Source organism: Orcinus orca, chromosome 19 (assembly GCF_937001465.1).
Source record: "Orcinus orca chromosome 19, mOrcOrc1.1, whole genome shotgun sequence".
Taxonomy (NCBI): Eukaryota; Metazoa; Chordata; class Mammalia; order Artiodactyla; family Delphinidae; genus Orcinus; species Orcinus orca.
In genome coordinates this window covers 43,715,388-43,776,335 of record NC_064577.1, presented here as the reverse complement: position 1 = coordinate 43,776,335, position 60,948 = coordinate 43,715,388, and the positions used below count along the sequence as shown (strand labels likewise).

The 60,948-nt window shown below is 54.2% G+C and overlaps 5 protein-coding genes and 1 long non-coding RNA gene across 26 annotated transcripts; 4 read left to right on the top strand and 2 right to left on the bottom strand.

Annotated features, from left to right (window-relative positions):
* Positions 1-3,625: 3,625 nt before the first annotated feature.
* LOC125962021 (uncharacterized) lies at positions 3,626-14,861 on the bottom strand. Its single transcript, XR_007473313.1, has 3 exons — positions 14,624-14,861; positions 8,375-13,751; positions 3,626-3,772 (listed from the first exon to the last, which is right to left on the bottom strand). It is a non-coding gene; the product is annotated as an uncharacterized LOC125962021 (long non-coding RNA).
* On the top strand, positions 5,108-11,107 carry SP6 (Sp6 transcription factor). Of its 2 annotated transcripts, none has more exons than XM_033410799.2 (2): positions 5,108-5,333; positions 7,507-11,107. In XM_033410799.2, exon 2 carries the CDS (start codon positions 7,565-7,567, stop codon positions 8,690-8,692), a length of 1,128 nt encoding a protein of 375 aa, XP_033266690.1. In that variant the 5' UTR covers positions 5,108-5,333; positions 7,507-7,564; the 3' UTR covers positions 8,693-11,107. The 2 variants fall into 2 exon arrangements, with proteins under 2 accessions (XP_033266690.1, XP_033266691.1); XM_033410800.2 differs by lacking the exon at positions 5,108-5,333 and adding an exon at positions 5,536-5,670.
* Positions 14,862-15,140: 279 nt separating the features above from the next.
* On the top strand, positions 15,141-18,819 carry SCRN2 (secernin 2). Of its 2 annotated transcripts, XM_004282689.3 has the most exons (8): positions 15,141-15,248; positions 15,632-15,805; positions 16,108-16,289; positions 16,884-17,083; positions 17,528-17,743; positions 17,840-18,005; positions 18,098-18,278; positions 18,509-18,819. In XM_004282689.3, the coding sequence occupies exons 2-8, from the start codon at positions 15,632-15,634 to the stop codon at positions 18,665-18,667; spliced, it is 1,278 nt and encodes a 425-aa protein (XP_004282737.1). In that variant the 5' UTR covers positions 15,141-15,248; the 3' UTR covers positions 18,668-18,819. The 2 variants fall into 2 exon arrangements, with proteins under 2 accessions (XP_004282737.1, XP_012393205.1); XM_012537751.3 differs by having other exon boundaries at positions 15,175-15,805.
* Positions 18,820-19,274: 455 nt separating this feature from the next.
* On the bottom strand, positions 19,275-23,948 carry LRRC46 (leucine rich repeat containing 46). Of its 6 annotated transcripts, XM_049701604.1 has the most exons (9): positions 23,889-23,948; positions 23,635-23,709; positions 23,429-23,534; positions 22,015-22,123; positions 21,126-21,172; positions 20,730-20,839; positions 20,471-20,540; positions 19,891-20,171; positions 19,275-19,774 (listed from the first exon to the last, which is right to left on the bottom strand). In XM_049701604.1, exons 2-9 carry the CDS (start codon positions 23,642-23,644, stop codon positions 19,404-19,406), a joined length of 1,104 nt encoding a protein of 367 aa, XP_049557561.1. In that variant the 5' UTR covers positions 23,645-23,709; positions 23,889-23,948; the 3' UTR covers positions 19,275-19,403. The 6 variants fall into 6 exon arrangements, with proteins under 6 accessions (XP_049557561.1, XP_049557560.1, XP_004282738.1 ...); XM_049701603.1 differs by lacking the exon at positions 23,889-23,948 and having other exon boundaries at positions 23,635-23,771; XM_004282690.2 differs by lacking the exon at positions 23,889-23,948 and having other exon boundaries at positions 20,023-20,171; positions 23,635-23,771.
* Positions 23,906-29,711, top strand: MRPL10 (mitochondrial ribosomal protein L10). Of its 2 annotated transcripts, none has more exons than XM_004282691.4 (5): positions 23,906-24,185; positions 26,069-26,238; positions 27,475-27,639; positions 27,894-28,038; positions 28,758-29,711. In XM_004282691.4, exons 1-5 carry the CDS (start codon positions 23,906-23,908, stop codon positions 29,012-29,014), a joined length of 1,017 nt encoding a protein of 338 aa, XP_004282739.2. In that variant the 3' UTR covers positions 29,015-29,711. The 2 variants fall into 2 exon arrangements, with proteins under 2 accessions (XP_004282739.2, XP_012393233.1); XM_012537779.3 differs by lacking the exon at positions 23,906-24,185 and adding an exon at positions 24,210-24,347.
* A 1,984-nt stretch (positions 29,712-31,695) lies between these two features.
* Positions 31,696-44,094, top strand: OSBPL7 (oxysterol binding protein like 7). Of its 13 annotated transcripts, none has more exons than XM_049701601.1 (22): positions 31,700-33,300; positions 33,409-33,534; positions 33,708-33,761; positions 34,373-34,486; positions 34,842-34,952; positions 35,048-35,165; positions 35,837-35,940; positions 36,294-36,386; positions 36,471-36,603; positions 36,692-36,786; positions 36,970-37,065; positions 37,723-37,860; positions 38,453-38,550; positions 39,469-39,712; positions 39,858-39,995; positions 40,845-40,908; positions 41,009-41,087; positions 42,000-42,144; positions 42,243-42,387; positions 42,474-42,600; positions 42,807-42,929; positions 43,095-44,094. In XM_049701601.1, the coding sequence occupies exons 1-22, from the start codon at positions 33,226-33,228 to the stop codon at positions 43,201-43,203; spliced, it is 2,529 nt and encodes an 842-aa protein (XP_049557558.1). In that variant the 5' UTR covers positions 31,700-33,225; the 3' UTR covers positions 43,204-44,094. The 13 variants fall into 13 exon arrangements, 10 of the variants coding, with proteins under 10 accessions (XP_049557557.1, XP_033266683.1, XP_049557558.1 ...); XM_033410794.2 differs by having other exon boundaries at positions 31,704-31,858; positions 32,843-32,890; positions 33,146-33,300; ... (2 more) ...; positions 39,480-39,712; positions 42,807-44,094; XM_049701600.1 differs by having other exon boundaries at positions 31,699-31,920; positions 33,146-33,300; positions 36,692-37,065; ... (1 more) ...; positions 39,480-39,712; positions 42,807-44,094.
* Positions 44,095-60,948: the final 16,854 nt, after the last annotated feature.

Sequence of the window (60,948 nt, the reverse complement as noted above, 5' to 3'; positions counted from 1 at the left end):
CCTGCTTCAGCTGCCAGAGTAGCCAGGAAGACTGCTGGGGAGCTCTTCAGGGAGGGACCATGTGAAGGGGAGAGAGAGTGTGTGTGTGTGTGTGTGTGTGTGTCAGGTCTTAAAAGTGGTACTTCTTTCTCTCCCACCATGTCCATGGAGGAAACAAAAGGAGGGGGTTGGAATTTGGAGAGTTCCAGCCATCCCAGCTCTCTCCCCTGGCGATGCTCTCATTTCCTCCATCCTGAAAGAACCACTTTTGTCCCTCTCCCACCACCTGGCCAACCTCTGGGGAGGGAAGGATGTCCTGCTCCTCCCCACCCCGATCCCCACCTCCACCCTCAGCTGCCTCTTCCAGCTGAAATCCTCCTTTCCTGGCAGACCTCAGAGACTCAGATCTCAGCCCCACCGCTCCCCCAGGAGAGCCGGGGGCCACTGTTTCCTGGATTATCCTAGAAGCTTCCGAGGCCGTGAGGACTTGGCAGCATCCCTGCCCGAGTCTCTCACCTCCCACTCTGACTCTGACTGTTGCCTCCTTTATAAAGCTTGGCTCTTCCATCAGCCCCACTTGCCCCTCACTGCCGCTGCCAACTCTGGGCTCCATGGACTGGTAAGAGGGGCTGTTCCCTGTCCAGTTCAGGGGACAAGAGGATCAGGTCTTCACTCTAAAGTGGGGATCATTGAGAAGGGGTTAAAAGGCTTGATTCTCTCTGTACTGGGGAGGGGGACCTAAGAGGGAGCTAGTGGATGCATGGAGAACGAAAGAGGGTTCCTTGAGGTCTCTGGACTGGGCTGAGATCTGAGGGAGAAGTAGAGTGGTGATTCACCACTTTCACCGGTTAATAGATGACTGGGGACTTCATTCTCAGGAAAAAGATGGGCTAATATAACAGACATACAGGGCACACACTCACCACATGGAAGTTCATGCATGAGAGCATATCTGCAGAAGTCATAAGGGAGAAACCGCTGTGCATGGCCTGTGGGTAACACCCTTTATGATGGAGGAGAGAGGACAGACACCCCACATTCAAGCCCCAAAGGTACACACTGGTGGGTAGGTACACACTGGTGTGGTGGTTACACACAGGCATGGTGGGTACACACACATCTGTAGATACACACACACACACACACACACACACACACAAATGCACTAGCCTCAGCTGGGCTCATCTTTCAGACCAAGAGTGGTTGTGATGCTATAGGGACATTTGGGTTTATAATAGAATTAGTACTCAGGGTAGTGCTTGGCCCTGGGTAGACCCTCAGTAAGTGTTAGTTCAGTGAATAAAGGATGAACGAAAGAAAACCATTTGGCTCCAGCTCTGGACCTTGTCCAGTTTCCCAGGAGGCTTGAAGAGTGTGGGGGAGAGGAGGGGATATGAGGAAGGTGTCAGTGTCCGTGATCACCAGCTCGCAGCTGGCTGAGTGCAGCCTGGAAGCGGGGGATGGGAGAAGAGAAGCGTGAGCAACTAGGAGACCAGGAATCAGGAGACTGGGGTTCTGGTCCCTGCTCTGCTTCTAACTTGTGTGACTTTGAGCTACTTGCCTCCTTGTTCTGGGGTTTAATTTCCCCTACTAGCAAAATGAGGGTTTGCACTGGACAATTTTTATGGGCAGAACAGTTTATAGTGTTCTGCACTATAAGAATGCAGATATCTATATTCTTATAGTCCAATCTCCATGGAGGGACGGTTGAGGTTTGGAAGAGACCACAGCAATCCAATCCAAGATGGGACCAGTTTGTCCTATCTTAGTAACAGGATCCTGATGGCTTTGATCTGGGGAATAGTTTAAAAATGTTGTCCTCTCCACCTTCAGGATATAGGGGAGCCGGACTGCCAGGGCCATCACTGCTGCCATAGTGAGGCCGGATGGGACAGCAGGCAGAACGTGTGCTTTAGAGCCTGACAGATCTGGACTCAGTCTCCTTCTGTCTCTTAACAGCTCTGTAATCTTGGGCAGGTCATTTAACTTCTTTAATCCTCGGCTTCCTCATCTGTACAATGGGGGCGTAATAACAACTACTTTGCTCCATGCTCATAAAAATTAGAGATATTTGTGTGAAGCACCTGGAACGTAGTAGGTACCCAATAAATAAATGCTGGTTACTATAAGCATGGAGACCAATAAGGCTGCTCCAGGTACAAAGTGGATTGCTGACTAAAATGAGGCATGAGAAGCAGAGGGGCGGCAAGAATGGGAGACAGACACTTGTGGCAAAATCTGTCCATTTACCCCTTTAGTGGAATGAGGGAAAGGAGTAGAAATGGCCCAAGTCCTGGGCAGATCTCAGTGGGCTGCATGGTTCAACTTTGAGGTGAGATGAGAACATGGCAGTGGGCAGTGGTGATCTTGGCAGTCACATCAACAGATCATGAGCACCATTAAGTAAGGAAACATCTAGAAAGTGGGAAATGGAAAGGGCTGGAATCAAAGGAACAAAAGCAGAGGGGTATCTGGAAGAAAAGAAAGTGCCCTGAGTCAGAGGCAGAAACCCAGGCAGTGCAGGACGTCAGAGCAGCTGAGTTTTCTGAGACAACTGCATTGCGGTTGAATTTCATGCTGATGAGTGCCAGGCAGATGGAGGGTCTTTGCTTCTGGGAAACCCGGGTGGCTGCAGGTCAGGACCAGGTGGGGTGAAAGGGGGCCTGGGGTGAAAGTGGGGTGGGATGTCTACTGTCCAGGGGCTGGATCCCTTTCCATCTTCTTTCCAGGAAAAGATGGAAGGAGCTAGGAAGACAAGACAATCTGGTGCCTATAAATAAATGGGACAGGGGGCTCAGGTTTCCCATTGAGAGTCAGATCCTTGCTCAGGTGTTAGCACCTTAAGAGCTGCAGCTTTGGGGAACAGCCAGAGGCCAGCGGGCTGCAGGGAGGAGGAGGAGGAAGAGAATGCTTAGGGGTCGAATCAGACTTAACCCAGGAATTCGAGTAGCAGGCTCTGCAATGTGAGCCCGTAACTCTGTTCCGGACACGGCTGGGTGCAAAACCACCTAAGTCAAGATTTGCAGGCTGAGTGCATGGAGATAAAACCGTATGGACAGAGAGGGCTGTGGACTTAGCCGTGGCCACAAAGACCCAGAGTGCTTCTTGAGAATCTACATCTCAGGGGCCCAAGAGTCGGGAATGAAATCTGACTGATCTGAAAGTACAGTCCCTGACATCTGGGAGGCACCTCGCGTCTTCCCAAGTGCCTGTCCTCTACCCCGCAGGGCGGCTGCTCTAACCGCGTTTCACCCACGAGGAAACTGAGGCTCAGAGCAACCTCATCTGCCAGGTCAGCTTAGCAAATGCAGGGCTGGAGCTAGAATTTTGGTCTGTCAACTTCTAGCCCAAAGATCTTTGTGAATATACATTTATCCAACAAACATTTGCTGGGAACCGACTTATTTAATAATTATAACGCTACCAACGATATCTTCCCTTTACTCTGAGCTTACCAGGGGCCCCACAGGCTAAGTGTTTTAAGAACATCAATTCCTTTAAGCCCCAGGAAACCCTCCCAACTTATACTCAGGTTGTCCAGATGAGGAAACTGAGTCTTACAAAAGAGGGATTTGCACAGATGAATCAGACGCTGATTCTGGATACGAGAATGTGTATGTCTGGTGGGGGGAACCACACACAAAAAGATCGATTTTCAAGTGGCTTGTGGATCAGTTTAGCCGTTTAATAGTCGCACTTCGTATTCAGGACAGGTAAACCAACGGTGGTGGAATCGGGGCTGTACCCGCGGAAACGAATCAGCCTAAGTTCTGCTCGGGCTGTACGAAATAGACTGTAAAGACAAAAACGAAATTAAAAAAGCAGATGGCAGAGTCCGTAGGGAAAGCCAACCGAGGCAGCGAAAAAAATTAGGAAGTTGATCAGAGTGCCCCCTGCAACAAGAGTCACTTCAGGAGGTCAAAGCGGCCGGTTCGGGGAGACATCCACCGGGAAGGGAGTTTCGTACCCGGTCGCACAGGCCATTCCTGGCGGGGAAGGAGAGGGGAACACCCCTACCCACCACGCTGGATATCTCAACCAACTCTGATCTTGAGAGAAGTTTTTAGGTGGGCGTCGCAAACGCCCTGAAATTCTGCACTGTGTTGCAGACGGTTGCACTGTGTACGTGCATTTGTTTTTCTCAAAGGAATCCAAGACCCTTCCCCAAAATTATGAACCTTGGGTTTAGACATTCAGATGAGAATAGGGAAGGAATGGTGGCAAGAGGTCGCGCAAATGTTTGCAGAAGTGTCCTTTCCCAGGGCTATCCCGGCTCCTGCCCCATCTTTCAGAGCCGGGGGCGAGGGTGGCTGGGCGCAGGCTGAGCACCTCTGGGACCGAAGGGAGCTCGGGTGTATTGGAGAGGCGGACCTGGGAGGCGCTGGGGTTACTGCCCAAGGGTAGATGGAGAGTGAGGGCTGAGGCGCAGATAGAGACGGGCCAGATGGATGGGAAGAGGAGAGGAGGAGGTTACTCTAAAAAAGGTGAGTGGCCGGAGAAAGAGAGCCGGGCAGCAAGAGAGAGAGAAAGGACCGGGGAAGGTGCTGGTGGTGGAAAGAAGCGGCGGGAGGAATGGTGAAGGAGGGCAGCGGCCAAGACCAGCTTCTCACGGCCCAGGTCTGGGTGTAGACCGGACACATCCTTGGCGCTCAATCTTGTTTCCTTCTATCCTCTCAGTTCTGGGGCAGCGCTGCCCGACTGGGGCGGGTGGGTGGAGGTCCGTGGAGGCAAACGGCGCCCTAGATTGACTCGGTATCACCCCCAGGACCCGCCCCCTCCTCCATTCCCGCAGGGTCAGAGTCCTGGGTGCCCGCCAAACCGAGACAGCTCGAGGGCAGTTTTCCACTCGATGGGGCGGGCCCCAGAACCTGGGAAACACTCCGCCCAGGCCCCTCGCCCCAGCAGTGCAGGGGCCAGGGAGGAGGGAGGGAGGGGGCAGGGTGCCACCTAGATAGCGATTCCCTCCGCCCGCCCCCTCCCCGCTGGCCCGGCCCGGCTCGGCCTCTGGTCCGGCAGAGCCCGCAAGGGTTAAAGGCGGCCACAGGTGAGGTGGGCGGGGCCGCGAATTCGGGAAAAAGGAGCGCAGGGCCGAGGATGAAGGCAGAGAGAGCGGTGAGTCACGGGCGGAGCTGTCCTCGCTCGCTTGCTCGCTCGCCGGCTCCCGCCCGCCCTCCGCCCTCCCGCCGCCTCTCTCCGCCCCTCCTCCGCCGCCAGCCGCCGGGTCTTGTTGCGGCCCCCTCTCGCCCTCGGCTCCTGCCCCTCGCAGCTGGAGAGCCCGCCGACGCGCGAGGCCCAGGAGCGCCCGTCGGGAGGGCGCCAGCCTGCCGTGCCAGGCGCCCGAGCGCAGCCTCGAGGTAGGAACACGGGTCAGGGCGGCGAGGGGTGCGCGCATCGGGGATCGTCTCGGAAAGACGCGCCCGGAACGCGCCACAGCCTCCTCTGGCCTCGGGGGAGGTGGTCTTAAAGAATCCGAGGGGTTTAGAGCCCTGGCGGAGTGAAAACGGGGCGGACGGGCGAGGCTGGAGACTGGGGAAACTGGAGCGACAGGGACAACTGGAGGATTGGAACCTTGAGGACCGGGAGTACGGAAGTCCTGACCACCTGAGCACCGGTGATGGGAGAGGCAGCCGGCGGAAGGGGGAAGGAGGGTGTCTCTACCAGCCTTCCCGCCTTGGGGAGAGGCAAGCAGGGGTACGCGCCCGGCTGTCTCCCTTCCCGAGATCTCGGTAGCAGCCTAGTGCATCCCAGGATTGGGCTCCCTGGCCCTGTGGCGGGAGAAGCCACTCTGGAGCCTGGATCGTTAGCCTCCCCCCCCCTCCCCGCCCCCAACCCCTGGGGCCGTTCCCAGGCGCCAAAAGCTATTAGGGTCCCAGGCCTCTCTGCTCCCGCCCAGCCCCTGCTGGGCTGTCCCGCCTGGGCCTGAGGCTCCATTCCTGCCGCTTCACCCTGTTCCTTTCTTGTGGTGAGGCAGCAGGAGCCTGAGTAGGCGCCCCAATCCCCTTCTCCCTCCCTCTCCCAGACCACCAGGGCGACCTCCCTGGTCCCAGAAGCAGAAGGTGGTAGGGTCATCTGAATCCTGATTTAGGAAGGAAAAGTCCCTGCCCTAAACCACTGCGTCTCCTCCCCCATCATCAGAGAAGGCTCAGGCACCCAAACCCACATACTCCAGGCATCACAGCAGGGCTCGCAGACCTTAGGGAGAGGTGGTGAGATGAGGGGGAACTTCAAGCGACAGGTATGTGGTCCAGAGAGGGGTGGGGGGTTCTTTAGGTTCCCAGTGGTTTAGGGAAAGAGAAACAGACCAGGAATATACCATATATACCTCTGGTTCACAGAGGTATATACAGTACATATTTACTGACTGAATGAATACATTGTTTTTCAAGTGACTTCTCCAAATATGGCCTCAGTTTTCTCTTCTCTGAAATAAGAGGACTGGCCTGGAGCAGTAGTTCTCAACACTTGGCTTCATGTTAGAATCATCTGGAGAGCTCCTAAAAATGATCCAGGCCTAGAATGCACGCCCTATATAATCTCTTTGGGTAAATTCTTCCTCTTAATTTCTGTGTGATTCCGGCTTTTCCTGTTGCTCCCCCCACTCTGTCCCCGAATCCCTTAAGGGGTGGCAATTTTATCTTCCCGAGCGTGCTGGTAAGCTCTTCTCTGGCCGACCCCTCCGAGCTTCACATCTGGTCTCCCCTAGATTGGAGGAGGGCAGGGGTAGCAGCCAGAAAGCTGGCTGGGCACTGGTGTAGGTCAGGACAGGGAGGGGGGCTTAGTTTCTCTGGCGGGGAGAAGTCTTCTGGAAACTGACACTGCAGTTGCACCCCAGGGAGGTGAAGTCCCTGCCAGAGGGAAAGGGGCATGGGAGTGGGTTTGGTGGGGCTGAGGCAACCCAGCCAGGCAGGGAGCTGGGGTGAGTGGTGTAGAGCAGTGAAATGCTTTTCTTCACTGAGCAGGCCTCAGGGATGGAAGGAGAGCTCTTTTTCCAAAACCTCAGAACCTGCTTTGGGCTTCGGGAAGTCAGGTCACTTTAAGCTTTGGGTTAGACCACCTCCCTCTCCCCAACTGCGTCCTGAGTTAAACTGGGGAAGCTGAGATGGGCCTAGATTCTCCATTTGGGCTGGCAGCAGATCTGTGGGTGGGCGGGCATGGGGGCGGGGGTTATGGGGCAATGCCACTGCCCCTCCCACTGGGCTGGGCAGCTACAGTGGTTCCAGCACTGTACTCTAGTTGTATCTGACTGACCTACTTGCCTGGGACCAGCCCAACTTCCAGGATGAGCTGGGTCCTATAGGAGGGATCACCTAGCGGAAGGTAGACGTCCATCGTCCTCTGCACCTCACACCCTCAACCCTTCCTAGCACTCCCAAGTTCTCTTAACCGATCTTTAGTCCCCACCCAGACAGGCCTTCCTCTTTTTCACCTGGGGATGGGAAAGAAGCATTTGACAGGGAAGGGAACTGGGCTAGGATGGGAAATGAGACAGTTACTTTCCTCACTTTACCTCATCTTTTCCTCCTTTAGGTCCCACCTGAGGTGCCCTTGACCATCCCTGTCCCCCACCCCACCCCGGATCCCGGCAATGCTAACCGCCGTCTGTGGCTCTCTGGGCAGCCAGCACTCGGACGCGCCTCCCGCCTCCCCGCCGCGCCTCGACCTGCAGCCTCTCCAAACATACCAGGGCCACACGATCCCGGAGGCTGGGGACTACCCCTCCCCGCTGCAGCCTGGAGAGCTGCAGAGCCTCCCGCTGGGCCCAGAGGTGGACTTCTCACAGGGCTATGAGCTGCCGGGGGCCTCCTCTCGGGTAACCTGCGAGGACCTGGAAAGCGACAGTCCCTTGGCCCCGGGACCCTTTTCCAAGCTCCTGCAGCCGGACATGTCACACCATTATGAATCGTGGTTCCGGCCGACACACCCAGGCACCGAGGATGGCTCGTGGTGGGACCTTCATCCGGGTACCAGCTGGATGGACCTCCCCCACACTCAGGGCGCGCTGACCTCACCTGGCCACCCCGGAGCGCTTCAGGCTGGCTTGGGGGGCTACGTCGGAGACCACCAGCTTTGTGCCCAGCCGCCCCACCCACACTCGCACCATCTCCTCCCAGCCGCCGGAGGGCAGCACCTCCTCGGGCCTCCCGACGGGGCGAAGGCCTTGGAAGCAGCCGCCCCTGAATCCCAGGGGCTGGATACCAGTCTGGATGGGGCGGCCCGGCCCAAAGGCTCCCGGCGGTCAGTACCCCGCAGCTCAGGCCAGACCGTGTGCCGCTGCCCCAACTGCCTGGAGGCGGAGCGACTGGGGACTCCGTGCGGGCCCGATGGGGGCAAGAAGAAGCATTTGCACAATTGCCACATCCCGGGCTGTGGGAAAGCCTACGCCAAGACATCGCACCTGAAGGCACACCTGCGCTGGCACAGCGGCGACCGCCCCTTCGTGTGCAACTGGCTCTTCTGCGGCAAGCGCTTCACGCGCTCCGACGAGCTGCAGCGCCACCTCCAGACCCACACCGGCACCAAGAAGTTCCCCTGTGCAGTCTGCAGCCGAGTCTTCATGCGCAGCGACCACCTGGCCAAACACATGAAAACCCACGAGGGCGCCAAAGAGGAGGCTGCCGGGGCGGCGGCGGGAGAGGGCAAGGCCGGCGGAGCGGAGCCCCCCGGGGGCAAAGGCAAGCGCGAGGCCGAGGGCAGTGCGGCTCCCTCCAACTGAGCTCCTCGTCCCGCCTCCCCGTCCCGCCTCCCCGTTGGTCTCCCCTGGGGCCATCAGAAGAGAGCCCTCTGGCCTGATGCCCTTGTGGGGGTGGCTTGAGTAAGAGAAGGTGGTTATTTATTGAGAGGGAGGGAAAGTGGTGCGGGGGTCAGGGAGCCGGGTCGCTAGGGATTTCATAGTCTCTGGGGCTGGACAGGACGGACGCGTTTGACTGGGCAGGGAGGAGCTGCGCATGCCCATCAGTTCTCCCCTTCCTCGCTCTTTCACTCACGCCTCTGGGCTGGGGGGTTGGGGCGGACTACCCCTACGGTGGCTGGAGGGCCGAGGGGATAGGTTGGAGGATACGGCGCGTCCCCGGAGCAGAGAGGAGTGGGGCCGCCCCGGGCGCTCCGGGTAGCTGTCTGGACACGTCGTTAGCGCCTGGGAACCCGGACATAAAAGGGCCTCTGGAGCCGCGCTGCAGCCCGGGTCCCTTTCATCCCCCTTAGAGTGCTTTACCCCGGGGTTTCCGGAGGGAGAGCTGAGATGGGGTGGCAGAGGCTGGGGGTCCCCCTAAGGGAGGAGTTTCTATCTGGCTGGGAGGATTGTCACCGCAGAAATAATGTCTCTGATGTGCCTCCTTATTAAGCCTTCCAGACCCAGTCTGATGGAGCCACGAGGGAAGAAGGGAAAAGGGCCAGAATGGGCGACAGCTTCCAGCCAGAACTGTGGGGTGGAGGAGGGAGCTAGATGTGGAGGTTGAGCAAGGAAGTCTCCTCTAAAATGAGAGAAAGGGATTTGGTCAGGGAGTGGAACTAAGCCCTTCCCTCTCTAACTCTGATTCAGTCCTTAACTCTTGGTCTTTATAAAAGTAAAGTTCAGTAGTCCACTCTCATCTGTCACCCCAGGCAGGCCTTCGAGACAGCCAAGAGCCCTTGCTTCAGAATTGACGTAGTTCCTCACCCTTGGTGCCTGGCATTTGCCCTCCCCTTAGGGTTGGAAGGAAGAGGGTTACCTCGGTTGGGTGAGGGTAGGTGGGGGTGTCCCAGCAGAGGGACCTCCAGCGGTTCCTGCTCAGAGCGGAGGACTCTGTCCCTGCCTGGCCATCTGCTTGCAGAGAAGCTAAGCCCCACTCTTTCTTTAGCTCGACGCTCCCCTTTCGTGCTGCCTAAAAGCCTTGCCCCTCCTGTAGAGTGTGTTAGGAGGCTCCTCCCCATCTCATCTCTTGTGGGGCTCCCCTTCCATATGAGGAAGTTGTCCTGTCACTGGAAGGGGCCTGCCTTCTGAGGTGATGTCCAGGAAGCTGTCCCTGTTCCCCTCTTTAGATGCTAGAAATACATCCTGTTGGTAATCCTGGAGTGGGGAGCGTGGGGAGTGGGGGAAGCCAGAAGAGGCTGAGCCAGGCAAAAGGAAAAAAGCTGATAGGGGCAGGGACTGACAGGCCACAGGAGCCTGGAACTAGTGGGCTTTCCCAGGCTCCAAGTAGAGGCCTTAAGATTCCCCCCGACCTCCCGTTTCCCTGCCTTGCTTTCTCCACCCAGAGCCCTGTGCAAGGATTAGTTGTGTATTGATTTTTTAAGTTATAAGCAAAGGGTATTTTATTTAATATTAGGACATGTGTGTTCATGTTTTGTGTACCTGTGTATGTGTGTGTTTCTGTGTGTGTGTGTGTTTCTCTACTGAGCCTGGGGTCTCCAGCCAGGGAGACCCCATCTTGTTCACCCCAGCCGAGGTCCTGGAGCCTAGGCCCACAGCATCTCTTCCTTCCTTGGGGATATCAGTCCAAGGATTGGGTGCTATTGGGAAGTGGGGCTGGGATCTGGGTGGGACTATGTTTGTGTAGAAGAGAGCCCTTCTTAAGAGGGATGGGGTGACTCTCCCTGAAGGACGCACGGGCCTGGGGTAGGTTAAGAAGTAATGTCCTTTCTTTATGCTCCCTCTTCCCCTACCTCCTGCTAATCCGACCAGAGGTCCCTTTCCTTGCTGAGAGGGCTGGGGGCAGAAGAGAGCTGGCAGTGCCTGCAAGTTGCCTAGCCAGGTGGATGAGGGGGAGAGAGGGAGGGCACTGTGGGTGTGAGATGCCGTTTTCCTCCAGCTGAGGAACCAGCCACCTCTCCCTTTGCTACTAGGACAGCCTTTCCCAGTGACCATCCTCAGGGGAACTCCCAAATGTGCGTTGGGGAGAGGACAGCACGGATATTCCCCCCATGGAGGCCCCGAGCTCTAAGGTGTGCTGGTGAGGGCTTTGGATAGGTTTTCTTCTGCTCCCCTCTTTTATAGATCTAGGTTGCTTGGCTGTCTGCCCCCTTCTAGGCAGCCCCCTAGAGGAGAAATGTAGGATTTTTTTTTCTTTAAGTGCTGTGAACCCATTTTGGGGGGGAAGAGGAGGAAGAAACAGCCTGTGTTTTTTATGCCATAATAAAGTCATCAAACACATCACTGCTTCATTTGTCTTCCAGCTCTGGTTTCCTTTTTGACTCATGGTGTCTCAGCAGCAAGGACCAGGCTGGCTGCAGGGTGGGGTGGACACTTCTCTTTGATCCTGCAGCCCTGGGCAGCCTCACCTCCCTTTGTTTGGGGGCAGAGCTGAGCTGATTGAAGGGTCTGATCCTGCCCGGAGGTTGTTGATGCAGAAGGAGGGTGGCGCTCCCTCAGGGTTGGTAGCTGGGCTGACTGTCCCTCCCTGGTCTTCTCCTGTGGAGATGAAAAGGTTCTAGATATTTCCTTCCTCTTCCACATGGAAGCCCCCTCTTTCGCCTCCCCTGCCAAGAATGCCGGTTCCCTGCCTTCCCACAGATGGCCAGCCCCTTGGCCCCCTCACCCCACCCCCGTGGGTGTGTGCCTGTCAATCAGGCCTTCTGGCTCTGAGAGAGGTGGGGGTGACTGACAGCGATTTCTTCACCCAGGATGATCCCTATCAGGGACAAGGTGATGAAAGGCAGCCAAGATACCTGATGGGCTCCCACCCAGCTGAAAAGCATGAGGGAAAGGTTCCTAGTGCAACTCCCAGCTAGAGACCTGCCACAGTTATGCAACCACGGTGTGCACAGAATTTCCTCACTGGACCCATCGGGAACCCCCGGATATGCACACTTTCCCAGGCTGCTCAAACGCCTGGTGCGCAGTTGGTGCCTAACACATGTCAGATGAGTAAACGCCTCATGGCTCCAGAGCCCCGAACCTGGGAAAGTTGACAGGGTCAGTTTTTGGCTCCAAGGGGGCAGAGTAGGGTATTACGTTCCTTCACCTCTCCATCCTACATCTTGGCCAAAATTATCATCTACCCCAGTGGGATTCCTGTTTCCCCCCACTCTAACCCTAACCCAGTTTCTCAGAGCCAAATATGGTACCCAGGCTGGCCCATTCCACCACTTGTTTGGGAGAGTCTGGGGTCACAAAGTTTCTTAAATGGGGGCATCCGAATGGTTTAGGGGTTACAGAGGAAAGCAGACCACTTGAGGGGGCCAAATGTTTGTTTCTGTCTGCCTGGGTGGAGGAGGGACAGGCGTGTTACGGGGACTCTCAGGTCCACCCCACTCCCTGGGGCTCCGCTTTTGTCTTCCTGGGTCTGGGGGACTTAGACCCCAGGAGCCTGGCGAGTCCTCTCCTGCTCTCCCCCATTGCTGCCCCCAGGGACAGGAGGGCAGCTGTGGGGCCGGCTGGGCCTGTCTGGGCAGGGCTGGGACTGCCCCTCCTCCCCTCGCAGATCCTTCTGTCTCTCACTGCTGTGGCCTCTCCCGTTGCGGAGCACAGGCTCCGGACGCGCAGGCTCAGCAGCCATGGCTCACGGGTCCAGCCGCTCCGCGGCATGTGGGATCTTGCTGGATCGGGGCACGAACCCGCGTCCCCTGCATCGGCAGGTGGACTCTCAACCACTGCGCCACCAGGGAAGCCCTGACCTGCGTTCTTATCGGGGGCCTTTGGTGGGGCCCTGACGCTCACTTGCTCACTCTGACGGCAATGCTGCCTGGCTGCAGCCACAACCCCCCCCCCAGGCCACCTCCGACCCCTCAGTTCTGGCACCCCTGGCAGGACAGTCCTGGAGGGGCTGAGAGGGAGTTTGGGAAGTCAAAACACCTGGGCTGGCCCTCTGGGCAACGTCTCTGAGTCACCCTGTCCTCTCCTGGGAAGTGGGAATAGAATCCCTCTACGGTGGGTGAGTGAAGTCAGGAATGGGAAAGTGACCGAGGAACCTGCAGCCTGGGGACTGCAGCCTGGGACTGTGCTGTCCTGCCCCCCAGCGGGCAGCTGGGGAAGTGCAGGATGTGAACCGGCTTTCAGGTCAGCCACCTCGGGGACTCACGTTTATCACCACACAGTCTTGATGTTTGCTTCTGGAATGACGTCCAATGGCAACCTCCCGACCCCCACTCCATACATCACACCGGAAGCAGCCTTCACCTCCCATTAATCCTTGCGAGTCTGGCTGCTCAGCACCTGAGCAGTGTAGGTTTGAAAAGAATCTCAGGCGCCAAATAGTCCAGTTGCTCCCACCCGGTAGAGGGCATATCAGAGTCACTCATGGAGTTTTTCCAGATGTTCCACTTCACTCCCCAACATCCCACCGAATTATGTCCCTTGCGGGTGCAGTAGAGCAGCGCTTCTCAAACTTTACACCTGGGGGTCTTGTTAACATGCAGATTCCTATTCAGTAGGTTTGAGGTGGGGCCTGAGATTCTGCATTTTTAACAAGCTCCCAGATAACGCAGATGCTGGCAATCCGAGGACACTTGGAGAAGCAAAGTGTTATCTTGTGTTGTGCAATGGGAGTTGCGTCGTTGAAAACTAATCCCTCCTCATCCCAACCATGGCTGAGAACCACTGATCTAGTCCAATGCCTTCACTTGCTACTGGAGGAACTGAGGCCCTGGCGGGTAAAGTGACCTGCCCGAAGAGACCCGCGGAGCTATATCATAGCAGGAGCAGGATGCGATGCCAGTCTGCACAGTTCCGGGTAGTGCTCTTCTCTGCCTCCAGCCCAGCTTCTAGGTCAACCTTCTGTGCAAGTGGCAGTCCCCTTTCTGAAAGTGAAGTCCATCACCCTGGAGACAGCACCCTCTTGGGAATCATTCTTATTTATCTAGAGGCAATCAGAAAATACCTCAGATTTCAGATGTCCCAACAGCCTTATCTGGCAGGTCTTCCCCGGCCATCACCCAGCACACCTGCCCGCAGCCTGCCTCCTGGGGAAACCTCGACCTCAGCCTTCATTCCCATCCCAGGAGTGACCACAGGCTGGGATGCTGTGGCCAGGGCTCCAATCAGCAGCCCTGATTGGTTGGCAGGGTGGATGTGGGAGAAGTATATAATCTGCCGTGTCTCCCCTCCCCCCTTTCCTGGAGGGCTCCGTAGAGCAAGAGGGTGTGAGATGCATTCGCTTAAATGCTGGTTATGGAGATGGTTTACAGAGGAAAATGACCTGGGAAGCAGAACATTTGGGCTCGGAGTCTACCTCCACATGGATATGTGCCTCCTTGGCCAGGATTTCTCCTTTGCTGTTTCAGTTCCAAATCTTTGGGCTAGAAATTTCCAAATTTCCTTTCAAAGCTAACCTCCAGTGAGTTTGAGCACTGTGGGGCAGAATCGGCCTTTTGGAGGTCGGATGGATTTTGTGCCTATGTGCCTTAAAAAAATGCATTAAATTATTCCTACACCTCCTGACCTGTGACCATTCTTTTTTTTTTTTTTTTTTAGCATCTGTATTGGAGTATAATTGCTTTACAATGTTGTGTTAGGTGCTGCTGTACAACAAAGTGAATCAGCTATATGTATACATATATCCCCATATCTCCTTTGCGTCTCCCTCCCACCCTCCCTATCCCACCCCTCTAGGTGGACACAAAGCACCGAGCTGATCTCCGTGTGCTATGCGGCTGCTTCCCACTAGCTATCTATTGTACATTTGGTAGTGTATATATGTCCATGCCACTCTCTCACTTCGTTCCAGCTTACCCTTCTCGCTCCCCGTGTCCTCAAGTCCATTCTCTACATCTGCGTCTTTATTCCTGTGTGACCACTCTTATAGATCTTATTTCCGAGGGGTTGGGGAGTGGGAGGTGGGAGATGGGGAGGAGTAGGAGGGACAGGACAGAGAGAGGATGCGGGGGAGGGGGCACCAGCCTGGCGTTGTACCTTTGTAATTCAAACCAGGTCACAAGTAGCTGAGGTTCTTCCGTCATCTCCGGATGCCCTAGCATTCCCCGTTCTCTAACAAATCAGCCAAGTTTTTCTTTCCTCCCCTTTCACGTGGGCTCCTTTCCACCCCCCAGCTCCCTCTCCCGACAGTGGCCCCATTGGAGGAGCTAGCGGATTCGTCGCAGCCTTTATCCGGCCTGAAAGCTGCGCCCGGGGTAGGGCAGGCAGCCAGCAGGACTCCGAAGGCCGCCTCGCTCCAAGAAGTGGTGCTGGCGCGCGCCCTGGTGGAAAATCAAGGAACTGCAGGTGCTCGATTCCGACTCCGCCCCCAGGCCCAAAGCCTTCCAGGTCATCTAGGAGCCTCCGCCCCTTGAGACCGACCTTACCCGAAGCGGAGCCAGTGGCGCTCGGGACGAGGCTGCGGATCCTGGAGGGAGAGAGGGTGAGGGGCATACAGTATTGGGGAAGCGAGAAACTGGCAGACAGAAGAGTGGCGTGCGATTCTTGGAGAGGGGTTGGGCAGCGAGGGAGACGCTCCCGCGACTGCCCTGAAGGGTCAGGACTTCTGGGAGAGCACGGCCCTCGGAGCATGCGGTCTGCGCCCGTCTGCTGGCTCCCAAGTCTGGAGCCTGGCGAGAGAGTGGGCGTCTCCGTCGCGCACGCCGGGCATCGAGTGTGCGTGCGGTGCTGAGCGTCCAAAACCCGACGGCAGTGTCTTCCCTGAGTGTCTCACGTGTTGGGAGAAGGGCTCCCTAGGACTGCGCCCCGTTCAGGATAATGGAGAGGTGGCACGAGAGGGACACACTCATCTCCACCTCTCCGCAGATGGCATCGTGGAGCCCTGACACCCCATGTTCCTGCGACTGCTTTGTCTCGGTGCCCCCGGCCTCGGCCATCCCAGCTGTGATCTTTGCCAAGAACTCTGACCGGCCCCGGGAAGAGGTGCAGGAGGTGGTGTTTGTACCGGCAGGCACTCATGTCCCTGGGAGCCGGCTCCAGGTGGGTTAGACCTTATAGGGTGCTGGGAGTTGTGGCAGAACTAGGCGTTCTTCTAAGACCTTCTTCCTCTGCTCCCCCACCTGGGAAGCTGCCAGATGTGGTGAAATGAGCATGAGCGTTGAGTCTACCGACTGGAACCTAACCTATTATTTAGCCTCTGTCGACCTCAGTTCCCTCATCTGTAAAATGGGAATAATAAGACCTTCCGTGAAGGACTGTGTAAGGTGACGGGCATAAGTGCCACCACTTTATAGGTACCTCCTTTCTGAGTGGACTCTCCCTTTCTCCTCCCTTATCTCCAGTGCACCTACATTGAGGTGGAACAGGTGTCAAAGACCCATGCTGTGATCCTGAGCCGCCCTTCTTGGCTGTGGGGGGCTGAGATGGGTGCCAATGAGCATGGTGTCTGCATTGGCAACGAGGCGGTGTGGACCAAGGAGCCAGTTGGGACAGGGGAAGCCCTGCTGGGCATGGATTTACTCAGGTGTGGACCCTGCCTCCCTCATCCCGTCAATATACCAGAAATCTGGGGCTGAGTACTGACCCAGGCCATCCTCCTTGCCCTGCCCCGAAGCCTGGTTCACAAGCGCCTCCCCCTTTCTGCCCACTTTGTCATCATCTCCAGGGAGGCTGTCCCTGCCCCGCCCCTCTCTTGGCCCCATCTCCACAGTCTGGTAAGGAGCTCCCAAGTGTGGCCATCTCTGGGCTTCTGCTGACCCAGAAATAGGACAGTGGTTTAAAATTTTTTTCAATAGAAGTAAAATTTTTTTCAAATGAAATCTCAGGGAGAATTTTGATTTGTAAAACCACTAAACATGGAGCAGCTCTGATTGAAGAGGTTGGAGGGCTCAGGGCACTTCTTTCTCCAAGAATATGTTTCAGTCCTTTTTATGAATCCCTTAGAGCACAGCTTGAAAACCACTGGCCTATATGTGCTTAATACAACCAATGTTGGCCGATTTTCTCTGTGACTTGGGCCTGTCACCAAACCTCTCTGGGCCTCTTCTGTCCACTGAAGCTCTGCCACCAGCCACTGATACCCCATCGCCCTCTGTCCCCTGGACTCTCTTTGTGTCAGGCTGGCTTTAGAACGTGGCAGCTCAGCCCAGGAGGCCTTGCACGTGATCACAGGCTTGCTGGAGCGCTACGGGCAGGGGGGCAGCTGCCGGGAGGACCCCATGCCATTCTGCTACCACAACACCTTCCTGCTGGCCGACCGGACTGAGGCATGGGTGCTGGAGACGGCGGGGAGGCTGTGGGCTGCGCAGAGGATCCAGGGTGAGGGGCCTGGCGCTGGGGCCTGCCTCCCAGAGGTGTTCCCCTTTTGGGGTGGGAACAGTGCTGGGGGCAGGGAAGGCCCGATCCAGGAGCAAATGTCTCGGGTGGTGGGGGCATCCAGGGAGATGGGAAATGAGTCCACTCAGGAACTTATCCTCCCCCCTCACTTGGTTGAGTCCTCTTGTGCTCCACCCTGCCGCTTCCTCTGGGGAGCCTTCCTGGACTTCCTGGTGGCCAGGTTTCTCCCTTAAACGCAAGCAGGTTCCTCTTCTTGATGCTCACCACAGCTGCAAGCTCACAGTTATTTCTGTGATCGGTTTGTCTGTCTCCCCCTCCACGAGGGTTGTCTGTTCCCTTCACCACTGTGTTCTTAGCACCTAGCTGAAACCCTGGCACAGGACAGGGGCTTAACGATAAACGAGCGACTCCCCATCTCCTCCAAAGAGGGGGCCCGCAACATCTCCAACCAGCTGAGCATCGGCACGGACATCTCAGCAGAACACCCTGAGCTCCGGCCCCACGCCCGGGCCCAGGGCTGGTGGGATGGGCAGGGTGCCTTTGACTTTGCCCAGACCTTCTCCCTGACCCAGCAGCCTGTGCGCATGGAGGCTGCCAAGGCCCGCTTCCGGGCCGGGCAGGAGCTGCTGCAGCAAAGGCAAGGTCAGTGAGTGGATGGGGTGGGGGCCGGCCTCCCTCCCCTCCCACAGCTTCAGGGGGCTTAGTCTGAGGCCGGAGGGCCCCTTTCTGCCCTGGCAGGGGGCATCACGGCAGAGGCGATGATGGGCATCCTCAGGAGCAAGGAGAGTGGCATCTGTATGGACTCCGGAGGCTTCCGCACCACGGCCAGCATGGTGTCCGTGCTGCCCCAGGACCCCACACAGCCCTGCGTCCACTTCCTCACTGCCACGCCAGACCCGTCCCGGTGAGAATGTGGGGAAGGCTGGGGAGAATGGGCCAGGCAGGGGAGACGGAAGGGTGCGATAGCCCTCAATCCTTCCATCCCTGTCCCATCAGGTCGGTGTTCAAACCTTTCATCTTTGGTGTGGGAGCGGCCCAGGTCCCCCAGGTGCTGTCCCCCACTTTTGGAGCACAGGACCCTGTTCGGAGCCTGCCTCGATTCCAGACTCAGGTGGATCGCCGGCACGCCCTCTACCGCGGACACCAGGTGGCCCTGGGGCTGATGGAGAGTGAGCAGGTAACCCCCAGGGAATCCCCCACTCCCAGCTGGGACTCTGGAAACGTGAGGGGACCTGGGAGTGGAGGAAAGACTGCAGAGCTGGGGAGAGGAGTCTCTCCCTTCAAAGCCAGCTGTCCAGGAGAATGTTGGGTGCTCTGTCCTTTCTCCTGCTTCTGTGAGATGGCAGCCACGCCCCCCTTCCGGAGGGAAGCCGGTCCCAGGGACTCAGCGCTACCTTTCCCGGGCAGGATCGTGGGCAGCAGCTCCGGCAGAAGCAGCGGGACCTGGAGCAGGAAGGCCTGGAGGCTGTGCGGGGGCTGCTGGCCAGGGAGTGGGCCCCACCGCCCCAGGAGCTGGGCGGCCTCTTCCAGGCCTTTGTGGAGAAGGAGAGCCGGGCATATGCCTGAGCCCGGCTCCTCCCGGCTTGGCCTGGGGTGCAGCGGGCTGCAGTGGGCACAGGACCCCTGGGGTAGAGGGAGAGAGCAACCCCTTCACCGCCTCCGCCTTGTTCTGAGTGGCCGGGTCAGCCTTTGCCTTAATAAATGTGTTCTATTTCCTCGTTCAGTGTCCAGGGCCAGTGGGCGTGGGAGAGCCAAGAGAGGGCAAAGGGCAGCCCTGAGGTGGCTGCAGGGCCTCTGGGTGCCTTGCTGGGCGGTGCATTCTTCTGACTTGGTGAAGGTCTTGGGGGGCCCTGTGGGGAGAGGAGGTGGCCCCCAGGCGTGTGGGTGTGTGTACACGGAGGAGCATGCATGCCTGGCACAGCAGGTGGCCGCTACGTGGGGAGGATTAGAACCGGCTTTTTGGTCCTTGACCTGAACCTCCGAAGGGCACTCCCTAGGGGGGGCGGTGAGATGTGTGCCCCGCGAGATGGCCTGAGACGGGGTGCCCGTCCCCTGGGTAGTTCCTGCAAGATCCTATTCTTTGGAATCAGGCTCTGTGTTCCTGCCACTGTTTCTGGGTGCTGTTACTGACAGCTTCCCCTGAGATTCCCCCAAGTGACACGGAAGACACACGCAGGGCCTGGACATACTTCATTGGGGACAGGCTCCTGTCACAGGTGAGGGCTCTGAGGGGGAGGGAGACCCACTCCACTCTTCGCTCGTCCGTGTTCCTGGGGCTTTGCTGGTAGCGATGGGCTGCGCTTCACTTCTTGAGTTTTTCGGTCACGGTTTTGGTCGTGCTGGGGGCCCCAGCCGGCGAGGCCTTGGCGGCTGCGGCCGCTCTGGCCCCCTTCCCTGCCTGAACAGTGCTTTGCAGGCTCCTGGAAGCCGGAAGGCATGGTTTCTTGGTGGCAGAGGAGGCTTGTGGCAAGGAGACGGGCTCTGGGGATGTCTCCTTCCCTTGCCTGGGAGGGACGGAAGGGCTGCTGTTCCCGGCCATGGGCGCCCCTGGCAGCGGTGGGAGGTCGGTGAGGGCGGGCCGCATCTCCACCCTCAGTAGGTGCTCCAGCAGGGCTGTCTGCTGCCTGTGCTCCCGGTGCCTGCTCGTCTCCTGCTCCAGCTCCTTGAGGAAGCCTGTGAGGGGCCAGGACGGTGGGTGGTGGATGGAGCCCCGGGCTTAGCAGGAACAGACTCTCCCCTACCATCCCTAATGAGGAGGAGCCTATGATGGGGTGGGGAAGACGAGTCACCTGCATGCCCAGACTGGTCTGGCCCTGGGACCACGTCCCCAGACACCACCGCTGTCTTAGCTTCTCCCAGATCCCACAGGGCAGGCAGGGGTGTGCTCTGGGGAGGCTGCAAGCCTTGGAAAGCAGGGTCACCTCGCTCTGAGCAGAACGGGCCTCTCAGCTCTGGGAACTCCTCGTCCTCATTGCTTGAGGCTTGATCCTCCTCGTCCGAGGTCCAGCGCTCTGCCACAGGCTGCCCGTCTAGGTCCAGGAGCAGTGGCAGGGCTTCTGTCACCAGCCTCCTGCAGGGCAGAAAGAACAGAGGCTACCACCCAGGAGGGCATGCCTGCGCGTGGAGCCTGGGAGGATGCACAGACACAAGCCACAGCAGCCACGCCAGGAGGGGAGGTGTTCTCGAGCTGGAAGATAGGCCTGTGGTCAGGCCAGCCAGCTGAGGGCAGGCCCCAAGTGGAGTTATGGGGGGTGGGAAGGCCAAAGGGGCCCAACTCGAGCTGGAGTGAGGGTGGAGAAGGTGCCAGGGATGCCCCCCCCAGGTTTGCAGGCCGTCACCCCTCTCTTCCCACCTTCACTTCCTCCTCACCTGTAGCTCTCCTGGTTGGTGCAGCTGTTTCCAGTCAGGTTGAGGATGAGAAGGCTCTCGGGGAATTCATCTGCACACAGCAAAGAGAGGAATAATGAGGTTCTCACACCCACCTTCCTGTCTAAAGCCACTGCCTCTTTGCACAGCCCCCCAGAGCCCCAGAGGATGTGCCGATAATGCAGGCACGGGGAGGGAGAGCAGAGAGGAGGGAGGGCACCACCGGGACTTATTCCATGAGCCAGGGCAAGGACGTTCCTACCCAGCTTCAGTATTTCTATCAGGTTCTCAGAAAGGTCCAGAAACTGGAGGTGTGGGAGGTCGCGGAGGTTTTCCACCTGCCTGATTCGGTTTCCTGCCAGAGACAGGAAGCTGTAGGGGAAGGGAGGGGGAGAGACAGCTGAATCACAGAACAGCTGAAGCGGGGGACGGGGGCACCAGGCGTCCGGGGCCCCGTGGCTAGGCAGCCGGATGATAAGTGGGGACGCATGGCCTTCTGGGGTGAGGGAAGCAGAGCTAGGCTTGCAGGGTCCTTGGCTGACCAGCAGCTGGGCTTGGGGAGATCTGAGCCAGTTCTTCGGGGTATTACCAGGTTCCTCCCCTTCATCCTCCCTCTTCTTCCCTCCCCCCACCCTGCCTGAGCCCTGGCACCACGTACCGTAAGGAGGGGACGCAGGCCAGGTTCTCAATTCGCTCGATCTTATTCTGCAGGAAGAAACCGAGTTGGGGAAACCAAGCTGAGGTCAGCTGAATGGGGGGCCTTTTAAAGGGACAAAGCCCCAAAACCAAGTCTACTCTTGAGGCTGGAGATGTGGCGCTTTGGGAATGATCATCCCACTTCTTGAACTGGTTGTCACTACCTTGGGATGATTTGTTTTCTCCAGGTGGATGGTTGAGGGCATAAACTTGGGGCTGGGCTAAATTTGATTTAAGTACCCTGATCACCCCACAACCAAAGAGTGACCTGGACATCAGAGAAGGAAACCAAGGGGAAACGGGGAAAGGGAAAAGGCTTTGGTGGTGGATTACACACATGGAGGGGACAGTGTACCTATACTACTTTGGTCTGTCAAGTTTCTGTGGGGGAAGGTTAAGGGATCTGGGTATATTCAACCTGAGGGAGGCTGGAGATCAACCACCCACCCACCCCCACTACCACCACCACCAAAAAGCCTTCAAGGTTCTGAAGGATGCTGAGGAATCTCGTGGTTCCTTCTTCCTTTTTTTCAAAACAGGAAATGGACTTGAGCTATATAATGTGAGAGATTCAGGGCAGACATCAAGAAGGACTTCTAGAACAAGAGAATTGTCTGACAAAAAAACAGTGACTCAAGAGCATGGTCAGCATGTCTTTTGGGTGGATTGGTCTTTCAATTCAAGATAATTCCTGATTCATCTGGAAACAGTTTCTATGAAGGTCTGCCTGCCTGAACACCAGTAAATGGGCAAGATGACCTGGTTGGCTCCTTTCAGATTAGACAGACATGGCCCACAGGGGATGCAGTCCTGTCCACAGGGAGGAGTAAGGGCAGGAGGCAGGAAGTTACCCCTTGCAGATAGAGGCTGTGAAGATTCTGGAAGCCCTCTAGGTTCCTGATAGTGGTAATTCCCTCCCGGTCCAGGCGGACAGTCTGCAGTTCAGCAAGCGTGTGGAACCTGGGCAAACGGTCAGCAGGGTTGGCTAACAAGGCCACTTCTGTGGTCTCTTAGGAGGAAGACGGAGGGGAGGGTGTTTCAAAGAGGGGGTGGATGGCTCAGTGATTGCTCAGATGTCAGGGACACCTGCTTGACTCATGAGGCGGGGTCTAGATCGGGGAACCTGGGTTGACTTGGAGACCTGGGTATCTGCCAGTAGCACTGGGAGGGATAAGAGTGAGAGGTGAGTAAGGGCCCTTGGACTGGGAAACTGGGTGATGGCAGCTTACGGTTCCTGCAGAGGCAGGGGAAGACTTCCTCCAGCCAGGTTGGGCTGGGACAGAGAGGGGACAATCTCTGCAGGAAGATCCTTCCTCACCTCCCTTCTGAGTGGTCCACGGAGGGAAGATCACTTGTTCCACCCACCCATTCATTAATCCCCAAACATTTAGTAAGTGCCCATCAGAGACAAATGAAAGAGTCCCTGCCCATCACTACTAGGGAAGCTGGCCAAACATCTATGACAAGTGGATGACAGAGGCATGTGCAAGGGACTAAGGGAGACCATGGATTATACACTGCATTCAGACTGGGGTGTTCAGGGAATGCTTCCTGGAGGAGGTGACATATGAGTAGGCGTTAGCCAGGAAGGTGAGGGGGGATGAGGAGAAGGCATTTCAAGCAGAAGGTATAGTATGTGCGAATCCAGACTTCCTTGAACTTTAATGTGCCCATGAATCCCTTAGGGGGTCTTGTTAAAGTTCAGATTCTGATTCAGTAGGTGGGCCTGAGACTCTTCATTTCTAACAAGCTCCTAGGTGATGCAGATGCTTCCCACTCATCCCAGCACCACTCTGAGTAGTAAGGTGCTAAGATGTGAGAACATGGGGTCTTAGAGAAATCACACACTTATGGAGAGTGGCAAGAAATAAGGCTGAAAAGGCAGCAGAGGTCAACTCAGGCTAAGGTGTTTGGATTTTATTCTGGAGGTACCAGGGAGTCAGGTTCTATCAGATTTGTCATTTAAAAGGATCACTTTGGCAACAGTATAAGGTGCCTGGACTGGGGGTAGAGGGACTAATTAGGAGTTTGTTGAGAGGTGATGACTTATTTAAGACCCTGACTTAAAGCAATTGAGTGGGCATGGTGAAAAAGAAATAGAATGATTTTTAAGGAGGGAGAATAAGTTGGACATTGCCACTGACTGAATGTGTGGAGTTAAGAGAGGGACAAAGAAAGTAAGTTGACAGATCAGTAGAGCTCAGGGGACTGGTCATCCTGTGTGTTTCAATATTCCAGCACCCCTTTCCTCTCCCATGCACTCACATCTTCTCTGACAGGTCCTCATCCTCAGGGAAGGCCAAGTTCCGCTTCGTGATAAGGGCTTCAGTAATGCACACACCGCCTTCCTCTGGACTCTGGGCAGGCTTATCTGTGAAAAGAAGAGTCCAATTGTTACATTTCCTGACTCTTGGAGGCCTGACTCTACTGTTAGTCAGTTGTTCTACCCAACATCCCACCTCCCTACTCACCTCCAGGCATGATCTAAAAGCTGCTGGCTTGGGGAGGGATTTGAACGAAGAGGAGCAGAGCAGCTTGGACAGCCCCTGGGAATGGAGGAATGGAGCCCCAGGATGGTATGAGGATAGAGAAGCTCAGAGAATTGGGGGACAAAGGAAAGGGGTTGATTCAGAGCAAATTGTTGGGGTGGCATAGAAGACGAAAGTAAATCGAAGTGGAGGGTCTGGAGTTTGAGGGGTGTATAGGGGCTTTACTGGCCGCCTACAGGGGGCCTGTAGGTAGATGGTGGCGCGTGCGGAGGGCAAGAGCGGTTGGAGGAGTCTAGCGTCGTTGCTAGGAGACTGGACGCCAGATGGGTCATCTGGGAGGGCGGGCTCGCCGGTGCCGGGCTCGGCGCATTCGTGTTGCTGCTCCAGCCGGCGGCTCCGCCCTCCGCTTCCGGCCCTGGGACTACCCACAATCCTTAGCTCCTTCCGTCTCGCTAGGCTCCGGGCCGTTCTTCCGGTGGCGATGGCTGCGGCCGTGGCTGGGATGCTGCGAGGGGGTCTCCTGCCCCAGGCGGGTAAGGAGCGGCCCACGTCTTCTCGGCGCGTTCCGGCCGATGCTCTCTACTCGTCTCCCTCCTCTACTACTAATCCCGTCCCGAAATCTCTGATCCCAGACACCTCCTGATGACCCCTGACCCCAGCTAGATCGCCGGCCTCCTTCCCCCATCTAATTTGCTGTGAGTCCAGACTCTAGTAATAACGACAACACAGCAAAAACGTCAGCGACAACCACAGTATTTATTCTCGACGCCCCAGTCCCCCTGCCTTGTTTGGGGTTTCTCTAGCCCACCACCCAGCTCTTTCTGCCTCCAGAGATTCCTTAAGGTCTCAGCCTAAATGTCATCTCAGGCCTTCCCTCGCCACCCTCCGCAAAGGTTTCCCCTGTTAAATCTGTATCTCTCACCCTGTTTACTGACCCCTTCGCCTTATCACAATCTAATTTAGCATTTCTTTATTTATTGTTTTCTCTATTAGACTATAAACTCCATAATGTCAGAACCCATGTTCATTCAGCATAGCCAGCATGTGGCATGGTGCCTGACATTAATAGGCATGCTATAGATATTTGTTTAATGAATGATTTTGAGTACGTAATATAGGTCAGACACAGTGATAAGTACTTCACATGTATTGTTTCATTTAAACCTTAAAGCGTCCTTTGAAGAAGGCATTATCTTCCTCTCTTTACAGATTAAGAAACTCAAGTTTAGACCAATTGAGTGACTGGTCAAGGTCACAGCTAGTAAGTGGCAGGAGAGAGATTAAAATCTGGTTCCATGTGTGTCAATTATATCTCAATAAAACTGCAAAAATTTTTGAGAAATCTTGTTCCATCTGATTTAACTTAAGAGTTAGGTTTTGTGGCCACTGGCAAGAAAACCTCTCACTTAAGCAATTCTCCATGCTCTCTGACTGTTAGAGCCACCTTCTGGCTGCACCTTTCTCTGAGATCCTATTCCGGCCTTGGGAAGGGCTGAAAGTGGGAAGCTCTAGCTTGGGTCCTTTTGTTGAGCGTGAAGCGGTTACCTTGGCTTAGGGCTTTCGAGTGGCTCCCTTGTCTTCTGAGGGGTGCTCTCCAGCAATGCCTGTAAACAAGAAGCATAGAGAGGAGGGAGACTTGTTTGGGGGAGCTGTGAGGACAGTATAACTTTTCCCTCTTGCTTCAAATCACAGGGGAAGGAGCAATGCATAGAGCAGTGGTTCTCAAACTTTAGCCAGCATCAGCGTTACCTGCAGGGCTTGTTAACACTGTTTTCTGGGCTCCGCTCCAGAGCTACTGACTCAGTAGATCTAGGACGGGGCCCGAGAACTTGATTTCCTAACAAGTTCCTGGGTGATGCTGATGTTGGGTTGGGGAGGGGTGGTGGTGGTGCACACTTTGAGAACCACTGGCTTATAGCAGGGGTTGGCAAACTATGGCAGGGCTAGTCACCATCTTTCCTACATAGTTGTATTGGAACACAGCTACATCTGTTTGTTTACATATTGTCTATGGTTACTTCCATCATACAGTGGCAGAGCTGAGTAGTAGCGATAGGCCACATGGCTCTCAAACTTAAAATTTTTATTTGGTCATTTAAGAAAACATTTGCCCAGCTCTCTCCTCCTTTTTAAAATGTATTCAAAATACTTTCTCCTTTGTTCTCATTTTTTTCCTTATCTCTGCATAAAGAGCTGGAGAAATGGGCACCTCCAAGGATCAAGCACCTGAGCTAAGGTCACCAATTAAAGAGAAGAGAAGGTTCGGGGATTCAGGCTTTCTAGCAGAGTTCCTTGTCCCACTCAGTGCGGAGGCTAGCTCTGTGAACTCTGGTTGTTTGTGCCTAGGGGGTGGGTTTTGTCCATCTGGTGTAGACTAAGAGGCTGCTTCTCACCATATGGCCCTTTCTTCTCCCAGGCCAGCTGCCCATCCGCCAGCTTGTCCGCTATGGCTCCAAGGCTGTTACCCGTCACCGTCGTGTGATGCACTTTGAACGGCAGAAGCTGATGGCTGTGACTGAGTATATCCCCCCCAAACCTGCTGTCAACCCCAGATGCCTGCCGCCCCCTCCCAGGCCCCCCCAGGAGGTAAGAAACAGGCTGGGCATGTCGCCTGGTGGTGGGATGGTGGATTAAAGTGATCTTGTTGCTGTGGCCATAATGAAGTAGCACTCCAGGACATGGTCATCCACATCATTACTTCCCCACTTTGACCCTGTAGTCCAGATACTTTCAAATGAAATCTGCACTTGATTCTGCGTTGGCCTTTTGGGCTCTGTGGTTTGGACAGGGTTCCTGGATTTCCTTCATTCTTGTCTCCAAAAATGTGTGTGTGAAAGCTATCCACACAGGCGGAGGTAGGAGAGAACATCGCTCCCGTCTTGAAGCTTCCATGTTTTCTTAGAGGAACAACACGAGGTTTTTTGTCCTTGAAAAAGACCAGTGGAGAACTGGTAACTTCATGGTGGTTCTCAGCTCCACAAGTTCTCAACTTTGAGAAACACTGTCTTGAGAAAACGAAGTCTTGTTCTGTAAAAATACCTCAATTTTGAATTAACATTGCAAAAGAGTAATCTTGTATTTATAATTGGTAAAATAATTCAGCATGAGTACAGTGTCAGGGATAATTAAATGATTTTGACAGTATTATTATCAAAATAATGTTTGCTGGGTCAGACTGCTGTCCAGTTCAAGGGGACTGAGCATTCTCAGGTTTTAAAAACACTACTCTAGGGAATTTCCTGGCAGTCCAGTGGTTAAGACTCGGTGCTTTCACTGCCCAAGGCCCGGGTTCAATCCCTGGTTGGGAAACTAAGATCCCACAAGCCACACGATGCAGCCAAAAAGAATAATAACAAAAACTTAAAAATATATATTTATTTACTTATTTAGGCTGCACCTTGTCTTTGTTGTGGCACATGGGATCTTCCCTGCAGCCTGTGGGCTTCTTTAGTTGTGGCATGTGGACCTCTTAGTTGCAGCATGCATGCCGGATCTGGTTCCCTGACCAGGGATCAAACCCAGGCCCCCTGCATTGGGAGCACAGAGTCTTACCCACTGGACCACCAGGGATGTCCCAATAATAAAATTTTTTAAAATTAAAAAAATAAAAACACTGCTGTAAAGCCTGTGGTTATCAAATGGAAATGAAAGGATGGAGTGGGAGATAGAACATGTCTCAGAGTCAGGGGCCCAGCTCTCCTGCCTGTACCCTGATCTTCGTTAGGGCATCACTGGAAGCTCCAGCACCTGTCCCTGAGGGAGTAAGGGTTGTAAGGAGACGGGGCATTTTACATCCCCTTGGCCCTCCTTTTCTGACTGCAGGAGACAGGCCTCGTCCGGCTCCTCCGTCGGGAGATAGCAGCAGTTTTCCGAGACAACCGAATGATAGCTGTCTGCCAGAACGTGGCTCTGAGCGCGGAGGACAAGCTTCTCATGCGGCACCGGCTGCGGAGGCACAAGATCCTGATGAAGGTCTTCCCCAACCAGGTAGAGAACGGCTCCCTGGCATGGGTTGCCGTATTCCCCTCCCTCACCCCCATCTCAAACCCCAGCATCCCTCCCAAGATGTGGCACTCCTGACTCCTCCCTGCCACGGCAGCCCTCTAGTCTGGGGCCTAATCTGTGATTAGGGTTTGAGGAGACCCTCGGCTTGAGCCCTCAGCCTGGTGTGGCCTGTGACAAAGGTGGGTGACTCCTTCTCCTACTTGACCCCAGTAAGCCCTTCTTTCTTGCTGTTCCAGATCCTAAAGTCCTTCCTGGAAGATTCCAAGTACCCAAATTTGCTGCCCCTTTTTGTGGGGCACAACCTGCTGCTGGTCAGTGAAGAGCCCAAGGTCAAGGAGATGGTGCGAATCTTGAAGAGTGTGCCTTTCCTGCCGCTGTTGGGTGAGCAAGCTCCCCTGCCAGTTGGGGGTGAGGGTGAAGGGGAGTGGGTGCTAGAGCAGCCTGCTGCCATCTGCAAGGCTTGTGTGGGTAAAACTGTGGACATGCTTGGAGGGGACACCCTCTCGCGATGGAGCCTGCGTCGGTAGCACCATTTGATGAGGGCTGCTTGTGTGTGTCACTCCGCGGAGGGGACGTTCAGACACCTTGAGTCTAGCAAGGGGGTAGTGGGTATTGAAACCCACAAAGACAAAGATACTTAAAACAAATAGCCCAAGTGAAGGGTGCTGAGGGATAGTGAGCAATGCTTCCTAGACTCCCCTGGCGCCGAGAGTCCCTGGAGGTGCTTCTTTCAGAGAGTACTGATTTCACAGGTCTGTGTTGGGGGGCAGGAATCTGTGTTTATTATACAGACTCTCCCCACCCCGCCCCCCCGCCCCAAACACACACTCCATGGTTCTTCAAGGAAGTTTAGGAAACTGACTTAGTGGGGGTTGGACCAGGTAGATGTATCATGTAAGGGATTCTAGGGAAGAGTTAGGAAGGAAGGGAGAGGATTGATCTGAAACAGTGGGAGTGGGGCGGGGCACAAGTGGGAACCAGATTTTGGGGAAGGCTGGGAGGTAGAAAAGGGCAATGGAGAGCAAATTCCTAGGGTTGGACCATTATTTTTGGAGAAGAAAAGCATTTGTGGGAGCCTCGCTGATCCTGTGTTCTTCCAGGTGGCTGCGTTGATGACACCATCCTCAGCAGGCAGGGCTTCATCAACTACTCCAAGCTCCCCAGCCTGGCCCTGGTGCAGGGGGAGCTGGTAGGAGGACTTACCCTCCTCACGGCCCAGACCCACTCCCTGCTTCAGCACCAGCCCCTCCGGCTGACTGCCCTGCTGGATCAGTACGTCAGACAGCAACACGAGGAGGACCCTGTCGTGCCAGCCAGTGGGCAGCCGGATCCTCCCGACGCTGTTCCGGACTCGTAGCCAGCCTCTTGTACCCAGCCTGCCCATAAATACACTCTGCCCCGATGGCTGTCAGAGATATGGGGAACTTGGGGTGAGGAGTGGCGTTTGTTACCTGGCTTTCACTGACAAAGATCTCTTCCAGTACATGGCAACCCAGAGATGCAGAGGGATCCCATTTCAGAACGGAGGTGGCTCGTAATCACTGTCTTTGTCCCTAGTTTTCCCAACTTGGGACCTGATAGCAGCGGTCTCTTTCCATTCTCCAGGTCCAAGGCGGAAAAGCCTTTGGTTTCTGTGTTCACTGCCCTTGCTGCACGTGCCTCCCAGCCTATCCCCTCGTGGCTCCAATGTGCCAGGATAGCGCAACTGAGTAATTGATTGTGCTGAGAGTGGCATCTGTTGAGAGCCTACTATGCCAGGCTCCCTTTCCATGTGCTAGATCCTGTATTCCTCACATGTCATCCCCATTTCACAGAGAGGAAGGCTAAGGGGAGGAGAAGTTAAATAGCCCGCCCAAGGTCATGCAGTTGGCAAGAGTCAGCACAGGGACTGAGCCAGGCTCTTCCTACTCTGAAGATGCTGCCCTGGTTTTCTACACTAAAGCTTTTTCATTAGGGTCCCAAGTGTGCTTGGGTGTTAATTCTGCGCCCTCAGGGTGTGCCATGTCGTGGAAGAGTTGGGAGCACTGCTTTATGATAAAGTGAAATGCATTTTACTTACTGTGTTCTGCTGTTGACAAGCTTATCCTCCCTGTAGACTTATTCCCAAGGTCATCTCTGACTCACTTCTCTTCCTAGAAAATCCTTCCTCTTCCCATGTCCAAGCCTGTTACCTCCCTGTACTTGCTCCCACAAATGGCATTGCTTAAGTGCTTGTCCTTTTGAAGGCAGCTGCCCACTTTGTCCAGTATCTGGCCCATCTCAGGTGGTTCAAAACAAAAGAGCTGGGACTTCCCTGGTGGCGCAGTGGTTAAGAATCTGCCTGCCAATGCAGGGGACACGGGTTTGAGCCCTGGTCCGGGAAGATCCCACATGCTGTGGAGCGACTAAGCCCGTGCGCCACAACTACTGAGCGTGTACTCTAGAGCCCGTGCCACAACTACTGAGCCCACGTGCTGCAACTACTGAAGCCCGCGCACCTAGAGCCCGTGCTCCGCAACAAAAGAAGCCACCGCAATGAGAAGGCCGTGCACCGCAATGAAGAGTAGCCCCCGCTCGCGGAAACTAGAGAAAGCCCGCGTACAGCAATGAAGATCCAACGCAGCCAAAAATAAAATAAATTTATTTCAAAAAAAAAAAAGGAGCTGAGGGAAAGCCAGGATTCTGTTTTAATAAGGGGGTCTGGGGGCTCTTGAGTAGGAGGCCTCATCCAAGTCTCAGGGAACTGGAGGTTTTTAATGGAGAGGGGGTGTATGACAAGAAGCCTGCCCTTGTCCTTGGTTGGAGCGCATTCCGGGTGGACGCGGGTGATGCGGGGAGTTAGTTGATCATGGCTCTAGGAGCAGTGCCACAGCTTCCTTAGTCCTGGGCAGACACTGCTCTGGCAGTGATGGTCTGCAGCAGCTTTTCCTTCCCTGGTTCAGGACCAGCTCTCCACAGTGCCCAGCTCTGTGCCTTTGGCCCAGGGATGCTCAATCAATAGGAATTGAATTAAAAGGCCCCTGAGGCTCCTGGATGCCAGAGCTGGTCTGGCCAGTGGTGCCCAGTGCTCTCCCTGACTCCCAGAACCCTGCCAGGTGCTAAGAACGCCCTCCTGGGGTGGCAGGGACTGCTGAGGTTCTGAATGGAACGGAGAGCAGGCATCTCCTGAGAGATGTGTAAGCCAGGGCCCATGGGACAGCTGGTTGGGGAAGTGGCCTGTGTCATATTGGGAATCAAAGAAGAACCTCGAATTGCATCCTTCGCCTGCTGGCGTTGCCTGAAACCACAGCATTAAACCCACTTCTTTCCAGTAAGTGGCTGCACTGCCCTTAAAGCTGTCAGTCCAGTTCATATTCATTTGAATGAATTCTAGACCTTTCTCAAGAGGTAATTTTTAATTAGAATTGAGCAGCTGCACACAGTACTCCAGCAGAAGGGCAAAGGTATTCAGAAAGGGAGGCCAAGGGTACTAGAGTTGGCTCCAGCTAGCCTTTTAACAGCCAGGTGGTTACCGCCCCCAGACCTGCCCCCCATCCAAAGACTCGGTAGGCTGGGGGGTGGGGGGTGTCTTACCACATAGGTGCTTCCGGCCCCCATGGGTCCTGACCTGGTGGGGCATCACCCCCAGTGACAGCCTCACTGTGGCCCTCTTGAACTATGCCCTGCTGACTGCCTTTGGCACTGTCAGCTGTGGTTCCATGGGTCACCCCTCCCTTTCTGTCAACCTGAAAGCTTTGCTGGCTCCAAATTCCACAGTCTATTTTCAGATGTAAAACTGAGAGGCAGGGGTTAATAAGGAAATGGCCTTGGGTACTAATTGGGGTCAAGGCCATACTAGTGTGAGCAAATTCTTTACCAGCACTAGCTTGGGGCCAGCAGCTCCCTAGTCCTCTGTGATCTATCTGGAACTGTGCCCACTGGGGACTCTGCTCTCGCTCCCAAGCTTTCTGGGTGCTGGGGAGTCGGCTCAGCCCTGAGTCCTCCGGGGAGCAGGGGGGCAGAGCTGAGCGGCTGCCCAGAGTTTGGCTGGAGGAGGGGCCGGGGGAGGGGGAGGTGAGGAGATCCGGCTAGAGGGGAGGCTCCGACGTCTCCTTCCTTCCTGGTTCCTGCTGCAGCTGCCGCCACTGCTCAGCTCCGTAAGCAGGGAGCTGGCGGCTCGGAGACGGTGACAGAGGCGGAGCGGTGCGTGGGCCAAGGAGCACTGGTGTCCATGGACCCTGGGGTAAGGGGGCCGCGCTGGCATCAGCTGACATTCCCCAAGAAGGGGACATTCACCTGAAGCTGGTGGGTCTGCTCTTCCAGAGATGAGGGCGGGAATGGAGGTGGAAAGGGGGCACCCACCTGGCTCACCTCGACCTGCACCCTCTACTAACAGAGCCTCCCCTCCACCCGCAAGCAGTGAGGGGCCAGGATCCCACGGAGCCAGGAAAAGGGCACAGAGACACCCAAAACACTGGAGAGTTTGTTAACTTTCAATGGCTGAATGTAGGAGTTTTCCCCCCAGGTCAGCCTCTGGTAGCATGGGCCCCTCTGCCCTGACCTCCTGGCCACCCACACCCCACCACGTCCCTGTCCCCTCCTGGCCTCAGCTCCACCGGAAGATCTGGGCTGCTTCCCCAGCTTCAGGCCAACCTTGCCCCTCCAGTCCCCTCCCCCATCTCACACACACACAGCCTCATGCATTATGGATCTCCCCGTGGAGCCAGGATGGCCAGGGCTGGTGCCAAGGGCGCCTGTGGGCACTGCTGCGGGGCCTGTGCGGTCCTTGGCATGTGTCTCCAGTGGCTCGTCCCCCGCTCTCTCCAGGTGGATGGTACTTCTTAGGAGCCCCAGGGATGGGGATGAAAGAAAGGAGGCTTGGGGGACGGGGGGACAGAGGGTCCGAAGTGGGCATCCTAGGGGGGCGATTGATGGGAGGCACAGGGGAAAATGCGGGCTGTCTCAGGCCTCAGTTTCCTCAGGCAGAAAAATGGGAGCCCAGGAACTAGAGGATATGGAGGCCAATTGGTGGGGAGCTGGGGTCAAGAGGTTGGGGGGCTCTGTAAAGGGATGATGGCAGAGGAGTCTCCGTGCCGTGGTGCTGGGCTCAGGGATCCTGGCGGAAGAGGAGCTGGGTTGAGATCTCGCATGTCTAGTCTCTGGATTCCTCTGTCCTATTTTGGGGCCTCTTCCTTCACTCCCCTGCCTCACCTCTGATTACCCCCAGGGAATCCTCCAGAGAAAGCATGGGGTGTTTCCTGGAGCTGGGGAACGTGTGAGTGCCTAAGGTGGGGCAGGGCTGACTTTTCGAGGTTTTCTTTTGGCACCGGCCTGCCTGCTGCGCGCTCCACCTCTCTGGGCAGCGGGCGCTGAGACCTGCTCAGAGTGGGGTGGGGACAGGCTTGGGAGAGGTGTGGCAGGTGAGCGGAAGATGTGCTCGGGGGCTCTCATCCCAGAGGGTGCAAGAGGGGCTGGAGGTGGGGAAGGTGATAGCCGAGTCTGTGCTAACGGGGTCTCTCTCTGCTTCAAGGGCCCCCTCAGGACAAGGTGACATCTTTCCCCTTCCACTCTCCTCTACGTCCTCAGCAGGGAGTGGCCACTCCCTTCCCCATGGACTTCCAAGAGCGGGACCCTCCCTCCCTGGCTGAGAGCACACAGTCCGCCAAGCCCAGCAGTGCCCAGCAGGTCTGAGGGTGGGGAGTAGGCAGTGGGCGCGCCGAGCTTGGCCCACAGGGGAAAAAGGCAGAGCTGGTCGCTTCACCGGCCGCTCCCCAACTCTGTCCTGGACTGCAGGCCTCCGAGCTGTGGGAGGTAGTGGAGGAGCCTCGGGGCCGGCTGGGGGCAGAGGGTATCATGCCCGAGAGGCAGGAAGGCCACCTGCTCAAGAAGAGGAAGTGGCCTCTGAAGGGCTGGCACAAGGTAAGGAGGCAGGGCAAGGGGAGGGGCCGGATGGGGACGCCGGACGGGGATGTGTGGGGTTGCCGGGGGGTACAGTCTGTTTGTGTGTCAGAAGAAACTCTGTATGGTTGCTCTCTCCCCACATCCTTTCCTCTCTGCCCCCCGGGCCCTGTCCCTTCTGGGCAACGTCACAGAGATACTTTGTGCTCGAGGATGGGATCCTTCACTACGCAACGACTCGGCAAGATGTGAGTCAGGGCCTCGGCTGGGGGATGAGGGAGGACTTTGGCCCCAGAGTGCCCTGCGCGGGCAGGGGGCTTCTGGAATCCCCCAGAGCAGGGTCTGAATCCCAGGGACACCAATTATTGGGTGTGGGGTCTTGGGCAGGTTACTTCCCTGGGCCTCAGCTCCTCACTTCTGCGGTGGAGAGAGTGCAGCCACCCATTTATAGAGTCTTTGTCTTGGTGAGGGCTCTCAGGACAGTGCCGGGCATAAAATAAGTACCCAAGACATGGGAGCTTTATCATCGTCGTCCTTGTCCTCTGCTCTTGCAGGAACAAGGAACTAAAGGCCTGGACACCCAGGCTCTCTCCAAGAAGGTGCTCCTTTCTCAGCCTCGCAGATTCCTGAGGGTGGGAAAAGTTTTCCTCACTCTGTGACTGCCTAGAGCTCAGATTGTGACTTGACATAGCGGGGTGTCCTGTGCGCAGGAGGACGACTGACAAGTCCTGCTGATACTGTGACTTGGGCATGAGGGTGAACCTGCTGCCTGGCCCTTGAGCCTAGCGTGACCTCAGTGATGGTGGCCCTGGTGGCCTAAAACAAGTCCCCCTTTCCCCCTCCGATCTCTCTACCCCAGATCACCAAGGGGAAGCTCCATGGCTCCATTGATGTCCGACTGTCGGTCATGTCCATCAACAAAAAGGCCCAGCGCATTGACCTTGACACTGAAGACAACATCTACCACCTCAAGGTGACATCCCTGGGAGCCAGGTGGTGGCTTGGTCCCCAGCCTGTCAGAGGCACTGGGGCACGCAGGGGAGAGGGACAGGGGCCGAGGGTCTGTCTGAGTTTGACCAGAAGGGAGTTCCTACCATATACAATAGCCAATGGCAAACTGGCCCTGTTGGCTGTTGTGTGAACAGGAACAGAGCTGAAGGCTTGCAGACCTGCAGAAGCTGTTTCTGCCTCCCCGCAAGGGACCTTTGCACAAGCTGTGTGCTATAGGGAGAGACCCTGCCTGCCTGCGGACCAGAGCCCCAACTTCTTGCCTCTAGAAAGCAATCCTTCCTTTCATGCATCCCTCCCCTTCTCCATCACCTCTGCAGATCAAATCACAGGACCTGTTCCAGAGCTGGGTGGCTCAGCTGCGTGCCCACCGCCTGGCCCAGCACCTGGATGTGCCCCGAAGCCTGCTGCCCAGCACCACTCACCGGAAGGTAAGATGGGCCCTGGGGCAGCGACAGGTGATGTGGGGATTCAGGATGAGACTCAGGGAGGCAGGCACCTTGCTGACCCTTGACTCACCCCACAGGTTCCTGGTGCCCAGCTTCCGGCAGCGGGTAGTGCCTCGGCTCTGCCAGGGGTTGGACCTCGGGAGAAGGTGTCTTCCTGGCTGAGGGACAGTGATGGGTTAGACCGCTGTTCTCATGGTGAGGGGCCCCTGGCACTGCGCCTCCGTGGGAAGGGCCCATGCTATTGCATCTAGGTGGCATCAGCAGTCACAAGGAGGAGAAAATGTTACCTCCATCCCTGCCTCTGGGAGACCCAGTCTGATGGGGGAGACAGCCTCCGTCTCTAGGCTGATCAGGTCTCCTAGGGCCCTGCCCTGGGGAGCCTCAGGCTTACAGAGAATGATGGGGCTCGTGCTCTAGGCATATAGACAGACCCGGACACAGGGCCAGGACTCATGAAAAAGAAGATCCAGAATGCCATCGCAGGGAGGGGTCCTGAGGAGTAGTGCCAGGGAAGGGGTGTGCACTAGAACCGGATTCCTGCAGGCTGCGATGCTGGCCTGGGAGAGGGAAATGCAAACCAAGGGGGGAGAGCGAGAGTGGGAGCCCCCTGGCCTGTGTGGAGGTGGCCGAGGTAAGGTGTGGTCTGGGAACAGAGTGCAGATTGGGGTGCGGGCGCTTCCGTGAGGCCAGACCAAAGGGTGGGAGCTGGGAACTGCTTTGGGCTCGTGAGTGGGGGAGGGCAGCCAGTGTCGGCATTTCCGTGGCTGCCGGTGAAGTCTTTGGAGGAGGAAGGGAAGCTAACGGACAGACTCTGGGGGGCCTGGCCAGTGTTGGGAAAGGGACTTCCTCATTCATCCTTCCCGCAGAGCTCTCTGAGTGTCAGGGGAAGCTCCAGGAACTCCACAGACTCCTCCAGAGCCTGGAGTCCCTGCCCCGGATCCCCTCAGCCCCTGTTATCCCCACACACCAGGTAAGGTCCAGGGGAGGAGGCAGGGGCCCGCCCAGGGCTATCTCCGCTCTTGCTGTCTTCATCTCCATCACTTCCCCGGACAGGTCCCCAGTCCCCCTTATATGCTGCGGTTTCCTGGAGAGCCACCATCTCCCCGTTGCCCCTCCCCACCGTGTCCAGACCGCCTCAGGGTTGTCTTTCTGCCCCTTTGGAGCGACCCCTTCCTCCTGTGCCCAGGCGGCTGCCAGGCTGTCGGTCTTCTGCCTCCGGGATGCTGGTGTCTCTGCGTCCTCCTTCATGACCGTCTACCTCTCTCCCGGCTTTGGTGGTCTTCCCCACCCTGAGACTGAAACTCCCTCACCTCGACTTGCCAGGCCTCGGTGACGACCGAGAGACCCAAGAAGGGGAAGCGGACCAGCCGCATATGGTGCACACAGAGCTTTGCCAAGGACGACACCATCGGGCGGGTGAGGTGGGGTGTGGACCCCGAGATGCTGGGTGGGAGGCTCTGAAGGAGGCTGCACCCTTCAACCCCTCCCCTTCGCCTACAGGTGGGTCGTCTCCACGGCTCTGTTCCCAACCTATCTCGCTACCTGGAGTCCCGGGACCCCTCGGGCCCCCGCGGGCTGCCACCCCCAGACTATGCCCACGTGCAGCGCAGTTTCTGGGCCCTGGCTCAGAAGGGTGAGTGCGTGCCCTGGGGGTGGCTGGGGGCAGGCGGGGAGAGGGAGAGGGAGAGGAAGGGAGTCTGATGGCCGGCCTGCCCCCACAGTGCACAGCTCGCTCAGCAGTGTCCTGGCCGCCCTCACCACTGAACGGGACCGACTGAGGGACCTGCACCAGGGTTCGGATCCGTCCAGGCTGGGGGTGAGGCTGGGGGCAGGGTGGCCAGTGGGAGGAGTGGGCCCGAGCCCCGAGGACTGCAGGCCTGGGGGTGGTCCCGGACCTGGGCCGGGAAGGGAGGTTGGAGGAGGCAGGCTGTGCCCGGCAGGCTGGGGAGGGCTTCACCCGCCCCGTCCCGGCACCTGTGCCCTCACCCTCTCCCTGCAGGTCTCTGAGGCCGCAGCTGGCCCGAGGCGCCTCCACTCGCTGTCCGTGTCCTCCGACACCACTGCAGACTCCTTCAGCTCCCTCAACCCCGAGGAGGTGGGAGCCGGGGTGGGCTGTGGGGACCATTCCTCTGGGCCTTCTTTCTCAGCAGAAGTGAAGGCATGGTTGGCGTTCAGACCTGAAACTCCAGCCCCTTTCACGGAACATGGGCAGCAGCCACATCTGGGTCATTTCTTAACAGCGTGCAGAGTGCTTTTGCTTTTAAGTCAGAGTCCCGTGAGGCAGTGATTCTTACCCTCACGTTCACAGATGAGGAAACTGAGACTCAGAGGATCTAATTGATGGGCCCAGGCTCCCGTACTACATGGGTTTGAATCTGGCTCCACTGTATGCTGGCTTCATGACCCAGAGCCTCAGTGTCCTAATCTGCAAAGTGGGGGTAATAATTGCACCTCCCTGGTAGGGTGAGTGTTGGGATTGATGGAGTTGATACACGCAAAGGGCTTGGAGCCAGGCCCAGGCAGTTATCATGCAACCCGTGTCTCCTCACTTCCAGGCCGGGATCTTTCTACCAGGCCTTCGTACCCCACTACACTCGCTCCCCTCCGCATCTTCTCCTGCTCAGCAGGTCTCAGACTCAGATAGTAAAAGTCCCCAGTCACACTTCCCTCACAAGGGAGCTGTCAGGCCAGGGGAGCCCTGCCTGACTCTCCCGGCTGGGCCTTGGGCCTGACACCTGTCCCGCTCCCACAGCAAGAAGCTCTGTACATGAAGGGGCGGGAGCTGACCCCTCAGCTGTCCCAGAGCAGCGTCCTTTCCCTCGCTGATTCCCACACAGAGTTCTTTGATGCCTGTGAGGTTCTCCTCTCTGCCAGCTCTTCTGAGAATGAGGTGAGGGAGCGGGGAAGCTGGTAGTGAGAGAGGAGGGACCCTAGGAATAGAGGGGTGCGGTCCCGGGAGACTGGAATCTAGATTCCCAAGTCCTTTCTAACCACCTCGGCCACTTCTCTGGGAACACGTCCAGATCTGCTGGGTTTGTGCGGCCCTGCTTAGAAATCTCTGCTGGGGACCCTTCTTCCAGTTTGATGTGCTCCATCCCCATGGGTTCTACTGAAACTGCTGTCTCAGCTGCACCCCGTCATCTTTCTGTGACCTCGTTTCAGCCTTAGCACTCCCTTGACGCTCACCCTCCTGACCCTGAATCCCAGTAATCCCCAGCTTCCCTTCCCTCAGTGTCCCGCCAAGCCCCTGAGCTGTCTCCCTGCTAGTTGTAAGGCCAGGCCCTCTCCCTCCCAAGGTGGCAGGGCACGCCATGATTCCAGGCCTCCCAGGGCAGTGTCTTAGGGCTCAGACCCTCCCAAATATATTCTCTTCCCCTTCCCACCAAAGGGCTAGCTGGGCAGATTCTTGCCAGACCCTGGGCACTGTCCAGCTGCCTGGGGGAGGCCTAGTCTGCCCAGCCTGTCATCTGTCCCTGGCCCAGGGCTCAGAGGAGGAGGAGTCGTGCACCAGTGAAGTCACCACCAGCCTGTCCGAGGAGGTGCTCGACCTCAGGGGAGCTGAGCGCTGTCAGAAAGGTGCCAGCCAGACGGGCAGGAGGGAGGGCAGGAGGTGGGCACAGCAACGGGGTTCGTCCAGGCCCAGGCCCCTTGGGAAGTAGTCCCTTGTAGTACTGGTGGGCTAATGGCTTCGGGTGCTGACTCCAGGGGTGACCCTGGGGGTGAGTAAGGCTAAGCTGTGACTGTGCTCCAGGGGTGGCCCTGGGGGCGGGGCAGGCTCAGCCTGGGGCTAGTCTCCAATCTGGGCTTCTGCGAAGGCTCGCGTGGGCCTGATAGGCAGAAGGGCCCGCTTTTTAGCAGTGTGGCTTTGTACGTGTCATCTTCCTTCTTGGAGCCTGTTTCCTCATCTATAAAATGGGCTGAATAATTTTATTTGTTTTATTTTATTTTTTATTTTTTTTGCGGTACGCGGGCCTCTCACTGTTGTGGCCTCTCCCTTTGCGGAGCACAGGCTCCGGACGCGCAGGCTCAGCGGCCATGGCCCACGGGCCCAGCCGCTCCGCGGCATGTGGGATCTTCCCGGACCGGGGCACGAACCCGCATCCCCTGTATCGGCAGGCAGACTCTCAACCACTGCGCCACCAGGGAAGCCCTGGGCTGAATAATTTTGACATTGGTTTCTGTGCTCATGAAACGGAGCAGAAGCCAAGGGTGAGAGTCAGGAAGGGCTTCTGGGGTGCAGGGTTTCTGTTTCCAACAGTGGGAACTGTCCTCTGGTTCTTAACTCTGCTGCTCACCTAAATCCCCAGGAGCTCATCAAGAATGAACCACTCCCCACCACCCCCCAAAAAAAAGAATTAGCCCCCAGCCGCCTGCCCCATAGTGAGTCGAGTCTGGGGCCTGGGAGCGAGCAGACCTGGGAGCACCTCAGGAGCTCGGGAGGCCGTGGGCCTGGATGCGAGGTGCCCGAGGCAGAGTGACAGGCGGGTTGGCCCCCGGATTGTGTTCCAGGAGGAGCCGTGGGACCACCCCGCCGCCGATGCCTACCTGCGGCCAGTGGGCCCGGGGCCGATGTGAGCCTGTGGAACATCCTGTGGAACAACATCGGCAAGGACCTGTCCAAGGTGTCGATGCCCGTGCAGCTCAACGAGCCACTCAGCACCCTGCAGCGGCTCTGCGAGGAGCTGGAGTACAGCAGCCTTCTGGACCAGGCCAGCCAAACCACCGACCCCTGCGAGCGCATGGTGGGTCCGCCCAGCCCCCGCCCAGGCTGCCGCCACCTCCCAGGATCCGGTCTGCCGGGCCCACCCCGGGCCCCCGTCCTGGCTCATGGTAGGGTGGTGGTGGGGCGGCATCTCCTCTGATCCCCCGGCGCCCCGCCCCCTGCAGGTGTACATCGCAGCCTTCGCAGTGTCAGCCTACTCTTCCACATACTACCGGGCGGGCTGCAAGCCCTTCAACCCTGTCCTGGGGGAGACCTACGAGTGCGAGCGGCCTGACCGAGGTTTCCGCTTCATCAGTGAGCAGGTGAGGCCCTGGAAGAAGTGGGCTGGTTGGGGCAGCCATGTGGCCAAGGCCGGGGAACACCCGGGCTTCAAGGGGCCAGGGCGTGGGCGAGAACACCCGACAGTCGGGCCGTCAAGGGAGGAGCTCCCCGCTCCTTGGGGAGAGGGACTTCAAACAAGGAGTTACTGTACCATGTTCTAGAGCTGGGATTCTGGAAGCTCATAGGAGGTTATTCAGCTCTGTTGGTTGCTTGGTTTTTAAATCCTGAAGGCCACGGGTAGTCACGGGAGAGTTTTAAGCAGTAGAGTGACATGCTTAGAATTGCAATTTGTAGGGAACACTCAGGCAGTGGTGGGCGCCAGGGAATGGGGAGAGGCAAGGAGGGCAGGCTGTGGGATCCCTGAGTTCAAGGTTCCAGATGGGGAGCTGTTCTCATGAGGGCAAGGCCGAGTTTTTCCAAGGGTGTGTTGTGGAGATTGCAGGGTGATAATCGGCTTTGGGGGAGAAGATGATTAGGGAAGAGGGTCCTCATGGGAGGGCTGGCTTTCAGGCAGGCCATGGGTGGAGGCCCCACCTGTCACTGCTAGAGGACTTGGGCAGGATCTCTGGAGGGCACCATGCACAGGGTCGGCAAGGAGGGCCCTAGAGGGGAGGGAGGGAGAAGGGAGAACATAGGGGCTTCGTGGGAAAGGAGAGGGAGATGGAATTTGGGTGGTGGCCAAGGACACCTAGACAAGAGAGCTGGAACTAACTGGTCTTCTGGTTCCCAGGGGAACTGGGGATGGGGGTGAGGGATGTTGGGGGCCTGGGGTCAGGAGCAGACCCCAGGGTCCTCAGAGCAGCCTCTAGAAGACTTCCTTGCTCATCAAGGTCTCCCACCACCCCCCCATCTCGGCGTGCCATGCGGAGTCTGAGAACTTCATATTCTGGCAAGGTAAAGGGTGGGGCTGGGGGTGAAGCGCAGATGGGGGAGGGGCTGGAACACTCTCTGGTCTTATCTCTGCAGTCGTTCTCCTTCCCCCACCCAACTCCAGACATGAAGTGGAAGAACAAGTTCTGGGGCAAATCCCTGGAGATTGTGCCTGTGGGGATGGTCAATGTGAGCCTGCCCAGGTGAGTGTAGGCACAGGCCCAGCCTACAGGCCATCCTCCCCCGGCTGGGATGGGGAGGTGGGAGGGACAGGAGAGAGAGGCCTGGTCTGAAGCTGCTCAGGGTGGGGCAGTGTCTGTACATTTATACCTGGGTTAACAGCAGTTGTCAGTAAAGAAAGGTGAACAGTCTTAGAGCTGGAAGGGCTCATCAGGGTCATCTGATCAAGTGGCTTTTGCACTTTTTGACCATGACTCACAGTAAGGAATGCATTTGAGACGTCAAGTCAGTGCACAGTAACCCATTCACACACACACACACACACACACACACACACACACATGCACACAAGCCTAAAGTGATTCTAAAGTGATTTCAGGACTGCTCACAAACCACATTTGAAGCACCCTCATCTAGCCATGTTACAGGTGGGGAACTGCAACCAGAGGCCAGTGCAGGGGTGGGGAAGACCCTGGACTTCAGGGTCAGAAGTCCTGGGCGGGAGTCTTGGTTCTGCTGCTTAATTAGACAAGCGGCAGAAAGACTTGACGCCTCAGAGCCTTGAGTCTGCTCGTCTATAAAACAAGAGTAATAAGTAATATTCGACAGAAGTGGGGAGTAAACAGCTGATATATGTGAACAGACACATATCCCAAGGACATAGACCCGCCTATGTTTTTACCCCAGTGACTTAGGCCCTCTGGAGCTTTCTCAATAGCTGGAGATGTGTTAGTTGAATACTTTCTGTGAAGGCTGCTTTGCCTTATAAATATGTCGTCCTTCATGGAAGGACCATGAGCTGGAACCAGGACCCCAGGGTTCCTTTCCCAGACCCGCATGACCTGCTCTGATGAGACAGGCATTCCCCGGCTCAGGGTGGCACTTGTTCCCCAGGGCCGGCCAGCTGCCCCCCCGCCATGCTCTGTCTCTCTCAGGTTTGGGGACCACTTTGAGTGGAACAAGGTGACGTCCTGCATTCACAACATCCTGAGTGGCCAGCGCTGGATTGAGCACTACGGGGAGGTGCTCATCCGGAACACGCAGGACAGCTCCTGCCACTGCAAGATCACCTTCTGCAAGGTGGGTGGCCTCCCTGCCCCACCCATCCGTCCCAGCAGCTCGCCCCGGGGAAGAGGAGGGGACACCTCCCTAAGCCCTCTGTCCCACCCCCACCCCAGGCCAAGTACTGGAGCTCCAACGTCCATGAGGTGCAGGGTGCCGTGTTTAGCCGAAGCGGCCGCGTCCTCCACCGACTCTTCGGGAAGTGGCCCGAGGGCCTGTACCGGGGACCCCCGCCGGGCGGTCAGTGCATCTGGAAACCCAGTAAGTGGGGCGCTTGGGGCGGGCTGGGCAGAGGTGAGGGCAGCTGTGCACAGCCCACCTGCCCCAGCCCCCTGCCTTCCCCCTAGACTCAATGCCCCCAAACTATGAGCGCAACTTCGGCTTCACTCAGTTTGCTTTGGAGCTGAATGAGCTGACGGCAGAGCTGAAGCGGTCCCTGCCTTCCACAGACACGCGGCTCCGGCCAGACCAGAGGTCAGTGCCAGGCGGGCGCCGCTCCGGAAGCTCCGGGCTCCTCCCTCCCCACGTGGGTTTCCACGCAGACCTGGGACTAGGTCCTTCCTTGAGTTGCCTCGGGGAGATGGGACCCGTCTGGGGGCAGAACTGGGCAGGCAGAGCGACCTTGGATTTGGGGGCCTCTGAGAGTGGGCAGTTCCGCTGACCGCCGTCTGGATGCTCAGGTACCTGGAGGAGGGGAACATACAGGCCGCCGAGGCCCAGAAGAGAAGGATCGAGCAGCTTCAGCGAGACAGGCGCAAAGTCATGGAGGAGAACAACATTGTCCACCAGGCTCGCTTCTTCAGGTGCCTCTGCCCCCCTCCAGGTCTCTCTGCAGCCCAGGCCCCCTCCTCCTCCCCACTAGCCCCTTCCTGCTCTGAGTGGGGCCGGCAGCGTAAGGCAGCGTCTCGGGACCCCGGCCTCAGTGCTGGGTGTTCACCCCTCTTCTTCCATGGCCCCCTTCCCCCCAGGCGGCAGACAGACAGCAGCGGGAAGGAATGGTGGGTGACTAACAACACATACTGGCGGCTGCGGGCCGAGCCGGGCTACGGGAACCTGGACGGGGCCGTGCTCTGGTAGCCCAGGCCCCAGGGGCAGGAGGCCCCGGTCCCCCCTCCTGCCCCCACCCCGCCACGGACACATGGGCGAGGCCAGGCTCTCCCACTCACTGCCCTGGAGACCAAAGGGGAAGCCCTGGCTCTGGCCCTCTCCCCTCTGCTGGCCAGAGGGGCTGCATCTCAGCCCATCACCCACCCCTTGTTTGGGGTGGGAAGCAGTATTCGTGCTTCCCCAGTCTTGTTGCCCCAGACAACCAGCATGTAAGACCCTCCTTGCTCTGTCAACCCCTTCCTTACCCCCTGGGGTACTTGGGGGAGACTCCAGGCCCTCCAGGATCTGTTCCCCATTTCAGTGCCTTCCTAGGACACAGGGGACCCCTCGACGTTCCCCAGGATTCCCATGCCCAGGACTCGGGCCCCAGCTGTGAGGTTGGAGTGAGTGAAGGAGAGGGGATGGCCTTTTCTCCCACCCCCGTCCCTCCCATGCCCCATCTCCAGCATCTTCTCCCCCTGCCCTGGCCCAGAGGGGCTCCCTTTGCTTGGCCCTGGCAATTTCTCCTGTCCTCCTGGATCCCCTTCTCCCAAACTGCAAAACGCCTGCAGCTCCTTCGTCCCTGGTCCTCAAGTGGTTTCCTTCAGTCTCAGCTCAGTGGATCCCCCAGAGCAGACAGGGCAGGAAGGGCGCCTGGCCTTGACCCACCCGGAGTGAGCGAGCACTCGTGAGAGTGTTGGTTTGTGTAGAAGTGTGTGCGTGTGCCTGTGTACTGCTTGCGGGCGAGCAGGATTCCTCGTGTAGGCCGGATGTCCCCTGCGGGGGGTCCGCCACCATTGCTGCTCATTTTACCAGTCTGCCTCTGATTAAGGTGAATTGCTATGACATTCCAAACTCCAGTAAAGACTGTCCCAAACTTTGGCCTGTGACCATTCATTGAAAAACACATGCGCTCAAGCCCAGTGAAGGCCCATAGCTCCCCACTCACCTGGGCTAAAGACCCAATGTCATCTCTCTCCCTGAATCCTCACCTCCCGTCAATTCTGCCTCAGTGTCTCTCTGACCCCTTCTCGTGATTGCACCTAGCTTAGGCTGGGCTCTTATCAACTTTCGCCTGGACTATTGCAGTATCCTTGGAGCCTCCAGTCACTTCCATTCTAATGCTGGCTTTCAGGGTGATATTTTATTTTTATTTATTTATTTATTTATTTTTGGTACGCGGGCCTCTCACTGTTGTGGCCTCTCCTGTTGCGGAGCACAGGCTCCGGACACGCAGGCTCAGCGGCCATGGCTCACGGGCCCAGCCGCTCAGCGGCATGTGGGATCTTCCCGGACCGGGGCACGAACCCGCGTCCCCCGCATCGGCAGGCGGACTCTCAACCACTGCGCCCCCAGGGAAGCCCCCAGGGTGATATTTTAAAAGAGAAATATGGCACCTCGTACCTGCTTCAGATACATCCATTGCTTCTGAGCGCCTCAGGGGAAAACCCAAACTCCTTAGGCAGAAAACTGTGTGATCCCTGTCCCCCTCTGGCACAGAAGCTGCCCCCACCCCCAGCATCCTCGGTCAGGTCTGTGCTCACCCTCTCACCCCCTCAGTGACTTTTCAAGGGAAGGGGGGAGGGGGGAGGGACTAAGGGATGGGAGAACAGGGCGAGCTGCATTTCTCCCCCTCCCGCACCGCCTCGGCTGAGTTCAGGTCCCAGCTCTGTTATTCCAAAGCTGTTCTGATCTTGGTCAAGTGCCTTGCCTTTCTGTTCAGGGACTCTGTGGTCCTTCATTTGGCTTCTTTTGTGTCTTAGAGGAGAATGTATGTCCAGGCTCCTGATTTCATTAGTTGTCTCCTAGCCCCTCAGCCCACCGCACTGCACACACAGGCCCTGCTCTAAGAAAAGGAAGCCAGGGCCCGGGGTCAGGTGTTGGCTAGAACAAGCAGTGAATTCTGCTGGCAGTGTGGAGCTCCCTCAGGCAGGCATCTGAGGGGACTGGGCTCATCCTAGGGACACAGGCTGCTGGAAGCTGTGCTAGAGTTTGGTCGTCTAGTGCAGGGGTTTGGGCGGAGTCGTTATGTGCTGACTTGCAGCTCTCAGGGGACACCTCACTTCCTCTCCTGGAGGACAGGGTCTGGATCTGATCCCCTGAAGCTGGAGGCACCCACTTCCCTGCTCCCCAACGGCATGCAGCCCAGGTGGCTGTGAGTGGGGTTTTCCCACTGGCTCTGCTACAGGGAGAAGCAGGGATGTCCCAAGAGCTGGTCATGCTTTCTCAGGGGGCAGCAAGAACAGAGGGGACCCGTGAGCTACAACAGCCCTCCCAATCCTAGTCCTTTTCTTCTTCCCTCTCCTCCAGCCCACCCCCACCCCTGCCCCTGGGGTGGGTGGGTGGGGTCCACATTTCCACAGTTTATTTACAGAAGGTGCTAAAAGGAACACACTTGTCCTGACACCATGCACCAGAAATGACCTCAACCCATTCCAGAAAAAAGCCAAAGCCTGCACACATTCAGGGTCTTTTTTAAAACAAGGTACACTGTCTTCCTCCCCCACCCTTTCTACCCAGAGCCACACACAGCCTGACTGACCAGCCTGTGTTCAACTTCCACATATTTTAAGAACTAGAGTTTCAAATAGACCAAATTCCAAAGTTATTTTTGTAGCGGAGACAGGAGACTAGCAACTCCTCTGCCCACAGGAGCCAAGCCGTCTGTGGCTATCGCCGTCGAGACCAGTATCCTCTCCCCTCAGCGGTGAAGGTGGTCAGGTTGGTTTTGCTCTTGCTGGGGCATTCCCTGCTGGAGGACTGTCGTCTCTCAGAAGCCCTCCCCATCCAGCCAGGGTTTGGTGGATCGTTGCTGACAGGGCGCTAAGGCCAGGCTGAGGGGAGCCTGGATTTCTGACTGCAGGCTGTGTTCTGTGGACAGAGTGTGAAGGGGCAAAAGCAGCTGTGGGTACAGAGGGTGGTGGCCACCTCCTGGGCACCAGGAAGACAGTTGGGGGTGTAGCTCAAGTCTGGTCTGAGAAAGAAATGCTGGGCTTCCTTCTCAAGCCCCTCTCAGTCTAGTCTGAGGGCTCACAGCAGGATTGCTCACCGTGGGGCCTCAGGGCAGCCCAGCCCAGGCACAGACCCCTGGCTTTGTTGGGAGGATGTGGCGGGCCTGGGCCGAGGGCAGGATATGGGCTCAACGGTCCACATCTTGACTCGGCTTGGGAAAGAGGCAAGGTGGGACACACCGGTTTGTAAAGCCGGGCACCTGCTTTCCCAGATGAGCAAAGGTCAGAGCTTGAACAGCAGGGGAAAACCTGGACCCGACGGTGGTGGCAGAGGGTGAGGGGGGCAGGTGAGAGCTGACAGTCCTGACCTCACCTGCCGTGGACCCTCCAACCCCAAATCGCTCCACCTAGAGACAGATTAGAATCGTCTTTTAAAACTTAGTTACTCTCAGCCATAAAAAGGAATGAAATTGGGTCATTTGTAGAGACGTGGATGGATCTAGAGACTGTCATACAGAGTGAAGTAAGTCAGAAAGAGAAGAACAAATATCGTATATTAACGCATAAATGTGGAACCCAGTAAATGGTAGAGATGAACTGGTTTGCAGGGCAGAAATATAGACACAGATGTAGAGAGCAAACGTATGGACACCAAGGGGGGAATGCGGCGGGGGGCAGGGTGATGAATTGAGAGATTGGGATTGACATATATACACTAATATGTATAAAATGGATGACTAATAAGAACCTGCTGTAAAAAAAATAAAATTCAAAAATTCATAAAGAAAAATAAAAAAAACCCTAAAACTTAGTTACTGAGGGAATTCCCTGGCGGTCCAGTGGTTAGGACTCGGTGCTTTCACTGATGGGGCCCAGGTTTGATCCCTGGTGGGGTAGATAAGATCCTGCAAGCCACGTGGCATGGCCAAAAAAAAAAAAATTAGCTACTGAATTGCTGATGGGGATACCTGGGTAGCAAGGGGCAGAAAAGGCCAGAAAAAAAGACCAGAACACTTATAACCTGCACCCTCCCAAATTCCCTGGATCTTCTGAATAAAGGGTGGTTTGGGGTGCGTGCTTGTGTGTTTGTAGTGAATCGCAGAGAGGAGGGAGTGCTGAACCAGGCCAGGAGACAGTGTCAAAGGTAAACATAGTCGGACATTAGCTGAAGTGGTGAAAACAGATTTTATTCGGTGACTACTGACAGGAGGGGAAAGAGCTGAGCTCCGTTCTGATCTATGCAGAGGAGACTGGGCGGTTAAGGGGAAAATGAAGGAGTGGGGAAGGACAGCAGGGCCTCAAGCAGCTCAGAGAAGAGAAAATTACAAAGGGTCGGCAGTGTCAGTGCGATGAGGCCAGGGTGCCCGCGAGCAGCGATCATCGTAGGATCCTGTCCTCTGAGAGGGACTGGGAGACAGGACCTCTGTCCTTCCTGATGACTGCATTTCAAGTAGTGGTTTTCAGGTCCTTGAGAAAAACACTCTTGTTGTAGAAGGAGGAAGGACGGAGGAAGGAGTCACAATTACAAGCCCTTCTTAGTCAATGCTCTAAGAAAAGGAAGTCAGGGCCCGGTGGCAGGTATTGGCTAGAACAAGCAGTGAATTCTGCTGGCAGTGTGGAGCTTTCTCAGGCAGGCATCTGAGGGGACTGGGCTCATCCTAGGGACACAGGCTGCTGGAAGCTGTGCTAGAGTTTGGTCATCTAGTGCAGGGGTTTGGGCGGAGTCGTTATGTGCTGACTTGCAGCTCTCAGGGGACACCTCACTTCCTCTCCTGGAGGACAGGGTCCGGATCTGATCCCCTGAAGCTGGAGGCACCCACCTCCCTGCTCCCCAACGGCATGCGGCCCAGGTGGCTGTGAGTGGGCTTTTCCCGCTGGCTCTGCTACAGGGAGAAGGAAAGCAGCATGGGGCAGTGGTGGGGATACCCTCAGGGTCTGACCAGTGCCCGCTCAGGATGCAAAGGTGTTGATGCCTGACTTCGAGTCCGCTGGTTTCGGTCCGCTGGTTTCGGCCTGTCCCACAAAGGCCCTACTGTTCCCCTTCTTCACAGGCACCTTAAAGATCCCTGGTCACATTGCCTGGGATCCTCTTTAGGGAAAGCTCAGGGGGCCCCTTGTGGCTGGCCATTAGCTTAACGATGCCCTCTTCCTGGAAAGGGCCCACTGCACAAGTGACTTCCCCCTTCAGAGACCCTCTGGTTCCCGCATGGGCAGAAAAGGAGGTGGGGCTTAGTGCTCTCCCCCTGGGACCTGTCTCTGTGCCCCTTGGGTGGTCAGGGAGGGCAGCAGAGACTTCAGAGGGACCCTCACAGGCTGCTCTGGGCTAAGTCTAGCTCACCTATTCCTGGTACAGACTTTCTTTTTTAGAATTTTCCCGAATATGGACTCAGAATAGATTGCAGGCAGGATCAGATTATACTTTTATTTATTTATTTATTTATTTTTGGCTGCGTTGTGTCTTTGTTGCTGTGCGCGGGCTTTCTCTAGTTGCGGCGAGTGGGGGCTACTCTTCGTTGCCGGGCCCGGGCTTCTCACTGCGGTGGCTTCTCTTGTTGTGGAGCATGGGCTCTAGGCACGTGGGCTCAGTAGTTGTGGCTCGTGGGCTCTAGAGCGCAGGCTCAGTAGTTGTGGCACACGGGGCTTACTTGCTCCGCGGCAATCTTCCCGGGCCAGGGCTTGAACCCATGTCCCCTGCATTGGCAGGCGGATTCTTAACCACTGCGCCACCAGGGAAGCCCCTGGTACAGACTCTTAACCTGGCCACTTGGCCTGAAGAGTTCAGGGACTGATGCACTCTGATTCTTGCCTCATCCTCTCAACTGCCCCCATGCAGAGAGGAGTCACTGAGAGCTCTTGAGATCCCCAACACACCAGAGTCAGCTCAGCATGGGGCAGTGGGGCAGGGTGAGCTTGGCCCTAGGACTTGGGGTTAATGAGACTACCCATGTCTCATTAGCATATGTCATCACACAGTACAAAACCCTCAGGTTGCTGGAAGATGCTTCCAGGCCCCAAAGTATTTGGAGGGGTGCTTTCCTATGTGTAAGTCCAAAGTGTTTTTACTGTGCCCCAGGATGCCAGGGCACTGGGGATGCTGGGCCTTGCTGGTTCCTAACATGAGAGGCCTCTCAGAATGATGGGTGGGCTGGACTATGGGGAGACCGTAGGTGGAAGAAGAAATTGGAAGGGTCTGGACAGGAGCCAGAAGGAGAGAGCATGGGGAGGAGAGTTGGCTTGAGTCCCTGTATGCAGGATGGAGGTAGTGAGATTCGTCAAGTAGCCTCAAGAGGGCACCTGGGTCTCCTGAAAGGACCCATTCAGGCACATCCTGAGCCCACCTGGTGAGTGGCTGGCTGCATCCACTGTTCACTCAGGGTATCAGGCCCCCGAGAATCTTCAGTGGCTGGCTCCCAGCTCAGCAGCGAGAAATGAGCACAGACACCATTTATCAGCAGGGTATCCAACCACTGTTCACCTGTACTCTTCAGAGAACACTCACTGGGCCAGGAAACCCCCTTTTCTGGGAGACCCAGGTGTCCCAACCACTCCCAGAAACGACCCAGGTGGTCTGGGGGAGGCACTCTGCTGGTGCCTCCTCACTGCCAGGTAACAGTGCCCCCAGGGGCTGTTTAAAGACCCCTCCACCACACAGAGCCCCTATGAGAGAACTTTCCGCTGTTTCCACTAAGCTTCTACTAACACCTCTCCTGCGTCTGTAGCCCCCAGACCCATCACACACTGGGTCAGGAAACTCTGACTTAGTCTTCTACCCTAACTTTGAACTTCCAAAGAGAAAGGCAGGTAGAATGCAGAGTAGGAAGAGGGCCATCCTTAAGTCCAGACAAGAGGTGCCCCTGTCAGGGCCCTCAGCTTTGAAAGGTCTGGTTCTGGCTTTCCTCTGACAGCGACCCTCCCACAGGGCTGCAGGTCTGTGGGGTGGATGGAATTCCTGACCAACTGGCTTCTAGGCCACAGAGCAGGTATCTTTTCCAGGCACACCCTGTCAAGGGTTAAATGCCCACCAGTGTGAGCAGTCCCACCCATGACAGAAATGAGGATCTGCTGTTGGCCTAGTGCCAGGTCTCCCTACACTGGCGAGGAGCTTGGAGGAGTCTGGAAATTCTAAATTCGAACCTGACCTTTCAGGTCATAATGAAGTTATATTTTGTCAAGTTTGGATAATAGAACATATAGGTTAGCTTGGTTTATAATCTTTAAGTATTTAACACATGATACACAGGCCTGCATTTGTACTCCTGTTCTGGGCCTGTGTTGTGTTTTTCAAGGGTGTATGCATGTGTGTATGCAAGGGTGTATGCCTGTGTTGTGTTTTTCAAGGGTGTATGCATGTGTGGGAGGGTGTGAGGGGCATCCGTGTACTCTCCTGGGAAGGATGAGATTGGGGATGCGAAGGGAGCTAGGTCAGTGCCAGTTTAGCAGAGAAGTCTTGGCTGCTGTGGGAAGCCATCTCGCCTAGGACCCCTGGAGAGAGCTAGAGAGTGGGAGATAGGGAGGGCTGGTCCCATTAGCTCCCTTCTGTATCACCTAGCAAGATACTCCAGGCCTAGGGCAGCTTCTCTCCTCCAAGCTAGTCCATCAGAGGCTGGCACACTCCCCTTCCACCACCTGCGAGGCAAGGTGGGCAGGGGAGAGCACTGGACTAAGAACCAGGAGGTCTGAGTTCTGGGTCTGGCTCTGCCATTTATTCCATTCCTCCGTTTTTCCCTCTGTAGGGTGGGTATAATGATAATGGCCCAGTTTCTCTCCTTTGTCAAAGGAGATTGTGAGACACAGCAGTGGGGCACCGGACACGGGTGGCTTCAGATGACCTGGACCAGAGTCACCACCGGCTCTGCTGCCCCAACACATGGGGCCTCCCAGTACAGCTCTAGTCCTCCCTGAGAGAGAAAGTTGCAGAGTTCAAGGGTGGGCATGCAGACACCAGTCAGTGCCCTAAGTTTCCCAATACTTTTTCCAAGAAAAGGAAGATACAAAGCACCTTCCCCAAAAGGTGGGTGGTTCAGGCACTGGTCAAGGGAAATGGCCACCACCCCTCACCTCTGTGGGCCCCTCACCATCAGTGCCTGAGACGGAACACGGCATCCCTGTGTCTGTTAGCTGACTGATCCTTCCTCCCCAGTTAAGGAGCCTCGGACTCTGAGAAACTCCTGTCCCACCTGAGTCAGACACTCCAAGCTAAAAGGGGCCAGAAAGTCCTGGAAGGGCAGCAAGTCCCAGGCTGATAAAGATGAAGGTTAAGGGACAGAAGTGGGCACCTGCCCCAGGCACTTTCGCCTTCACCTGTGGCACCGACACGGGGTGGCCGGGGTGGCAGGTGGCCAGGGCGCGTGTGGACACCCAGCTTCGCAGGAGACCCGGGGACAGAGCCGCGCCTCCCAACCCGGCCGCTCGGGTGCAGCTGGCCCGGTGACCGCGGGGCGGAGCCAGAGGACCGGAGACGCCCGAGCGCGGGGCCCGGGCCGGGCGGGAGGGAGCGGCGCGCCGCGTCCTCGGTCGCCTCTGCGTTTCCCCCGGGGCTGCGGGGCTCGGGGCGCCGGGGAAGTGCGGGGTCCGCGGGGGTGGCCGGAGTCTCCGTGCCCTCCCTCCGCGCGCACGAACGCCGGTCCCCTCGCCCAACACGCGCACCTGGCGCTGTGGGACCGGGGACCCCGTCCCCGCCTGCGGCGCTCCCCCTGCAGACAGGGCAGGCCCGGGAGCCCAGTCCCGGACGGCCTCCCCCAACAGCCTCACCACTCATCCTCCCCACCTCAACGAGTATGAGGTGTGTCCCGGGGATGACCACCTGGAAAAGGAAGTCCTGACCGAGGGGAGGACAGAGAAGGGGCACGTGGGCTGGAAGAGCTGCAAGGGGTGAGGACAGGAGGCGTGGAGGCAGAGATGTCTGAAGACAGAATTATCTAGAGCCCCTGTCATGGAGAGGAGGTAGAGACCAAGTTCCCTTTCTACATTGTCGGGTTTTCCTTTTATTTCTTTAAAACGACAACAATATAGCGCGTGGATTTTTTTCGTCTTTTTTGTGTGTTTGTTTTGTTTTTTGGTGTTTTGTTTGTTTGTTTGTTTTTACCCCCTCTCCACCCCTGTTAAAAATAATGCATGTTCATTGTTGGGCAGTTAGAAAATACGAAAAGAATAAAGATCTGTCTCCTAAAGCAAAGGAAACAAAAAGCAGAAATAAACAACTGTGACCTAATGTAAAAGCTTTTGCACAGCAAAGGAAACCATCCACAAAACGAAAAGAGGGCCTACTGAATGGGAGAAAATATTTGTAAATGATATGACTGATACGGGGTTAATATCCAAAATAGGTAAACGGCTCATACAACTCAATTCAAAAACAAACAAGTGGATTTAAAAATGGGCAGAAGACCTGAATAGACATTTTTCCGAAGAAGACACACAGATGGCCAACAGAAACATGACAGATGCTCAGCAACACTGATCATCAGGGAAAATGCAAATCAAAACCACAATGAGAGATCACCTCACACCTGTCAGAATGGCTGTCACCAAAAAGACCACAAATAAATGTTGGCGAGGATGTGGAGAAAAGGGAACCCTATAGGGTTGGTAAGAATGTAAATTGGTGCAGCCACTGTGGAAAACAGTATGCAGGTTACTCAAAAAGCTAAAAATAGAACTACCATATGATCCAGCAATTCCACTCCTGAGTATCTATCCAAAGAAAACAAAAACACTAATTCTAAAGGGTACATGCTCCCCAATGTTCATAGCAGCACAATTTACAATAACCAAGACCTGGAAGCAACCTAAACGTCTATCAACAGACGAATGGATAAAGAAGATGTGGTGTATTTATATACACAATCGGATACTCTTCAGCCATAAAAAAGAATGAAATTCTGCCATTTGCAACAACATGGATGGACCTGGAGGGTATTATGCTTAGTGCAATAAGTCAGATAGAGAAAGACACACACTGTATATTATCATTAATATGTAGAATCTAAAAAACAAAACAAATGAAAGAATATAACAAAACAAATAGACTCACAGATAGAGGGAAACAACTAATGGCTACCAGTGGGGAGAGGGACTTGGAGAAGGGCAAGATAGGGGTAGGGAACTAAGAGGTACAAACTACTATGTATAAAGTAAATAAGCTACGAGGATATATTGTGAAGCACAGGGAATACAGTGAATATTTTTTTTCATTTTCTTCTAGAAGCTTTATAGTTTTAGTGTGTATATTTAAGTATATTATCCATCTTATATTAACATTTGAGTATTACATAAAATAGGAGTTGATTTTTTACGTATAGACAGCCAATTATTTTAGCAATATGTGTGGAAAAGACTTGAAATGAAAATCAATTGCCTATGGAAGTGTTGATTTATTTCTGGACTTTCTATTCAGTCCATTTATCCATTTATCTATCTTTATTCCTGCCAAATTGCCTTTATTTTATTTTTTTATTGTAGTATAGTTGCTTTAGAACGAATATTTTATAATAACTATAAATGGAGTATAATCTTTAAAAATTGACTCATTATGTTGTACACCTGAAACTTATATCATATTGTAAATCAACTACACCTCAATTTTTTAAAGTCCTAAAAAAATTGTTAAAAAATATAGCCCATAATCCCATATCCCAGGGACTGTCTTCCACTCATTAGCATTTTCTTCCCTAATGTTGCATGATCACACCGTATACATTGATGGTTTTGTATCCTACATCAGGACTACATTCCCATGTCATAGTCTTCAAAAATATGATTTTAAAAGTATATATGTAATATTCCATTGAAGAATAGAAGGTTTAGATTTATAACCTTTAAAACGTATCATAATAACACAGAAATGAAAATTCTTGAAGCTTTATCCACATCTGATTTTTTAGGCTAAATTACTAAACATGGAATTATTAAATCTAACGCAGCAGGTTTCAAGTCTGGTCGCACATTCTGCTGCTCTGAGAAGTTTTACGAAAGACCAGAGCCAGAGTGGTCCAGGTGGGGTCTGAGCCTCACTATTTTCAAAATGCTTCACATGCAGCCCAGGTTGACAACCGCTGATTTAAGGGTAGGAATATTTTATCTCAGTTTAGTTTTGTTCTGAAAGTAACATACTCTAGAAAAATATTCAAACGAAAGGAAGGTATAAAAGTTATAAGACACAGTAAGCATCCTGCCCCCACATTCCCTCCCACTGCCAGGGGCTCCTCTATTAGCTGTTTGGTGCTAGTGGCCCTGCCTTTTTCAGTGTGTGTGTATGTATATAAATGCATGTATATGTTCAAACACGGAGATATGTTTATGACGGGCAATGGCATATCAGGCAAATAATAGCAAAATAATACATACTCATTACAAAAACAAATCAAGAAATACAGGAGTATATACTCCCAAAGAAGGAGATTCTGGATGGCTGACAACTTGAGCCTGTATCATTGAAGCTGAACCACAATTCCAACCACTATTGGAACTGCCTTTCAAATACTGAGGGTTTTATGAGAAGAATGAAATGGCGAGGAGCCACAAATGTTCCGGCAAGAGCAGCAAAGAGCAAACTGCACTAGTTCAGGCAAAAGATAACACTCACTTGGCTAGTGCTATAGACTGAATGTATCCTCCCAAAATTCATATGTTGAAACCTAATCCCTAATGTGACAGTATTAGGGGGTGGAGCCTTTGGGAGGTGATTAGGTCATGAGGGTGGAGCCCTCATCAATGGCATTCGTACCCTTATAAAAGAGACCCCAGAGAGTTCCCTCACGCCTTCCGCCATGTGAGGACTCAGAATACAGCCATTTATGAATGGGCCGTCACCGGACACTGAATCTGCCAGCGCTTTGAACTTGGACTTCCCAGCCTCTAGAACTGTGAGAAATGAATTTCTGTTCATAAGCCACCCAGTCTGTGGCATTCTGCTATGGCAGCCCAAACAGTCTGAGACACTTAGGCTGCTGGCGGTGGTGCTGGAGAGCTCTCTAGTCCACCAGCCCCACCCACATCTTGCTTCCCTCACCACCCCTGGACCCCATGGTCACTGACTGAACCAGCCTTGCTATAGAACCTCCCTGCTTGTATCTCTCTTCCTTCCTGCTGGCCTCCAACCTTGGATCCTCCCACAGTCTGTTCCCACACATACGGCCGGCTTCTGGGGCATATTGCCCAGCTATGGATAGACGAAGACTGTCAGAGATACATGGCCTTTAATATGAGATCACGTCAAAGTTCTTGGGGGAATTCCCTGGCGGTCCAATGGTTAGGACTCTGTTTTCTCACTGCCAAGGGCCCAGGTTCAATCCCTGGTCAGGGAACTAAGATCCCACAGGCTGTGCAGTGCAGCCAAAAAAAATAATAATAATAATAAAAAGCAAAGTTCTCAGCAATAGTTCAGAGTCTATTTGCATTTGAGCAACTGCCTCACCTGTTCTCCTCTGACTTCCAGACACTCCTAACCGAAACACACTCGCCCAAATATCTAACTTCTGACAAACTTGGTAATAATTTTTATTTCTTCAATATTAATCAAATAATAATGGTTTTTCTTTCTCTCTAGTGGATTTTGGTCATTTGTATTCTGAGAAAATTGCTCATTTAATCCACATTTCCAAATATATTAGTATGTAGTTGTATGTGTTATTTTCATTAACCCAGTAACTGTTATCATATCCCCTTCTTTTTTAAAAAAATATTTATTTAGTTATTTATTCATTTGGCTGTGTCGGGTCTTATTTGTGGCACACAGGATCTTCTGCTGCGGCGCACAGGCTTCTCTCTCTAGTTGTGGTGCATGGACTCTAGCGCACCCAGGCTTAGTTGCCCCACGGCATGTGGGATTTTAGTTCCCGGACCAGGGATCAAACCCACTTCCTCTACATTGGAAGGCAGATTCTTAACCACTGGACCACCAGGTAAGTCCCTCACATCCCCTTCTTAATTCTCAAATTTATTTCTGTCTGAAAGCTAAGATTTAAAAGACTGATAATACAAAGTACTGGAAAGGAAATAGAACAGTAGACCTCTCTTACTTTGCTGGTGGGAATGTAAATTGGTACAACCACCAGGGAAACTGTCAATATTAACTAAAGCTAAAAATGCATATATATACTCTAGGACCAACAATGCCACTCCTAGCCATAGTCCCAACAGAAATGAATGCATGTGTTCCCTAAAAGACATGTATAAGAATGTTCCTAACATTAATTATTCATTATTACCAAAATGGTGGATAAATTCCAGATGTCCATCAAGAGGGAAATGGATAAATAAGTTGTGGTATGCCTATACAGTGGAAAACAAAGCAATAGAGCAAAGAAAAAAGAATATATCACTACTTACAATAACATGAATGAATATCACAGACATAATATTGAGCAAAGGAAGCCATAGTATGTACTGAATGACATCATTTATGGAAAGTTCTATGGTGTTAAAAACCAATTGGTGATGACCTTTACAGAGAGAGGATTGGCTGAGAGGGATTCCAATGAAAATGTTCTAAATTCACCAAGCTATACATTTAAAATCTGTGCACTTGACTGTGTGTATACCTGTACCTCAATACAAAGTAAAAAAGAAAAAGGAAAGAGTACTTCTGTTTTGCAATATTTTCCCCAAATATGAATTTCCTCTTCCGGGAACTGTTCATTTCCTTCTTGTTTCACATTTTATTAATGGATACCATTTGGTTATTTTTAAAAGTTTATTATTTCTAGGGACTTCCCTGGTGGTCCAGTGATTAAGAGTCCACCTTCCAGGGGCTTCCCTGGTGGTACAGTGGTTAAGAATATGCCTGCCAGTGCAGGGAACATGGGTTCGAGCCCTGGTCCGGAAGATCTCACATGCCATGGAGCAATTAAGCCCGTGAGCCACAACTACTGAGCCCAAGTGCCACAACTACTGAAGCCCATACGCCTGGAGCCCGTGCTCCAAAAGAGAAGCCACTGCAATGAGAAGCCTGCGCACCGCAATGAAGAGTAGCCCCTGCTCGCCGCAACTAGAGAAAGCCCACGCACAGCGACGAAGACCCAACGCAGCCAAAAATAAATAAATAAATTTATTAAAAAAAAAAAAAGAATCTGCCTTCCAATGCAGGGGACGCGGGGTCGACCCCTGGTCAGGGAACTAAGATCCCACGTGCCGCGGGGCAACTAAGCCTGCATGCTCTAGAGCCTGCGTGCCACAACTGGAGAGAAGCCCGTGTGCTGCAACGAAAAGCCTGCGTGACCCAATGCAGCCAAATAAATAAATATTTTTTTAAAATAAAAAATAAAATGTTAATATTTCTAGAGTGAGCATAATTGAATAACACACATGCTATATGCCCAGGATTGTCATGGCTGGCTTTTCCTAAGGTTTTATAAATCATTACTTGAGGATTGCTGTGAACCTCCCCTCTAAATTTTAAAAATGCAAATAGTAATTCTATTATATTAATTTTAATTGTGGTAAAATGCACATAACATAAAATTTACCATCTTACCATTTTTAAGTGTACAGTTCAGTGGCATTAAGTACATTCACATTGTTGTGCAACCATCACTACCATCCATTCTGAGAACCTTTTTCATCTTCCCAAACTAAAACTCTATACTCATTGATTAATAACTCCCCATTCTCCCCTTCCCTCAGCCCTTGACGATCACCATTCCACTTTCTGTCTCTATGAATTTGACAGTTCTAAGTACCTTACATAAATGGAATCATACACTATTTGTCCTTTTTGACTGGCCCATTTCACTTAGCATAATGTCCTCAAAGTTTATCCATGTTGTAGCATGTGTCAGAAGTTCTTTCCTTTTTAGGGCTGAATAATATTCCTTTTGGTGTATACATCGCATTTTGTTTATCCATTCATCCATGAGTGGATGCTTAATTTGCTTCCACTTTTTGGCTATTGTGAATAATGCTGCTCTGAACAAGTGTGTACAAATGTCTCTCTGCAATCTTTTTTTTTTTTAATTTATTTATTTTTGGCTGCGTTGGGTCTTCGTTGCTGCACGCGGGCTTTCTCTAGTTGCAGCGAGCAGGGGCTACTCTTCGTCGGGGTATGCGGGCTTCTCATTGTGCTGACTTCTCTTGTTGTGGAGCACGGGCTCTGGTCGTGCGGGCTTCAGTAGTTGTGGCACGTGGGCTTAGTAGTTGTGGCTCGCAGGCTTAGTTGCTCCGTGGCATGTGGGATCTTCCCAGACCAGGGCTCGAACCCATGTTCCCTGCGTTAGCAGGTGGATTCTTAACCACTGCGCCACCAGGGAAGTTCCTCTCTGAGATCTTGCTTTCACCTCTTTTGAGTATATATCCAGAAGTGGAATTGCTGGATCATATGGCAATTCTATTTTTAATTTTTGAGGAACTGCCATACTGGTTTCCCATAGTGGCTGCACCATTTTATATTCCCACCAATATTTCACAAGAGTTCCACTTTCTCCACATCCTCCCCAGCACTTGCTATTTTTTGTTTTATTCTGTTTTGGTTATAATAACCATTTTAACGGGTGTGAGGTCAGCAAACAGTAATATGTTTGGATCGGGTTAAATTTTGCACATTGTGATTTGACAGGAATTTGAAGAGGTCAGTTGCTGCCTGAAATATGATGTGAATGTTACACGGGGAAAGTGTGTTTTCAGGCACTAGAGAATCATATTGTCAACACTAAAAGAAAAGAAAAATATTTTTATATATAAGAAAAATATCAGGTGGAAGAGATGGAAGCCTTAATCATCTTAACTCCAAGCCTGGACCCAGCACAAATTCTTTGGCTCCTGCCTTGGGCAAAATCCAGAACCAGAAGAGTCAACAGATTCAGAGACGAGAACACTGATGACTTAGGATAGCATCGCAAAACCCCAAGGGGTGAGAGGAGAAGTTATTTTTGTCTCAGGAGAAGGAAAGGCAGCAGAACACTTGAGATGACCCTGATCTGTCCAGGGTGCTGACAACTCAAAAGCCATCCTGCCAAACACGTTGGAAAGATTTGATGCTAATTATGAAATTAACTCCAGCGGCTTTATGGCTTCCAGTGTCAAGGAGGGTCCAGAATCCTCCCTCCCCCCCAACCCTGGAGAAAATTAAGTCAGAGACATCGTGTCCTGAACCAAAGAGACTAGAATCCCAAGGAGCCTTGAAAAGAGTTACAAAGCTCAAAAAGAAGTACAACTAAATAATACCTTGTTTAAGAATATATGGGGCTTCCCTGGTGGCGCAGTGGTTGAGGACCCGCCTGCCAATGCAGGGGACACGGGTTCGAGCCCTGGTCCGGGAGGATCCCACATGCTGCGGAGCAACTAAGCCCGTGCGCCGCAACCACCGAGCCTGTGCTCTAGAGCCCGTGAGCCACAGATACTGAAGCCCGCGTACCTAGAGCCTGTACTCCACAACCACAGGAGCCACCGCAATGAGAGGCCCGCACATGGCAACGAAGAGTAGCCCCCGCTCAGCAGCGAGGACCCAGCACATCCAAAAATAAATAAATAAATAAATTTATTAAAAAAAAAAAAGAATATATGAACATTGGATCATAATTTTTAAACAAAAGAGTAATAAAGTCACAACTCAGGATAATGGTAAACTCCGGGGGAGACTAAGGCAGCTGGGTAGGGAAGGAGGACACAGATAGAGGCAAAGTTATTGGTATTGTTTTCGTTCTTAATTTGAGTGTTTGATTCATAGGCATTTATTTTAATATTACACTTTAAGTCCTAGGTATAGGCCACATGTATTTTTTTACATGAACCAAAAATACAATATAAAAGATAATGAAGATTAAGAATATTCCTTAAAAGAATCTTGAAAAAAAATTAAACCTAGGGATGTGTTTACCAGGTGCTGAAAGAACTGGGCCACCCAAAGAAATGAAAGCTTTTGTTTTTTTCATTTCTGACATTGTTTGTTACTACTGAAAATATTTAAATTGTTAATTTTACACTTTTATATTGAAAATGTCATTATATAAAATTATGCAATATATTATAGACTAGTTTAGAAATATTGCTTTGTCACTCTCCCATTTTATGAAACTTTTTGATCCAAATTGCTCCTTTGATATCATTATACTTGTTTTCACTACTGGGACTGTTTGAGCACTTCCATCCAAGCTACTTGAGGATAAGCAATTTGTGCATCATGTATGATGGTGTCCCTGGAAATGTTATCCCAAGATACCCATTCACTATTCGTGATCTTCACAACAGAACCACCTATTATATACATTTTAAATTTCTATTATGAAAGCATTACAAAACACAATGACCCCCATATTCTCATCCTCCAGGATTAGCAATTATCAAACTTTTCCCACACTTGCCTAATCTATTCTTTCTGTTATTATTGTTTTAAACTCTGGACCTCACATATTTTTCAATCCTATAAATTTCAGTATACATCTCTGATATATGGATATTTTCTTCAAAATTCCATCCATTATCATGTCTTTAAAAAATAATCATTTTTTTGGTGTCATCTAACATCTAGTCCATTTTCAAATTTTCCAAGTGTTCCAAGAATGTTTTTTTATAGCTGGTTTGAATCTGGATTCAGTCAAGGTCCACACACTGCACTTCATGATGTCTCTTAAATCTCTTATGTTTTTAAAGTTAATTAATTAATTTATTTTTGGCTGCACTGGGTCTTCGTTGCTGTGCACGGGCTTTCTCTAGTGTCCCCTGCACTGGCAAATGGATTCTTAACCACTGTGCCACCAGGGAAGTCCCTTAAATCTCTTTTCATCTAGAGTGTCCACCCTCTTCTCACCCTTCTTCTACTACGATGTTGTTGAAGAAACCAGGCCAGTTTCCT

Excerpts from the sequence above, each read along its gene's own strand:
- SP6 (XM_033410799.2), top strand. The coding sequence starts at position 7,565 with ATGCTAACCGCCGTCTGTGGCTCTCTGGGCAGCCAGCACTCGGACGCG.
- OSBPL7 (XM_049701600.1), top strand. The coding sequence starts at position 33,226 with ATGGACTTCCAAGAGCGGGACCCTCCCTCCCTGGCTGAGAGCACACAG. Across the intron at positions 33,535-33,707 it reads CTCTGAAGGGCTGGCACAAG|AGATACTTTGTGCTCGAGGA; the intron begins GTAAGGAGGCAG and ends GCAACGTCACAG. Across the intron at positions 39,996-40,844 it reads TCCGCTTCATCAGTGAGCAG|GTCTCCCACCACCCCCCCAT; the intron begins GTGAGGCCCTGG and ends TTGCTCATCAAG.
- LRRC46 (XM_049701602.1), bottom strand. The coding sequence starts at position 21,502 with ATGTGTGTAATCCACCACCAAAGCCTTTTCCCTTTCCCCGTTTCCCCT. Across the intron at positions 20,840-21,125 it reads GCCTGCGTCCCCTCCTTACG|CTTCCTGTCTCTGGCAGGAA; the intron begins GTACGTGGTGCC and ends CTTCCCCTACAG. Across the intron at positions 20,541-20,729 it reads GATAGAAATACTGAAGCTGG|ATGAATTCCCCGAGAGCCTT; the intron begins GTAGGAACGTCC and ends TGCTGTGTGCAG.
- MRPL10 (XM_004282691.4), top strand. The coding sequence starts at position 23,906 with ATGGTGGCGCGTGCGGAGGGCAAGAGCGGTTGGAGGAGTCTAGCGTCG. Across the intron at positions 26,239-27,474 it reads CTCCCAGGCCCCCCCAGGAG|GAGACAGGCCTCGTCCGGCT; the intron begins GTAAGAAACAGG and ends TTCTGACTGCAG. Across the intron at positions 28,039-28,757 it reads GCCTTTCCTGCCGCTGTTGG|GTGGCTGCGTTGATGACACC; the intron begins GTGAGCAAGCTC and ends GTGTTCTTCCAG.
- SCRN2 (XM_012537751.3), top strand. The coding sequence starts at position 15,584 with ATGGAGAGGTGGCACGAGAGGGACACACTCATCTCCACCTCTCCGCAG. Across the intron at positions 18,006-18,097 it reads GCCACGCCAGACCCGTCCCG|GTCGGTGTTCAAACCTTTCA; the intron begins GTGAGAATGTGG and ends CTGTCCCATCAG. Across the intron at positions 18,279-18,508 it reads GGCTGATGGAGAGTGAGCAG|GATCGTGGGCAGCAGCTCCG; the intron begins GTAACCCCCAGG and ends TTTCCCGGGCAG.